This window comes from Stenella coeruleoalba (genome assembly GCF_951394435.1).
Source record: "Stenella coeruleoalba genome assembly, chromosome: 1".
Lineage (NCBI taxonomy): Eukaryota > Metazoa > Chordata > Mammalia > Artiodactyla > Delphinidae > Stenella > Stenella coeruleoalba.
In genome coordinates, this window is record NC_137169.1 from 73,706,383 (window position 1) to 73,757,221 (window position 50,839).

Sequence of the window (50,839 nt, forward strand, 5' to 3'; positions counted from 1 at the left end):
GGGGACACGGGTTCGTGCCCCGGTCCGGGAGGATCTCATGTGCTGTGGAGCGGCTGGGCCCATGAGCCATGGCCGCTGAGCCTGCGCATCCGGTGCCTGTGCTCCGCAACGGGAGAGGCCACAACGGTGAGAGGCCCACGTACTGCAAAAAAAAAAAAAAAAAAAAAATGGAGACAAAAAGTTTAAATAAATAGAGATTTTTAAATGGAGGAAGGTTATCTAGAATGTTCATGTGCGCAAGTTTTTGTCATGGATTGCTAAAATTATAGTTTATGAAGCTTTATGGTATATATACAACAGTAGTGTTAGATAACTGATACAAAGATAACCACCACTCAGATCTGCATACATCTTTAAACCATCAGTTAAATTTATTACCCTGATTATAAAATTAATAAATGTGAAAATCACATGACAAAAAAAATAAAAATCACTCATAATCCCCCCATCCAGAAATCATCATTGCTGATATTTTCATAAATATAGTCTCTAGTCTTTCTATATGTATATTCAACCACCTGGGTATTGACTTACCACTTATTAAATGTGGCTCTTTGTGCCAAAGTGATGCATTCTTCAAAGACAAACCATTTACACTTTTTTCAGTGCCTCAGTGTATACTAAATATTCTTTAAGGGTTGTAAAAGTCATAAAACCAATACATTAAGATTACAAAAGTACTTTTAGAGTGGAAATGTACTCCCAATGATACATATGCTAGAGCATTCTTAAGGACTTAAGTATTCGTCTAATTGAAGTCACAATGGTGATATTTTTCAAAATATGATATTATCATTACATTTTCTGCATTACCAAGGAGCAAGTTTTAGCATCAGTAGGATGAAAACAATGCTGACTTCTTAAATTTGTGCACAAAATTAACTGGTATCACACCTCCATTGATTCATGATTATCTTCTTAATGAATGGATTTTAAAACTTCTCTAAGATAGGAAGGAACAAGACCACTGAAATATTGATTTATGATTATTCTAATACTGCTCAGCATTTGTGAAGTAAACTGTGTCCACAAAGCATGTTATAATTACTCATTCTGAAACACCTTGCTGAGCTAGTATAGAAGAATTCTTTCATGTAGGCATGAAATGAACGCTATAAATCAACATACTAGTTGAAATTTTGCAGGGCTACACACTATGATTTCCAGCATCACAAGTGGCTTAAGGAATGCCTCAGCTGAGAATGGACTCCCACTGGTGGCCACAGTGTTACAGCTTTGAAGTCAGCTTCCTCTTGACTGTACCAGTAATTCTGCCATATGGATTGTCTAATGGTAGCAAGACCTGTAGAAAAACCACATGGTAAATTCAGAGGCATTAAAACAGACCTACCCTTTTTTCTACAAATCAATATGAAATCAACAACAAAAAACAACTTGCTAAGCAGGAAACTGTATAGGCCCTACAGTAGTTACTTCAAGCAAGGTAATACCTTACTTTTCTGGCAATAGTTGAGACATGAGGCGATTTTCCAGAAAATTAAAGAGTTGTTTGAAAAATTTTAATCATCAGGATATAAATGTTTCTCAAATTCATTACATTTCCCTGCTTTTTAAACAGAGGGTGGTGAACATAATATGGCCTTTGCTTAATGACTCGCTCTGAACGCCAATCATTGTCAATGCTAAATACTGCCGTGCCCTCAGGAACATTTGAGGTCCTCAGGGCTCTTAGCCCAATGCTAAATGGCTCCAGACAGCGGTGCATTTACAGTTCTTCTGTCTTCCCACCCTGTCATTTGTCACTTCTCTGCTGTTCTCAGCATGTCCTGACTCACTGAGGGCTTCTCATATGTTGCCCTCACTATGTACACACCTGCTGAGTGAGGGCCCGAGAGTGGCTCTGGCCGTCCCCAGAGAGCAGACACAGACGTGGGGACAGCTTGTTCAGCCACTCGGGTGCCTTTATGCGGAGCCCTGGCCCAAAGGGACTCGGGCCTTCCTGTCTCCAGGTCTCCAGAGGAAGCTTCGTGTCTTACTTCTTGAGCAAAAGACACTGTGGCCTCAGTCTGCTGGCACACCTTCGAGCTAGGATCACTGCAGGCCCGAGGCATCAGGGGGCTCTGGGAGACCCTTCTCTCTCCATCGGGGCTCCTGAGCTAAGCACTGCTCTAGTCATGATGCCTGACCCTTTCTCTGTTTGGGGCCCATTGGTTTCACCTTTGTTGAACATGACCAGGTCCCTTTCCTGCCCTTTAGAAAGTAATCAGTCGGGACTTCCCTGGGAATCCACCTGCCAAAGCAGGGGACACGGGTTCGAGCCCTGGTCTGGGAAGATCCCACATGCTACGGAGCGACAAAATCCATGCGCCACAACTACTGAGCCTGCTCTCTAGAGCCCGCGAGTCAAAACTACTGGGCCCACGCACCACAACTACTGAAGCCCATGTGCTCTGGGGCCCCGTGCTGCAACTACTGAAGCCAGCGTGCCTAGAGCCCGTGCTCAGCAACAAGAGAAGCCACTGCGATGAGAAGCCCGCTCACCGCAACTAGAGAAAGCACATGTGCAGCAATGAAGACCCAACACAAGAAAAAAAAAAAAAGTTCTGGAAATGTATAGTGGTAAAAAAAAAAAAGTAATCAGTCAAAAAAGTCTTTACATTCTATTTAACGGCATTCTGGGAATCTACATCCTCTCCTTCCTCTGAAGTAAATAGTGCTGCCTCTCCTTCAGCTGAGTGGACAGCAAGTGGGACCAAGATTGCATTCCTCTTTAACTCAGGGCCCTATACCAGCTACACCTGGCACCCGAGCATGACCTTAGGTACCCAGCACTGCTCCCCCAGCCTCCAGCTCCAGCTGTAATGGTACAGAGCCCGATGGAGCCATCAACATAATTTGCAGAACAGAAACAAGGTACCTGGCCAGAGGGGCTGTGACTAATAAGGCTCCTGGATCAGCAGGCCCAGAATGTAGGACCTTTTGGACTCCCTTCATTGACCTTTATCCACCAAAGGATATGAGCAGCAGGGCCATGGTAATAGACAGTCCCTTCCTATCTCACTCCCCCTACACACTAAAAGCAGCCAATAGAATGGTATTTTTTTAGCATTCTAGAAGCCCATGGGAAGATGGATCCGATAGGGGAAACCTGCCATTGTGAGAGTGGTCCAGCTGGGGAAGGGACAGTTCTGATCTCCCAGGACTGACCACAGCAGGCTACCTGTTGGGACTTCAGGCTGGCTAGTCAGACACACTGACTTGGCCTAGCCTTTTGCATGGCTGAAAACAAGTCAGGGTAAGTGCTTTTTTCAAGGCAAGGTTTCCTTTCAAAAAATGAACTTCCTCATCTTGCCTGCTGTAATGGCAACTAGAAACACAAATATCTTCATTTTTTGTGTGTATAATGTATTCCACTTAAATTGACTACTTAAAAGTTAAAGATGATAGAAGAAAATGAAAATAGAATCTTTCTTTCCTCCTCATTGCTTCATGATAGAAGAATAATGGAGCTGTGACCTTCTGTGGCAATTTTCAGAGAATTAGATCTCAAAGCTATTTCCTTGGGCACACTGTTCTTTCTTTGTCTTTTACTCTCTGCAACTTCCAACCTTCCTTTATAAGTATTCATCCACTTCTAGCATGCTCCAGCCTCAGATAGTGAAAGGCCAGAGTCTAAGAGGGCTCTAAACAGTGGCAACTATAAACATTCCAAAAGCAAGAGCTGTTGGGGATAGTATCATCCCAAGTTTATAAAGAGGGGTAAAGAGGGGTAAAGACTGGGTGGGGGGAAACGTGCTTTAAATATGTTTGAAGTTCTCTTACCTCTTCCCTGTTGATCAGTCCCATTTGGGACATGTCTATGGTAAAGTAGTGAATATTTGGCAGGCTGATTTCCATAGCTTCTATCTGAAATCCACAACAATATGCATTACATGGGGAAACTGTGAATCTGTCTCCGTTACTCCTTCCCCACAACTACCCACTAGCTCATTACTCAGATTCTACCTGTCTCTGAGATGTTCCTCTGATGTTCCTCTACTGCTTGACACTATTCTCTCCTGCTAGTACTATTATTAAATGATGGACCCACTCTTCTCTCTGTGTATGAAATCCGTTTCTCAGAAAAGTAAAATCTCCTTGGGTCAGAAACCTGGGACACGTGCAGCATCCAACTGGCCTCCTGGTGCTGGCTCGTCAGCCTCTTAAATTCCCTCTCCATCCATTCCCTCCTCTCCAGGCTTGTCCCTAACATTTGCAGGTCCTGGAGTAAGAGTATAATTGGATGTCCCCATACCAGATGTTTAAAGACTTAAAAGTTATGAATCAAGCTAAAACACTTTCAAGTGAAATATATTCTGTCCCTCTAACTTGACAAATATTCCTTCATCACAGTCTGGAAGGTCAGGATCGAATTTAAAATTCTCTGATTCCTTGTAGCATCATGCCAGGACCTGGCATCATGGGAAGAGCCAGCCCTCAGCCCTGGCCATCCCATCTTCTCTCTTGGACTCATGTGGGTGGTTACACCAGCTTGCATGTCAAGGCCCATTCATACCTCTAGCAAACATCTGCCCCTTTTCTCACTCTCGGGCTTAAGGGTACACTGATGGCATGACCTGCACTCTAGGGGATAAATCTGGGGAACAGGCTTACACAGGTTCTGGGAGTAGTCTCAGGGTTATTTGGGCAGGACATTCTGGGATGTAAACATCCAGAGAATGGTCTAGAAGGGGAAGCACAGGCTCCTGAAGTGTTTGTTGCCTTGGTCCCACCAACTCCTCATCCAGCGGAGAGAGGCGTAGCTAAAGGAGGGCTTGGAGGGGGTGTGTGGGCCGTGACAGGAGTCCCTTGTGCCCAGGTCTAAGGATGGCACTGTTCCTCTCCATCCCATCATGGCCTTAGTTCACATCCTCATTGCCAGTTTTCTGCAACAGCCTCCCAACAGGTCTCCTTGTCTATGGCCCATCATCCCTTTAATCTATCACATGTCTTTCAGAGTGGTCTTTGTAGAGTGAAAATCTGGTAGTGCCACACCTTGCTTAGATCCCTCAGTGGCTCCTAAGAGTTTTCAGGGTAAAATACAGACTCTACAGAGAAGCCCACAAAGGGCTTCCCAATCTGCTTCCCAACTCATCTCTAGGCACATGGAAAGACTTTCGCTCCTGGAGCTTCACTTGTGGCAGAGCCTCAGCAGTAAATGACTGTTCCATGTTGCCTCCTGTCTCCATCCCTACCCCCTCCCTCACCCTTGAGTATGAACTCAGATAACCCCTACCTGTCCCTTAAGACTCAGCTCAAATACCTCTTCCTCCAGAAAGCCTGGCTTGCACTATCCCTTACACTGGAGTTAGGTGACTTCCTCTGAATTTCCATAATATTCTATTCTCTATTGAACTGTAAGTTTAATTATTTTCTTCCTTTACTTAATGATGAACTCTTTGAGGGTAGGGAGGATGTCTAATTTATCTCTGATTTCCTCATGTGCTGACAGAGACATAATAACCATTCAATAATATCGAATGGATGGATGGATGAAATCTCTCTGCATTTATCCTTCATTCTCTGGCTCTCCTGAAACATAGACCCTTGGGATAATTACCCCTCCTTCGGGGCATTTGAGTGTCCTAAATTGTAGCAGGTTGAAGAGACTCAGAATTTTCAACAAAACTAAAGAACTACAGCAGTGGCCTGTGTTTTCAGGTCAGACAGATTTTTACTTTTTTTTATTCTCTTCTCACTTTCTATAACAAGCTTTTGAGCAACAACAGATGTCATTTTTCATGTGTCTTCCACTTTCTTATTTTAACTCTCTTTCTCAGAGCTGACAGGAGACACAAGTTCTCTCAGTCCTCGGAATGGCAAGTGACAAAACCTACCTCAGGAACCTGGTTCAGGGAGAGCACCTGGATGTCATAGAGGGTCTTCTGGATAGAGGGCGAGTACTCGCCTTTGTCATAGGGTCCAGCAAATTTCTTCAGGACAACGTCCCTAACAGTGTCCCTAAGACACAGAAAAGAGAACTGAGGGCCCTCACAGGGTGGTCTTTGGGGAACATATTATGAAGCTAAGAAGCGGTACCCTCTCTGTCTCCCCGAAAACAATTTTATTGCTGGTTTTAGAGAAGATTAATATCCTGTAATGCCAAAAAGAAAAAATAAAAAAAACCCTAACTTCCCATTTCCCTACACACACACACACAAGTCAATAAACCTATTGAGCATAACTAGGTTATCTTCATAATCTGGCACCAGGGCCCAGTGGGCCTTCCAGGGTGTTTCCCTCCATGCTGGAAGAATTTTTGAAGAGGACTTCCTAGTATTTTAATCTGCTTGGCTTGGCCCGTTGCTTGAATTGCTGCATTTTCAGGGGTATTACCGTGTCAGGCTGTGTGCTAAGTATTTTATGTAATTACTTCATTAAATTCTCTCAATATACCTGAGGCAGGTACTATTATTATCTCCAGTTTAGAGATGAGGAATCTGAGCTAAAAGTTAAATGATCTACTCAGTCCCCCTCCTTAGTGGGAGGCCCAGCTTGTACCCCGACTGGCTCAATTTCGTGCTCTTTTCAACATAAATACATCAGACTGCTGCCCATGGGGAACACTTGAAAAAAGGAGAAAAAAAGATTGAGGTGAGGTTCTCTTCAAGCATTTCCAACCTATCACATAATAAAAGGAGCAGAGTAACACTCTGCCCGTGGGAGGAAGCTACCAGGGGGCAGATTCCAGCTTATCACAGGGTAGAAGTTTCTAACAATTAGAGCTTCAGCAAAGGAATGAGATACCTGCTCAAAAAGCAAACTGGGATTCAGAGGCCTAATCACTGCTTGTTGAGGATGTTAAAATAAGAGTCACACCTTACAATGTTAAAGCATTTATCACTTATAAAATGCTTCTGTAACTTCATCTCATTTTGAGTTTAGCCTAGGGTGGCCACTTGTCCCAGTTTGCCTGGGACCAAGGGGGTTCCTAGGACATAGGACTTTCAGTGTTAAAATCAGGGAAGTCCTTGACAAACTGGGACAAGTTGGTCAGCCTGGTTTAGCCCTCTCTGCATCTGCCATGAAGTAACAAGGCCATTATCCTCATTTGATCCCGTGTTTCTTAAAGTGTGGCCTTTGGTCCAGTAGCATGAGCATCACCTGGGAGTTTGTTAGAAATGCATGTTCTCAGGCCCCATTCCAGGCCATAGAATTAGAACCTTTGGGGTTGGGCTCAGTGATCTGCAGTTTAATAAGCCCTCCAGGTGATTCTGATACACAATCATGTTTGAGTACTACTGATTTAGTCAATTAAAAAACAGAGGATCAGGGAAATCAGGTGGTCTGCTCAAGGTCATTATAGCTAATAGCATCTTAGCTAATAGTGCAGATTTACTAACTCAAAGTAAGACCAGTATTCTTCCTGTTATCCATCAGAAGGGGTGTCTTACAATGGGGAGGTGGAATTGAATGGCTTCCAAGTTTCCCTTTCAGATGGAAGACTCCATGAACTCTGGGCCCCTGGAAAAGAGGGTGGACACTACCTCCACCAGCGCCAGGCCCTAGCACTCGTTCATACCAGGTGGCCTCAAAGTCCACGTCTCTGTCCTGGTGGTAGCGCCACTTGCAGTACACTTGGGTGGCAAAGCACCGGTCCTTCACCTCAGGGAGGGTGGTGAACTTGTCCCTGATGAATCCTTCAAATCCGGACTGGGTTGTTTTCAAGACTTTGAGGTCTTTGATTCCAGAATTAATGACTGGAGGTCCTGTTTTATGTCAAAAGATAAGAGGGGATGAGGTCATAAAGAAAACAGTGCCTTCTTACTGCCTAGCCCTGAGGATCCTGGTCATTAAAACATGGCACACTCCATTTGTACAAAGAGCTACATCACTGCCTGTGTTTTCTCTCTCCCTGTCTCCTCTGAAGTCCACATGATGAAGACGGTGTGCCTTTCCTTCTCTCTGAATTCCACAACTCCCTGCCTTCTCATGCCCTAGGAGAACTTATGGTCAGAGACTAAACGTCCATGCTGTGTTGAAACCCACAGGAACAAATACCTTTTTCTCAGCTATGTGCAGAGGTATCTTCTAGGCCAATTACCTTCCACATTTTGAGCTCCATCTCATTGAGCAGGCAATCATGCTGGAATGAGTTAATAAACTCAAAAGCAGCTCCTCTGTCTGCTCTTGTGACGCCCTTTACTGGGGGTGGTCCTCATGTGGACTGTCCGCACTGCTGATGGCTCCAATCACCACCAGACCCCTCAGTTCCCTTGCGTTTATGAACTCAGCAACACCAGAAAATTTCATGAATAGGTAGCATCATGGGCATGGATGAGCCTAAATAGAGACTGATAATATGAGGTCAGTGACCCATGAGGTATAGATTGCCTATGTGGATTCTCACAAAGGCCTTTGTTTTTTGGCTGAACTGAGAAGGTGCAAAGTTGGCTTGTGGGGACCTGGGCAGGGTGGGCAGAGTTGAAAACAATGGAGGAGATGACATGGCTCTCCAGCTGTCCCTACATTACCTCATGAGGTGCATCAGGGAGGTGGAGGGGAGAGAGGCATAATCAATCTGAAAAAGCTGTTTACTTATGCCTGGCAGTTCTAGGTCAGGGCCCAGATGACTGGTAGGGTACCGAGTTAGTGAGGGGAAGATTCTCTCTTTCTTTTTCTATGTGGAACACACTGTAGTTCCAGCAGTTCGGTGAAGCCTGAAGAACACATGGCACCAGGTGACACACTGGGAAGCCCCAGGGTACAATGTCTGTGGAAAGCAGCCTTCTTCCCAAGGAGGAGTGGCAACTGGCACAGCAAATGCTGGGCAGAGCCAGTGAGGCAGCAGTTGTACTCAGTGGACGCAAACTTCTCCCTGAGCACGTGTGAGACAGCCCTCCAGGCTGGGAGAAGGTAGGAAAGTTTGGCTGGAGAGGTACAGCAGTTTTGTAATAAGAGAGCAACAAGGTCAGGGAAATTCGGGAATTAACTTCACCATGGCCTTATTTGTATGTGCAGGCTGGTGAGGCCAGGACACTCAGGGGGCACTTGGGTACAAACTCCCAAAAGCATAGTCAAGGCAGAATGACTTAGATCACCTCTTTTCAGTCTTGAAATTAGTCCAGACTAATATCTATGCTTTTTGACCTGTTGAATCTTAAGCCAAGAGCTGGAGGTATCAGGCATCACTATGTTATACATGGTCTTAGTTGAAGAATAAGAATGTAACCCACAATCCTCAATTAAAATCCAGGGCAGCTCTTAATAATCCAATGGTTTACAACATCCTGTGTGATTTCTATTGCTGTGGTTAACTCAGGAGTTGTGGACTTTCAGAAGTAGGTAAATAATGACTATATTTTGATATTTTCCCAACCACATGTGTGTACCTGCCAGAGAGAGCAGTGGCCATAGTTAGTGGTAGATTTGCTGATTAAATATGTGCTGATTAAATAAGGTGTTCTGGTCACAGTGTTCTAGGATAATGTAGTAAGAGAGAAAATGGTATTTTCTCAATTGGAAAATACTGAAGTTCTCATTGGAAGCTATATCTGAATCAGGATCAAGAGAAAGATACCAGCAATGATTTCATGCCTTAGGTTGGCTGGGTTTATCAGATTCTAAGTGTTATCAAGACACGATTCTGCAAAATCGGCATTTCTAACAGTGTAAAGCTGACCCAAGTGAGTCTTAAGTCTCAGACCCAAGAGAATTGCAGAAGCAATCAATAAGTATCCGTTAAATGAATGAATGAGTGCAGTAAAATTGACTCACCTTAACAGCTTAGCCTTACAACTTAGTGTCGTTTTCTTTTAGACAGTTCTCCTCCATCAATCTTTACCATTTCCCTTCCTGATCTGCCCCCTCCCCTCAACCCTCACACACAGACAGTGTGACAGGGGGAGAAGGGGAGGGCATCAACACTGAATGAGAAGGTCCTGACTGCCAGCATGCGTTCTAGTCGTATGGCTAGACACTGGCAGAGGTGGAGTTTGAACTCAGCACCCCATTACGAGATTTCATGCTTTTCTTCCCCCTTTTTTGGATCACTCCCCATCCTCAAAATGTTTCCTCCTTCCTTTAACTCTCTCTTCCCATTTCTGTAATAAAAGAGGACTTTCCAAGAGACAAGAAAGTTGCCACCACCATTCCGCGATGTGCATTCAGGGCTCAGACAGAGGCCCCAGTTGAAAAATATCATCCCCATTGGTTTGAAATGAAGATTGAAGCATCACTTTTAGAAATGACCCCATGTGTCTTGAAAACATTTTATCATTTTAAAATTTCCTATTGAAATACCAAGACCCCTTAGAGGAGTGACTCCTTAAGCCTTTATAAACTAATATCATAATTTACTTCCAACAGTAATCCCTTCTAGAAAAAAAAATCCTATAGAAATGAAACTTGAATTTGTAATCAGAAGTGGGGTTAGAACAAGTAGTGGGAATCCTCGAAGGAGGATAAAGAGAAGTCAAGGGAAACCAAAGGCAAACTTTATCTATTTCTGCTTTTCCTATACAGCTGGCCTTGATCACCAGAATCTATGTGAGCCAACCAGACTTTGAATCCTCAGTTGTCTCAATCATAAAAGGATTTCCAGATGCAGGGTTACATATGTTTGAGTCCACAGTCTTGGGACTCAGGTTCCTTGAATTCAGCCTCAGTTCTCTCCATGCCTCTCCTCCCCTATTTATGGGCAGTATTTCCTTGATAGAATGACTTAACCTCTCTCTACCTTAATTTTCTCATCTGCAGGAGATGATAATCATAACTATTTCCTAGAGATGATAGATGTCTAAGATGATACACATAAAGGACTTAGTAACTTAGTAAAATGGCTGTCCAGGAGGAAATGCTCTATAAAATTATTATGATGATTTTGCCCTAATTGACCTTTTCTTATTGACATCAACTCCCTGTAAATACTTCCCATGTTTCACAAAAGTTCATTGGGTTCTGAAAACTCCTTCTGACATGCCATCCCTATCCACCTCCAGCCCTGTGATGAGATTTATTGATCTTTGGGGAGTGTCAGTCTGCTAGGCAACTTTGAAATGATCTACTTTCTTGCTAGAATCTGAAAATGGAGAAAGCAGTTGCATTTTCTAATGTGTTTTGACCTCAGTTTCACGTGTAATAAAACATCTCACGTTCTCAAAGACAGTTCACTACTGCCACAGTTTAGGCAGAACGCAAAACATCTACTCTGGTGTGCTCATCATTCTATGAACAACGACAAAAACCTATTCTCTTTGAATTTGAAAAATACATTTTCTTGGCACGCATCAGACACCCTGGATGAAATCTGGGAGCTTATTTTATCTTCTCTGTTGGCGGTGCCCCAGCTTTCTGAACACTGGTAGGAACCTGAGCCTTTCAAATTCATGGGCCCATCAACTAAAAATACGATGCTTCACACACTCTTAAAAAAAGATTCCAGTTTAGACTAACAAGAAGTAATTCAACCCAAAAGACTGTCCTTTTCTAGGTTACTTCCTATGAAACCACTTAATCAGCTCTTTTTTGCCTTTCTGCCATGGTTATGGAGTAACGCAAAAGGAAGATTTTCACATTTTACTTTGCTAGAACATAATCTTTTCTAACTTTCAGTGTCCTCCTACACACTTAACAGATTGTGGTTTATCTCTCAGAGAAGCATACATCCTACCCCTTCAGGTCTCTAAGAAACTGCAAATTAATAGAAACTAAGCCTGATTCCTTACCTACGCATCAGGTGTCACAAAGCACAAAGCTTTACCGAGCCAAGAAAAAAAAATCCTGTCATGAAGGGGATAATTGCTTCCACACTTAACACCTCCAAAAAGGACGCAAATAGCTAAAAGGAGGATATTTTAAAACTATATTAAATCATTCTAGTAGAAAACCTCAAATTTGTAAAGTGCTAGAAAAAGTGAAGATCAATTAAATATCATTTGCCTTTGAGAGTCCATTTAGCTCATGGAGGTAGGTTGAAAGCTCCCTGTGTGCAATTCTGGATGGGGAGAGATGATGTCACCCAGATGGAAGGAAGTTAACTGGGTTTTTGTACAATGAGGTGATGATCAAGATGATTTTTAAAAGATCTTGTGCTTGCCAAGAACTTTTATTTTGGAATAGCTGAAGAGTGTCTTAGTCTTGATATCAAAATGACACAAGCAGCCTTCTTGGCAGTGGCCATCTCTGTCCTGAGTCTCCCACTTTCCCCATCTCATTTCTTCCATCTGCCCTGCTTGACACCTCTTAAATCTCTTCTCCTCCAGGACTTTAGTTTTATCAATCCCCTTCCTAAAATCTTCCTCCTACCCCTACTAGTCTCCATGTCAATAGATTTTTTTTTTCACCACTACAAGACAGTATCTCTTATTTGAAACCTCTTCTCTATCTTCCATTCCTCTATTTGGTTATGCTTTAGTTGAATTTTTATAATTAGTGTCAGATTGGGAGAAATTTGATGCTTAAAGAATTATGAATTATAATTCTAATTGTGTGTGTGTGTGTTTGGGGGGCGGGTGTTGGGGACATTCTCTGCTTAGTTCAACTAGTTTAAATTAGTGACTCAACCATCCCAGTGACTTCAAGGCTTGGCTAAGCTTGTAGTTCACAAAGACTCACAGAGAAACAGTTTGGAAGATCGAGGTTCCATATAACACCTACATCAACAGCCTGTACCGCACACGCAGAGCCTAGCTCTCCTCTCGGAGCTGGGGAAGTCACAAAAATAACACCAGCCCTCATCCCTTTGGTGAAAAAATTTCTCTCTCTCTTCCAGATTCTCCCATGGAACTAGCAGACTTTGAAACAGCTAAAAGAACACTTAATGATGTAGCTTAAAAAGATACCCTAGGAGAAAATAGTGTAATGGGAGTTTTATAGCAATTCTCAGGGCCTAAAGTGGGTGCTTCAGATTCAGTAGGCTTTCTATAAATGTTTGTTCAATTAATAAGAATGAATCCAGTCCACCAGGAGAAACCCAGTTACATATCCTGCTGGGAAAATTTGCAGGCTGAATGGGTGATTAAGTACATGTGTTTGAGGGGGCAGAATTCTCACTATCCTAGCCAGCCCCCCACAAAAAGCCCTACTTAGAGGTTTGTAACAACAGCCTTCAGCATGTGAATTGGGGGGTGTGTGTTTGTGTAAGATGATTATTTTCTTTAGTTAAGCCTATGCAAGGGCATTTCTTATGACAGTGATTGTACACTGAATCACCTCATGATATCTGCAGTTTTAGCTCCTGGAAAATAAGCAAATTAAGAATTAAACTTTGTTACCAAAAAAAAACGGCATAGACCCCTACTCTCCAAAGAGGGACAGAGTACAAATATCATCTTCAAATAGACAACACAGGAAGATACACACACTCAGGAACGTGCACACACATACCGCACACACCCAAGGCAGCAGATGCCTGCTTCCCTGCTGACCCCTGCCAGCCCCCGCATGCTACGGGAGGGGGAAGGTGCTGGACTCTAGACAAGTCAAGCTGGAGCTCTGGGAACACTGCCACAGTGATCGCAACACCCTGAAGTTTTCTGCAGAAAGTAAAAGCTTTGGCCTGATTCTGTTGATTAGTTTCCTCCCGGTAGCAGCCAGGTGACTAGAATTCAGGCTGATGATAGCTCCTGGTAATTCCTGGAAAGAACAAGAGTGTGAAGAGCAGCCTGTTTTCTTCCTATGATCAGCTGAGCCCTATATTTGGCCACTGCACTTCCACCTCCAGGGGTCTGCTAAATATTCTTGCAGAGGGAGGTCACTAATGATGCCTACTTGCCAAACTGCACACTCTCTTCAGTCTTCTTTTAAACCAAACTTCTTAACCTTCCTGTGGCAGAGACCACTAGCAGGTCCTCTTCCTCCTGGGTCCCCGGCTAGACTACATTTCCCGGCCTTCCTTGCAGTTAGGTGTGGCTGTGTGATTGGGTTCTCTTCATTTGATGTGCTCTGTGCTACTTCAGGCCTTGAGCAGTTTCGCCTCCTCCTTTTTTTCTTGAAGGTCTTTTCTTCTCCTCGTTGTCTGGTATGCGGAATCTACTCTGAAGGTGATCCCAGAAAGTGAGGATCAAAACTGTCTGGTTGCATCAACCTGGATTCCTGAATAACTTCCTGGAGAGGAGCATCCTCCCAACACACCACACACACACACACACACACACACACACACACACACACACACATACACACACACACACACACACACACACACACACACACACTGAACTTGACTTTTACAAAAAGCTGTAAACTTCATGTGTGAAGCCACTACATATAAGCCTACTTATTATGCATTCTATTATCTCAATAACTATCCCTCATTTCTTGAAATGTATTTTCCCTTTGCTTCCATGGCACCACTGTCTCCAATCCTCCGCCTGTCCCTCTGACCATTCTTCTCTCTCACTCTTTAAACTGTCCAACGCTTAAACTGGGGAATTTCCCCCCAGGCCCTCTCATCTTTCCTCTTCTCACTTTATATGTTTTTCTGGATTGTTCCTTCTTCCCCATGGCTTCACCAACCAATTTGGAAATAGATAGTCTCCAAATCCATCCCTTATTCCCAAACTTACCAGCTTTCTCTGGAAACTTCCTCATTATATGTATTATTCTTAGTCAACACCCACAAGTCCCTGACTTTAGGATAACTTTAACCCCTCCTTCTCTCTAACCTTCCATCCTTACGCAAATACTCAGACTTATAAGCACACTTCAGAAATGCCTCACATAATGTCTCTCCCCAAGCTCTGTAGTCTTTTCATCTCTACCTCTTCTGCCTTAGTTCAGACTCCATCATTTCTTCATCTCTGCAACAAGTCTCCAAATGTCTCACTACTGCCTGTTTCTCCAGCCAGTTTACCATAACCTTGGTCAGAATTACTAAACAGTACACATATACACATAAAGACCTTTCCTGGATCTCTATTATCATTCAAAATAATAATAATAACAGCTTTCTTTCAAGGAGTGCTTCTTTTGTGCCAGGTACTGTGCTAAATGTTAAATTAACATTTATCTCCTTTCATTCTCTGGGTAATTGCTGAGGTAGGCACTGTTATTCTCATGTTAGAAATAAAAAAAAACACTGAAGTAGTATATTTAATGTGCTCACAGTCACAAAGTTATTAAGTAGAGAAGCTCAAATTCAAAAACAGTTCAGTATTCATACAATAAAGTTAGGAAATCATCCACATGCAATGCTAGTAGGGAGGTTAAAAGACAAAAGTAGTCAATTCATTTGTATCCATGATAAGCAGTTAAGGGATACACAGAACAATTAGATGTAAAATATAATATCAAAAACAGTAATCATGAAGGGAGCAGAGTACAAATGCAAGGTATCTATATATAGAGAGATTGCTATACAAAAACCTCATGGTAAACACAAAACAAAAATACCCACAAAAAAGAAAAAGAAATCCAAACATAATACTAAAGATAGTCATCAAATCACAAGAGAAGGGAAGAAAAGAAGAAAGGGGAAAAAAGAAGAACTACCAAAACAAATCCAAAACATTAACAAAATGACAATAGGAACATACATATTGATAATTATCCTAAACATAAATGGACTAAATAGTTCAACCAAAAGACATAGACTGGTTAATGGATAAAAAAGCAGCATCCATATATGTGCTGCCTACAAGAGACTCACTTCAGACCTAGAGACACACAAGACTGAAAGTGAGGGGATAGAAAAAGGTATTCCATGCAAATGGAAATCAAAAGAAAGCTGAAGTAGCAATACTTATATCAGACAAAATAGACTTTAAAATAAAGACTGTCACAAGAGACAAAGGACACTCCATAATAATCAAAGGATCAATCCAAAAAGAAGATATAACAATTGTAAATATATATACACCCAACATGGGAGCACCTTAATATATAAGGCAAATGTTAACAGACATAAAAGGAGAAATTGACAGTAACATAATAATAGTTGGGGACATTAGCTCTCCATTACATCAATGGACAGATCATCCAGATAGAAAATCAATAAGGAAACACAGACCTTAAATGATACATTAGATCAGCTGGCCTTACTTGATATTTATAGAACATTCCAGCTGAAAGCAGCAGAATACACATTCTTTTCAAGTGCACATGGAACATTCTCCAGGATAGATCACACACTGAACAACAAAGCAAGCCTTGGTAAATTTAAGAAAATTGAAATCATATCAAGATCTTTTCCAACCGCAGCACTATGAGGCTAGAAATCAACTACAAGAAAAAAATTGCAAAAAAACACAAACACATGGAGGCTAAGCAATATGTTGCTAAACAGCCAATGGATCACTGGAGAAGTCAAAGAGGAAATCAAAAAATACCTAGAGACAAGTGAAAATAAAAACACAATGATCCAAAACCTATGGGACACAGAAAAAGCAGTTCTAAGAGGGACATTTATAGCAATACAAGCTTACCTCAGGAAACAAGAAAAATCTCAAATAAACAACCTAATCCTATGCATAAAGCAACTAGAGAAAGAAGAATAAACAAAACCCAAAGTTAGTAGAAGGAAAGAAATCATAAATATCAGAGCAGAAATAAATGAAATAGAGACTAAAAAAAATAGAAAAGATCAATGAAACTAAAACTGGTTCCTTGAAAAGATAAACAAAATTGATAAACCTTTAGCCAGACTCATGAAGAAAGAAAGATAGAGGGCCCAAATCAAAATCAGAAATGAAGAAGGAGAAGTTACAACTGACACCACAGAAATACAATATGCCAATAAATTGGACGAAATGGACAAATTCTTAGAAAGGTACAATCTCCCAAGACCGAACCAGGGAGAAATAGAAAATATGCACAGGACAATTAACAGTAGTGAAATGGAATCAGTAATTTAAAAACTCCCAATGAATAAAATTGCTGGACCAGATGGCATCACAGGTGAATTCTATGAAACATTTAGAGAAGAGTTAACACCTACCCTTCTGAAACTATTCCAAAAAATTGCAGAGGAAGGAACACTTCCAAATTCGTTCTATAAGGCCACCATCACCCTGATACCAAAACCAGACAAAGATACCACAAAGAAAGAAAATTGTAGGTCAATAACACTGATGAACATAAATGCAAAAATCTTCAACAAAATACTAGCAAACTGAATCCAACAGTACATTAAAAGGCTCATACAACATAATCAAGTGGGATTTATCCCAGGGATGCAAGGACTTTTCGAAATCCACAAATCCATCAGTGTGATACACCACATTAACAAATTGAAGAATAAAAACCATATGGTCATCTCAATTGATGCAGAAAAAGCTTTTGATAAAATTCAACATCAATTTATGATAAAAACTCTCCAGAAAGTGAGCATAGAGAGAACATACCTCAACATAATAAAGGCCATATATGACAAACCCACAGCTAACATCATGCTCAATGGTGAGAAGCTGAAAGCATTTCCTCCAAGATCAGGAACAAGACAAGGATGCTCACTCTAGCCACTTTTATTCAACATAGTTCTGGAAGTCCTAGCCACAGAAATCAGAGAAGCAAAATAAATAAAAGGAATCCAAATTGGAAAAGAAGTAAAACTGTCACTGTTTGCCGATGACATGATGCTATACATAGAACATACTAAAGATGCTGCCAGAAAACTACTAAGCTCATCAATGAGTTTGGTAAAGATGCTGGATACAAAATTAATACACAGAAATCTGTTGCATTTCTATACACTAACAATGAAAGATCGGAAAGAGAAATTAAGGAACAATCCCATTTACCATCGCATCAAAAGGAATAAAATACCTAGAAATAAACCTACCTAAGGAGGCAGAAGACCTGTACTCCAAAAACTGTAAGACACTGATGAAAGAACTTCAAGATGACACAAACAGATGGAAACATATACCATGTTCTTGGATTGGAAGAATCAATATTGTTAAGATGACCATACTACCCAAGGCAATCTACAGATTCAATACAATCCCTATCAAATTACCAATGGCATTTTCCACAGAAATAGAGCAAAAAAATTTTTAATTTGTATGCAAACACAAAAGACCCTGGATAGCAAAAGCAATCTTGAGAAAGAAGAACAGAGCTGGAGACATCATGCTCCCTGACTTCAGACTATACTACAAAGCTACAGTAATCAAAACAGCATGGTACTACCACAAAAACAGACATATAGATCAATGTTACAGGATAGAAAGCCCAGAAATAAACCCATGCACTTGTGGTCAATTAATCTATGACAAAGAGGCAAGAATTTACAATGGAGAAAAGACAGTCTCTTCAATAAGTGGTGCTGGGAAAAGAGGACAGCTACATGTAAAAGAATGAACATAGAACATTCTCTAATACCATATACAAAAATAAACTCAAAATGGATTAAAGACATAAATGTAAGACTGGATAGTATAAAACTCCTAGAGGAAAACATTGGCAGAACACTGTTTGACATAAATCACAGAAATACTTTTATGGATTCATCTCCTAGAGTAATAGAAATAAAACCAGAAATAAACAAATGGGACCTAACTAAACTTAAAAGTTTTGCATAGCAAAAGAAACCATAAACAAAATGAATACATAACCTATGGACTGGGAGAAAATATTTGCAAACAATGCTACTGACGAGGGATTAATTTCCAAAATGTACAAACAGCTCATACAGCTTAATATCAAAAAAACAAAGAACCCAATAAAAAAAATGGGCAGAAGACCTAAATAGACATTTCTCCAGAGAAGACATACAAATGGCCAACAGGCACTTGAACAGATGCTCAATATTGCTAATTATTAGAGAAATGCAAATCAAAACTACAGTGAGGTATCACTCTCACAGGTCAGAATGGCCATTATTAAAATGTCTATTAATACTAAAAGCTGGAGAGGGTGTGGAGAAAAAGGAACCTTCCTGCACTGTTGGTGGGAATGTAATTTAGTGCAGCCACTATGGAGAACAGTATGGAGGTTCCTTAAAAAACTAAAAATACTAAAAATAGAGTTAATCATATGATCCTGCAATCCCACTCCTGGGCATGTATCCAGAGAAAATTCTGATTTGAAAAGATACATGCATCCCAATGTTCACAGCCACACTGTTTACAGTAGCCAAGACATGGAATCAACCTAAATGTCCATCAACAGATGAATGGATAAAGAATATTACTCAGCCATAAAAAAGTGTGAAATAATGACATCTGCAGCAATATGGATGGACCTAGAGATTATCATATTAAGTGAAGTAAATCAGATAGAGAAAGACAAATATCATATGATATCACTTACATGTGGAATCTAAAAAAAATGATACAAATGGACTTATTTACAAAATAGAAATAGACCCACAGAAATAGGAAACAAACTTATGGTTACCAAAGGGGATAGAAGGAGTTGCAGGGGAGATAAATTGGGAATTTGGGATTAACATATACACACTACTATATATAAAATAAATAAACAACAAGGACCTACTGTATAGTACATGGAACTATATTCAGTATCTTGTAATAATCTCTAGTGGAAAAGAATCTGAAAAAGAATATATATATATATATATATATATATACATATACATGTATGTATGTGTGTGTGTGTATAACTGAATCACTTTACTGTACACCTGAAATTAACACAATATTGTAAATTAACTATACTTCAATTTAAAAAAAGGTTTAAAAAATCTGTTAATAAAAATAGCAAAGCAGGAAAAAAAACAAAAACAAAATGAAAACAGTCTAGTCTGACAAGACCTATGGACTTAACTACCATGCAAAAACTGCCTCCTAGTTACACCAATTTTTTTTTTTTTAGCCATGCTGCATGGCTTGCAAGATCTTAGTCCCCTGACCAGAGATCAAACCTGGGCCCTCAACAGTGAAAGTGCAGAGTCCTAACCACTGGACCGCCAGGAATTCCCTAGTTAGGCCAATCTTGCTAGTATGGTACTTTAGGCTCAAACCAAGCTCTTCATCCTCATCTCTGCTCCTTACATTCTAAAAACTGAACCCTTCAACCCTACTACCGTTGCTCAAATTCTTTGCCCTTTCAACACTAAAATCATTTGCCTAGTATGGTGATCTACATAAGGCAGATGCTCGAAATATTTGTTTCCCTCTTCCACTCTTTATGACTCCTACCCATGTACATTCTGTTTCTTCTGTCTGTAATTTCCTTTCCCCTTTCTATGTCCAGCACATTCTGAATCATTTTTCAAGTCAGTTGGAATATTTCCTCCTCCCCCATCAAGCCTTCCAGACTGCCCTAGAAAGAGTTAGTTTTCTGCACCTCTTTACTCCCATAGCATACCTTTAATTCCTTCATAGTGGTCTTTAGCCCCTCATATTGCAATAAATCTATTTATAAGTCTATCTCCTACTATTCATCTACTGTGAACTCACGAGGGTCAGAGAATGTCTTATTCACGTCTGAATCTACCACCACTAGTATACCTAACAAGTCCTCAAAATCATTATTGAATGAATAGTATTTCAATCAATGACATAAATATATTTTATACAGGCTCTTATCTTTTTAGTTAGTTCTCCTGAAATCTAATTCTAGCCCCTTCTATTATTTTACATAATTAAAAGTGGAATGAGAAACATGTTAAGTATTGCAAAAATCACTCAAAATGGTTTAAAGCTAACCAATATGGCAGCCACTAGCCACATGTGGCTATGAAGCCCTTGGAATATGGTAAATGGGAAATGAGACGTCCTGTAAATATAAAATAAACACAGAAATTCAAATATTAAATATTTCATTAATAATTTTTATATTTATTACATATGTAAGTGGCATTTGGGATATATTAGGTTAAATAAAAAGTATTGTTAACATTAATTTGTTTCTACTTTTCTAATGTGACTACTAGGAAATTTTAAAATTAGATATGTGGCTTGCATTATATTTCTGCTGGGAAATGCCAGTTTAAAGTTTATAATTTTACAGGGGTATTCACTGTGATTTGGGTAGGAAAACACTGGCCTGGGGAATCAGGAACCTCTCTCCTCCAAAGTCACATACATAAAGTAAGAAAGAAGGAAGGAAAGAAAGGAAGTTACATTTTAACTAACAGCTCAGTAAACAAGTTAATATATCACATGACTACATATTTGGAGGATTAAAAAAATCATTATCTTTTCAACTTAACAACTAGTTATTCAGTCTTCTCTATATAATAATAATTTCATAACTGTTAATCAAACACTGAAAAGGCCCTGGCTGTGTCTAGAATTTAATACAGATAGGGAAAAATATTAAATGATAGCTAAAACACTAGGACTTCCTAAGGGAAGGCATTATCCAATAGAACTTAGAATGAGAAGAACTTATATTTTATTAACCTTTTAAAATTTCTGACATTTATGAGATGTCACCTCAAATTCTTACTAAAGAGAGCTAGAGAAGAAAGAAAAAGAGATACAGAAAGGAAAAGAAATAAAATGAAAGAAACAAGCAGGAAAGGGAAGGAAAGGAGAAGAAAAAAGAGAAAAGGAAAATAGAAAAGAAAAAATTTCAGAGTCCACACTCTCAATTTATAATGATCATTAAAGTTTATTTTTTATTAGGATAGAGACATTTCTACCATGGTGGTTCTATGGTTCTTAGAGGTCTTCTAGTCTAAGTCTTAGTCAATTATTGAACTCTGCTCTGACAACCTCAACAAATCAGTGGAAGACACACTTTGCTAAGTTCAATAATCAGTACTAACAAGGTCTATATTGTAATTATGTTCCACAGTTAATTTTTAGATTTCTTGGTAAATAGAAAGAATTATATAATTGTCACTGCTATTTTTAAATGAGGTTTATTTTATGGTAACTATAATAATATCAGTGGTTTTATTATTATGACAAAATTTCAAGGAAATGTGATTGTTATTTTCTAGGTATTTCCTATAAAGGTTATTATAATCAAAGCATGGTATGGTACAAAAATTACTGGTCAGAAAATTCAGAGATTTGAGCTTTTGTCAGCCTGTGCCCTTTTTTCCCTCACTTCAAAATCATGCAATAAAAATGATCTACCCCACTCAACCCACAGATTTGTTGCAAAGGGTATTATTTCATTTTTATATTTTTAAGATAAAAAGCAGATAGTTCTTTAATGTAATCCAAGGTCACACTGTTCATTCCCATCTCAGATTTAAAAGACTTCAAAATTCTCTACAGTTTTCCTGGGTGTTAATAAACAGAGTTGTTTAGAAGAAAAAAAAAACCCTGAAATTGCTATTGAAGAATCAAAACATGAAAAACATTTTCTCACCACTCCTCAACTGTTCAACCTCACAGAAGTGTGTTCCAGTGGGAGTATGAATAAATGCATGGACATGCTTAACTCCATTCTGAAAATTAGAAAAAAAAATATTTCCAGTAAAATTTCAACATATGTCATAAAGCCAATTTCTTTAATTAAACTGAGAGCACGAATAAGTGAGGTAACCTTTTCAAAACGCTTCCAAGGGACTTCTTCCACATAGACTTGAACTCGAATAACATGGTTAAAAGAAGAAAGGAAATGCTCACAGATATTCACAGCAAAAGTTTCTATGCTTTTGATCTGTAAAAAGAAATAAATGTGAATGATCAGAAATACTTGTCCTACTTAAAAATCATTTTTAAATATCCATGGGACTCTTTTTCCTGATAAAGTGTTTTTTAGAATCAGAGAAACAAAGAATTAGAAAGAATTAGAGATGAATTTGTCCTAATCCCAATTTTTCACAAGGGCTCCTAAGTGTAGTTAATGGATCACCATCACCAGGTGAGACTATCCTGTTTTTAAAAGAAAACTGTGTGCAGGAGAGGATGTGTCTATCCATCAGTGGACGAGCAAAAAGGAACTTAACGTTCAGATTCTCCTCACGGTGAGCTCAATCATCACCCATGCCAGCTAAAGTACTGCAGGATACTTCAAAACACTCTGCTCTCTTCATGAGGCTGGGAAACAGACCTCCCAGTTTCCCAAAGAAAAATGTTAATGAAGGGTCACTTCAACTTCCTTGCCTTGCAAACAGGCCTTCTATTGACCATCCCCAGCTCTCCACCCCCATAAAGCAGCTCCCTACTTCCATCCAAATTCTTCAGGTTAATCTCTAGGCAATGTTTTATGGTCCTAGTACAGTCTACAGATTATTTATGGCTTTGCCTATAATTAAGGTAGACTGTATAGGTTTCCCAAGGATAGTTTTGTTTTATACCTGTTGTCTCAGAATAATTATTAATAAGCATCCTATTTCACTCTGAAAAGTATCCTGGTTTGGATAAGAAATTATGCAGTCACTCTATCTACAATGAATAAATTTAAATTGTTTTTAACATCCAGGTCCATTCTTTCACTTTTCTGAACTTCTCACATAGTACAGGAAATATAAGAATTTGTGTTATATAGAGACCCTCTTCTCTAACACAGTACAGAGCTTATTTTCGATTCATTTTTAAAGAAAGCAATGCCTTTTTCCATAGCCTTGCCTATACTTGCTGGGCCATTCTGATTAGCAAGAGAAAGGTTCAAGGTGTAGACAGACCTTTCAGAAATAATATTTCAATTAGTTTGTTCGGACTTCCCTGGTGGCACAGTTGTTAAGAATCCTCCTGCCAATTTAGGGGAAATGGGTTCGAGCCCTGGCCTGGGAAGATCCCACATGCTGTGGAGCAACTAAGCCTGTGTGCCACAACTACTGAGCCTGTGCTCTAGAGCCCGTGAGCCACAACTACTGAAGCCCGCGTGCCTAGAGCTCATGCTCCGCAACAAGAGAAGCCACCACAATGAGAAGCCCACGCACTGCAACGAAGAGTAGACCCCACTCGCCGCAACTAGAGAAAGCCGCATGCAGCAACGAAGACGCAATGCAGCCATAAATAAATAAATTTCTAAAAAAAAAAATTAGCTTGCTCATTTTGTGTAATATGGGTGTGAATTTCATGCAAAAGCATGAGAAAAGAAGCTTTCCAGTCTACATTTCTTGCCTTTCTAGACTTCTTAGCAAATAAAAAAATTATCTTGAATTGCCCAGAAATCTGCTGGTCGTCCAGCACAGTTTCACTCACACTTAGAGAAACCTGAGGTAAGTGCTAAGAGATTAGAGTCTATCCATTCCAAGACCCTTCTGAAAAGTACAACTACCACCAAATGTGGATGCTAAGTGGTCACGGAGTTGGGAAAATCAGGAAGGTATTAAAAGTTGGACAGATCTCGAAATGTATCTTATACTTGATTTTCTTCTAGAGTAATACCAAGAAAAGAAATGGTACTTTCTTCTATAAATGCACACCCTTCTAAAAGAAAAAAATAATAGGACTCAAATAATTGCATGACAAAAATGTGTAAAATTCTATTTGGAAATCTTCTCAGGGCCTTGATTTGCCAATGATCCTAATTAAGAGATAACATGTAAATTTGTCAAGTAGGATTCTCTGCCTAAAAGATGTTGTAGTGAGTTGAGAAACAAGAAAAGAGAACAAATGGGGAAAAAAGAAGAAAAGAAAAGAGAATAAAGAGGTGAGTTTAAAAAAAAAAGCAAGATTTTCTGTAAAGCTGAGACTTTTAGAATTAGAAAAGGAATTTTTTTCAATGGTTTAAATGTAAAAATAGGGTTAAAAAGTACAGGGAACTGAAATAAGCAAGTAGTATCCTCATAATATAGTACAGTGATTTGTGCATCCAGATGGGCAGCAGCTAAGAAGTAGAACGACACATACGCCTTTGAACTTTGCCAGGACATGAACTATGTTCTTGATGGTGTCTGTAGGGATGAGGTCTGAATTGTCTCCATGCAGGTAATCTTTTTTGGAGCTCAGAGTAAGTTGCACTGAAGTTGACACTTCTTTAATGCTGTGATATTTTCCATCTCGCTGAATACGGAGAACTTTTACCATATCCTTCCCATAGCCAGTTCGGACAAGATCCATCTCATCATTCTGCAATGAAAACAGTCATCTTAATGAAGAAGGCTAAATGAAAACAAAAAGTCAACTGCAATCTCTTTAAACCTTAATTTTATCATGTAATCATGAAAGGTAGGAGTCAGAGTATTCCTGAAAGAAAGATCATGCCCTACCTTTGAAGGAGAATGAGAATTTGTATGGAGAAAAGAGAATCACAAGGAAAAGATGAAAATATATCAGATTGGCCTGAAGAGAGACAGGTAGACGGCTTTCTTGATAATAATAAGCAACAACAATAATAACCATACCTCCTGAGCCAAACTATTTACTCTTATTTGATCTCTACTAACTTAATCCTTATATCAGCCCTATGAACTAATATTATTCCCATTTTGCAGAGGGAGAAACTGAGGTTCAAAGAATTTAAGTGACTTACCCCAGTTAGTAAAGGATAGAGCCAAGAATTCACCCTCAGGTCTGTTGACTTCAAATTGTGTACTTCTGACTACTACATAAACTGCCTTCCTCTATAAAATCTTTTGACTATATTAACTGGAAATAATTATATGCCCTTTTTTATAGAGAGTAGTATTCTGGAGAAACTGCCCTGTGAGCAATAAAAACAATTTGAAAATTGCTTTTTCTACTTGCTGCCAGGAAGGAGAGTAATTAGTGACAGGGTCTAGACTACCTTCAGCAGTACAGAGCCAGAGCCAAATCGCTGCAAGGAAATCTATGCTTTTAGTGAAGAAACACTTAATAAAAGCCTGTGACTGATTCATTAGTACCCCTGTCTGAAGCTGGAGCCCTCGCTAGTGAATACGTCCATCTCCACTGCTAGACTCTGTAAGACTTGTCCCTGGGCTTTACTGGTGTTTGAGAGAAGAGGCAGGAGGGAGCAGAGGGACAGGAAAACCTATTTTATTTAGCATGAAGATTAGCATTAAAATGGTAATGAGAAAAGGTGACAAAAATAAAAGTAAACCAAAAACAACATGCAGTGAGAATCTGGGGAGGGTCACAAAGAAGAAACCTCGTCTGCGAATCCCATGTAGGCGATACGCTCAGATAGGCCAAGGGCTGCCTAAATATCTACCCGCATAAAAAAATCACCAAATCCCTTGGGAGGAATTTAAAAATGCTAGCCAACATCAGAAATTATTGTCATATTCTTAATCAAAGTGGGGTAGTGAAGGTTGTCTTAAATCTTGGGGATAAAGCCTGGTAGGGCATGCTGCTCTTGGTTATTGAACATACCCTGAAGGTCTGTGGTGTCTGAATTCAGTGCTTCCTCTGTACGAGGGACACATGTAAGGGACAACTCTTGGAGAGGCCCCTTGGATGCATCTGACCCAATTTTGGGGGGACTCATCTTCCAGAAAAGTATCAATAAGAAAACCTAAAGAGCAGACTTAAAGGATCCTAATAAGAACTATAATGCTGACAGGGAAAGAGGCACAGTTGTGTGATTGTAGTGGCTTTGAAATCAGACCAGGTCCAAATTCTGCCTTACCACTTATAGTTTTGTGGCTTGTGACAAATAATTTGATGTCCCTGAGCCTCAGTTTCCCGCTTTGTACAAATGGAGATAACTGCCCCTACAAGTTAGAGTTGCTGGTGAATGTGAAAGGGCTGGCTCAGTCCCTGGTACCTGGTGGTACAGTGAGGTCAACCCCAGTAAGAGTGGCCATGTCAGGCCTGGCTGTGGATGTAGCAGCAGAAGAGATAACATAGGGGAACTTGATTAAGGGCACTAGTTTTTAGAGTGGGGAGCACTGCTGGAAACAGCAGAAGGAAGACTCTGGCATGTCTCGAACCGCAAGGGATTCTACCCGGGCCAGGGAGGCACTTGGCTGGCTTGGGGTCCCTGGATGGTATGGGCTGAGGTCCCAGACCAAAGGTCTCTGAGACCTTCCATCATCCTCGGCACACAGCAGGACTTAACAAATGTTACTCCTCAGTCCCATCCCCTGCTACTAAATACCCAAGTAGGTTAGTCTGTTGAAAGCAAGTGGTACCCATGAGATACAGAGTAAGATTAAATGATAGCTACCCTTCATTTCCCAACCCCTGCTCATCAGTTCAGCTTCATATCTTGCCACACCCTATTTCAAACTCCACTTCAGCTATCCTGAGCTAATTGTCGTCACCCAGGCCCTGAATGTGTTCTTCTTTGCCTATAGGCCTTTGACTTTGCTATTACCTCTTTCTTGAACATTCTTTCTCTTCCTTGCTACCCAACTATACCAGTCTCTTTACCTGCCTAACTTCTTCTGACTCAACTTTTTTAAGTCTCAGATGTCACTTCCACTAGGTAATTTGCCCCAGCCCTTCAAGTCTGGAGTAGGTGCCCCTTCTATGTGCTCTCAGAATGTTCTGTTATTGCCTTATCAGAGTCTTTATCAAATCACATTACAATAGCCTCTTCATGGGTCTGATTTGTTCAAAAATAGTAAACTATGAAAGCAGATACAATTTCTATCTTGGTCGCCATGGCAACACCAGTGCTCAGCAGAATGCTTGGAACACAATTGGTGCTTAATAAATGTATCATGAATGACCGAATGCTGCCCCAACACCTGCACCTCTTGTGTAGTGACATGGAATAGTTCATGAAAATCCCCCAAAGATTGCAATACAGGAAAAGCTGCTTCGGCTCAGACCCCAATCAGGAAGTTCCTCTTCCTGGGAAAGTGAGGAAAGCAACTTCTGCCCGCTGGCACCACAGCCTGGAGATCACAGGCACAGCTGGCTGGAGAATAAAGGGCCAGGAAGGGCAGAATTGCAGGTAGACAAAGTTAGTGACACAGCACAAAGTGTTCACATTGCTAATAAGACAGAGCATTCTAGCACCGTGCAGCTATCCTGGGGTTCATGCATGACACACGTGGGAGAGGTCAGCACTCTTTAGCAAGCTCCCGCCTGGACTGTGACGCTCTGGCAAAGGCTGAGTAATCATGTGTACTGAGAAAAGAGTCAGAATAAAGAGGACAGGGCTTCCCTGGTGGCGCAGTGGTTGAGAGTCCGCCTGCCGATGCAGGGGACACGGGTTCGTGCCCCGGTCCGGGAAGATTCCACATGCCGCGGAGCTGCTGGGCCCGTGAGCCATGGCTGCTGAGCCTGCGCGTCCGGAGCCTGTGCTATGCAATGGGAGAGGCCACAGCAGTCAGAGGCCCGCGTACCGCAAAAAAAAAAAAAAAAAAAAGAATAAAGAGGACATGACCATCTGAGACTGGAGCAGGATGGAACAAGAACGGTGTGGGACACCCAAGAGTCCCTCAGCAGGACCTGATAGAACAGATAATGGCCCAGGCCAGACTGAGGCTGTTCTCATCAATAAGACCTCCCCAGTTCTGCAGTCTGAGAAACCGGAAGTAGGTGCCAGAATCCTATTGTGTATAACACACAGTGTAGGGCAGGGATCCATGTCCAAGATAACCGTACAGTAAAATCCCAAGGTTGCTCTCATCTGGAGGGTGGGCGGGTAGCTGAGAGGATGGAGTCAGACAAGCCAAGTGTGAGTCTCTCTTCCACCACCTATTAGCTCTGTGAATGGCGGCAAATTTCTTCATTTATAAAATTAATAATAGTGCCCATCTAGCAGGATTGCTGTGAGGATTATAGGACATAAAAACATAAAGCACTTAGAAAAGTGCCTGGCAAATAGGAAATGTTCAATAAATGTAGTTATGATTATCATTGATAAATAATAATTATATGTCATATTTTCCATCAAAGGGTCCTGACAGTTACTGTTAGAGAGCAATAGTCAGACTGTACACCAATCCAGAGCTAGGGTGGCTAAAATCAAAGACTGCTGCTATGATATGGCCTACTTCTGCCTTCATACTTTGGTTGTCTTTCCTCAGGCTTGTGTGGCTTGAGGGAACAAAGTCATAAAAGGAAACAATTTCCTAGAGTAATACTCTGGACTTGTAAATGTCAGTAGGAGTAAATCTATACTTGGCTCTACACAAGAAAAATTCCCTTTTCTTAGACATGTCTTGAAATATAAAGGGATAGAGAATCATCGATTGCCTGCAAGTAATGTAGGAGAGAACTCTCAGAGATTTTAAATGAATCTTACGCATTTTCGCTTAGATACTGAGTGTTCTCTTATTTCCACATCATATTGAAAGTGATGTAGGTTGTCACTACAGGTCTAGGAGTTCTTAGCCTGGAGTCTCTTAAGCTCTATAAGGCCCAGTGGATGGATTTGAGGTGGAAAAAATATTAGGAAAGATAAGGGAACATTTTTTAAATTTTAATTTTAAAATGACTAGAATTTTCTCTCAAGTATTAGAAGAGCTTTTGTAAGCATATCTCTACCCTCCATAACAGAGGGAAATACAGAAGTGCTAGCTATTTTGGACCCATCACACATATTTAAACATCAATTCAGTTGCAGTGTGCAGTGATAGATGGAAGAACTATGCGTGGAGACATGCCTCCCTCTCTATCTTTGGAATGTGCTAGAGAAGTCCTTTCAATTTTCCACCTAGATTTTTCCTTTGCCCGGCTATTTTCTTGGACATTTGTGAACAAGAAGACTTCTGAGAAAAACGCTGAACTAATATGAGAAAAAGGGGCACTCATATGAACCATCTTAATATCACTTTGTTGGATCTTAATAATACATAAAGATAAGAACAATAATGATGAATAATAATCTTAGAGGCATCTGGTATTTTTTGGCTGCTTAGGATCAACTAAATCTCAGATGGAAAAATATTGATATCTGCTAGCAAATGTCATGTTGCTTTAGGCTGTAGAGTGGCTTATTTTTACTATCAAGGGGGGATATGCCTTGAGTTTTGTTCAAAGTGTGGCTCCAAAGGGACTTGTCAAGCAGATGTTTCAAGCACAATATAACGACTCATATGCATAATTATTGCAGAAAGGGCGATCTGTCACCTAATGAAGACTCCATCTACAGGTGCTCCGTTATTTTCATACTTCTGCCTATTACAAAGGATGAGAGACTCATCACTAAATGCCAAGGGAAATGCTAATTTTCTTCTTGCCAGCCTCTCCATAGTACCAAGAGCCTTAGGGCAGGGAACTGGAACAAGGCCTCAGGAGCCTCTAGGAATAGGAGCAGAAAACCTCACAACGAAGAATTGATGGAGACCTCCAAACATGCAGTTGGAAGGAAATTCTACTGAAATGCATACACTGAAAGATTTCTCTTTCCTAATGTATAAGACTTGAAAATAAAAATAATAGTAGCAACAATTTAGTGAGGGTTTGATGGGATATTTCTATATATGAGTTCCTCTAACCCTTTACAAGAACCCTGTGAAGCAGATATCCTTAACCAAGTTTTACAAAGGAAGACACTAGGGTTAGGTAACTTGCCAAGGTCACACAGTTCCTGGGTGACAGAGGGAGGAGGAGTACCTCGACCATTTGCCCCAAAGTGACGCTCTTTCTCACTACATCAGAGTCCCTACACTCATTAGGGAGAGAAAGGAAGCATTCTGATCCCCCCCAGAAGGAGGGAAGTGGGCAGGCTATTGCAGAAACTTGCATTTCTATACCATTTAAAAATTTTCTATCCAGTAAAGACCTATATTATCTTATCTATTCCTCACAAAACCTGTGATTCGGTGGGAAGGACACTTATTTTAATATAAACTAGATCAGTGATGTTAAGTGAGCTTCCCAAAGTCACACAGCTGACAGGCAGACTGGTATAGTGTAAAGGGCCCTACTGAGACTGAACAGTGTTATTCTACCTACACTATACTAGGCAGAACTAACCCCAAAATGGGAGATGCACCCTGCTCAAACCATTGGTTTTTCTAGCACTTCAGTCATTTTTCTAAATTACAGATAAATTCTAAGCTCAGATGAATTCTGTGTTTATTGCAGGTTTGTTTAAACTGTGAAATAGGGGAAGGAAAGAAGGGTGCTTCCCCTCTGGGGCAGGATTAAAATTCAGCTTCGTGCCTTCAACAACGTGGCACCACTATTGAGTTGAACATTGACTTTTTTCTGGATCAGCACCATTGAAAACACAAGTAATGGAGGCTTCTTTGTAGTCAGTAGAACCATATCACTAAAGGACTGTTTTCAGTCCATCTGCAAGGACAAAGAAGTAACTGCATCATGATAGAAAAGAAACAAGGTAAGAAGGAACCAACATTTAATGAGCACCAGTTACGTGCTGGAGGCTATGTACACAGCATCTCACCGAATCCTGATAGCATTTTGTAAAGGTGCAGCTCATGAGTCCCACCTTCAGAAAAGGAAGCTGACACTCATGAGGTTAAATAGTTTGGTCAAAACCGCATGGCTAATGAGAGGTAGGACCAGGCATGGAACCCAGTTTTGCCTGATTATTTTTATGATACTCAGCTATCTCCCTGATATAACATTATAGTGAAGTTCTTTATAATGGGATTTTACCTACATACCCACATTTATTTGTTTCTCTGATTAGGTTTAATTCATTCTAAAACCTGCATAAACCCAAAACTGAAGTCTCTGAAACCTTTTTCATTCAATCCATACATTCATCTCTATTTATTTAATTCCTTCTAGTGACAAGCACCGTGGTAAGTGCTGGAGATAAACAGCAAACAAGGCAGTCACTATTCTGCCCTGATAGAGATTAGAACAAACTTCAGAGTAGAATAAACTTTTCTGGTAAAGAATCAAAGAGTATTTTAGGTTTTACAGGCTGTATGATCTCTTTTGCAACTACTTAGCTCTGCCATTATGGCATAAAGTAGCTATACATAGTACATAAATGAATGAGTGTGACTGTATTCCAATAAAGCTTTATTTACAGGAACAGACAGTGGGCCAGATTTGACCCACAGGAGTTTGCTGACCTCTGCTTTCTAGAGGAACTTCAGAAAAGAAACCAAGTATTTAGAACACATTGTGATAATTACTCTAATTGAAAAAATACAGTGGGTTTTGGGACTATATTGCAAGGGACACCTAAGCTGGATTGAGAGAGATGGGGGATGGCTTCCAGGAGGAACTGGTATCCATAAAGCCTCCTAAGTGATGAGTAGGAATTAACCAAATAAAACTGTCTGGTCCTCTTCCACTTATTCTACTTATATTTCCCTTTAACCACATTTTTCATGAACAATTCTTTAGTTTACAAATGCCTGAGTCATTTTGTTTGTCTCATCCCATTTCATCAAAATAATGATGCAACAAGCATTCAACTTTCTGTCACATTCTAGATTTTACTCTGTATATTAACAGTCTTTTAACAGTTTGAACAAAACTAAAGTTGAACTTAAATATGAAAATTTTATGGTATGTAAACCATACCTCAAAAGGTTATTGAGGATAAATAAATAAAACCAACAGTCTAACTCCCAGGAGTCCTCACAGGATGACTGCACTTTGATGAAGCCAGCACAGACCAGGGTCTGGAGAAACCCAACTTTATTTCAACCTCAAATTCTCGCATATAAAGCTTTAAGGAACATGAACTCATAATCAAAAATCAAAGGTACACATGGTAGCAAAGTATCATGAGAGAGAGTCATAGAAATAACAGGTAGCAAAGTCTGACCAGCAAAGATTGGAATTATCAGACACAAAATAAAAGTCATATATTTAATATTTTTGCAGAAATGAAAGAGAAGGTTGCATAGCTTCTCTGGAGCAAGAAATAAGGCACTATAAAAAAGACAAAGAAAATTTGGAAAATAACCCAACAGAACTTCTAGAAATGCACTAATAAGTGGATTAAGAAACAGATTGAACACAACTGAAGAAAGAACTAGTTATTTGTAAGAGGTAAAGTAACAGATTAATCTTGCCAAAGAGAGAATTAGAGAACTGGAGATTGATCCAAATAAAGAATCAGGGATTAATGCAGACACACATGAGATAGAATATATGAAAGAGACATAAAATGTACTAGAAATGAACTTATTTACCAAACAGAAACAGACTCAAAGACATAGAAAACAAACTTATGGTTACCAAAGCAGAAAGGTTGGGGAGAGGGATAAATTAGGAATTTGGGAGTAACATATATACACTACTGTATATAAAATAGGACCTGTATATACTGTATATACAACAAGGACCTGTTGTATAGCACAGGAACTCTACTCAATATTTTGTAATATAACCTACATGGGAAAATAATCTGAAAAAGAATATATATATTCCGCTACTTTTGAGTTGAACATTGACTTTTATCTGGATCAGAATATATATATTCTTTTTCAGATTCTTTTCCAATGTAGGTTAGTACAAAATATTGAGTAGAGTTCCCTGTGCTATACAGTAGGTCCATGTTGTACGCTGAGAAAACCATAATTCAAAAAGAGACATGTACCACAATGTTCACTGCAGCACTACTTACAGTAGCCAGGACATGGAAGCAACCTAAGTGTCCATCGACAGATGAATGGATAAAGAAGATGTGGCACATATATACAATGGCATATTACTCAGCCATAAAACGAAACAAAATTGAGTTATTTGTAGTGAGGTGGACGGATCTAGAGTCTGTCATACAGAATGAAGTAAGTCAGAAAGAGAAAAACAAATACCATATGCTAACACATATATATGGAATCTAAGGGGAAAAAAAATCATGAAGAACCTAGGGGCAAGACGGGAATAAAGAAGCAGATGTAGAGAATGGACTTGAGGACACGGGGAGGGGGAAGGGTAAACTGGGACGAAGTGAGAGAATGGCATGGACATATATACACTACCAATTGTAAAATAGATAGCTAGTGGAAAGCAGCCGCATAGCACAGGGAGTTCAGCTTGGTGCTTTGTGGTCACATAGAGGGGTGGGATAGGGAGGGTGGGAGGGAAACGCAAGAGGGAGGGAATATGGGGTTATATGTATACATAGAGCTGAAACTAACACAACATTGTAAAGCAATTATACTCCAATAAAGATGTTAAAAAAAGGATATATATATATATTCTTTACTGTGCACCTGAAACTAACACAACATTGTAAATCAACTACAATTAAAAAAAATTTTAAAGAATAGTATTTAAAATGTACTAGAAACATACGATAGAGAGAATGTGGAAGAGGCAAAATTTGAAGAAATCAGGACTGAGATTTTCACAACTAGAGATTATCATACTAAGCGAAGTAAGTCAGAAAGAGAAAGGCAAATGCCATATGATATCACTTATATGTGTGGAATCTAAAATATGATACAAATGAACCTATCTATGAAATGGAAACAGAAGCATGGACATAGAGAACAGACTGGTGGTTGCCAAGGGGGAGAGGGTTGAGGGAGGGATAGAGTGGGAGGTTTGGGTTAGCAGATGTAAGCTTTTATATAGAGAATGGATAAACAACAAGGTCCCACTGTATAGCACAGAGAACTATATTCACTATCCTATGATAAACCATAATGGAAAAGCCTATAAAAGAAAAGAATATGAATGTATAACTGAATTACTTTGCTGTACAGCAGTAATTAACACAACATTGTAAACTCTAATTAAATTTAAAAAAAAGACTGAGATTTTCTAGGATTATTGGATGAATGAATGCAAACTTTCAACCATTGAAAAAGAAGCTCATTACCAAGTAAAGTACTCGTCTTTGTTCACTATACTTGGCCAAATTACGATGAAGGGATTTTCTACTAGTTCTACTATATAGAGGTAATCATATTGTGAAGGAGACGTGATATTTTCATAATATTGTACTAATTGGGCTTCAAAAATGGGTAATGTGAAAAACATTCTGCTCAGTTTGTGTTTTCTCCATCCACCAAATTCACTGTGCTTCCTTCCACGACATTGCTTTGCTGATTTTAGTAAAAACCCAGGACTGGAATCTAGGCTTTAGGGTAATGTTGAAATCCCTGCAACCCCTCAACCACCGGTACAGTGTTTGACACCTAGTGATTGCATAGGAAGGTTGTTGACTGACCATCAGCATGACCAGTTCAGCAACAACGAGAGATAAGAAAGCTTATTGAAAGTGACACCTGAAAGGAAAGAACCTAATTGCATTTTTCCAGATCTTGAAATAAAATTGGCTTTAGCAAAACCATCCTAATACACATATCCTGCAGCTCAATCACAGGAAGGGCTCAGGTTGTAGTAAAAATAATCTTAGCTAACACTTATGGATAATTTACTATTTGCCAGGCACTGTGCTAAGCGTGTAATGAGGAGAAAACAAGAATTATTTTATATCCTATTCAACAAATGTTCTTTAGCCTACATAAATGAAAACAAGTTGCTTGCATTCTGTATATGAATTAATGAATCCTAAGCCTAGTGTACTCACCTGTTATCATTATAATACCAAAAGTTATCACAAGATAAAATTAAATTTATTTCACTTTAACTTAGAAAAGTAAACTTCATGCTATGAAATTTTTTTAAAAACTGATGAAATTTTGGGGCTGCTGAAATCCTTTTTTTCTGAGTGCAGTAAACACATACATTAAATAAAATGATACCCATGGAGGAATGGTCAGAAAAATGCTTCTCAGTTTACCAGTTTGGTAGGTTGTGAAACCAGATACAGCACAACGTTGGCCTCAGGGCATTAAGTCTCAAAGTTTAGGGTGCCGCAGCATCACCAAAAAACTTGTAAATAATGTAGATTCTTGAGCCCAACTGGAAGAATTCTTATTTAGCAAGTTTGGGTTGAGGTCCCTTTTTGCCAGCACCACAGGAAAATGTGGGCAGGTGGCCCATAACATTCCTCACAAAATTCTGTTTTAGGAGAAAGAGCTCTAAGCCCTTCGTTTTTTATGAACCCCAAGGATCCTGAACAACACCAGCTCAACCATAGAAGTGATCCAGTTTGCAAGGGTCCAATTTAGTCTGAATCCCTAAGTGACTCTGATCTGGATCCATAAGCAAAGGGACAGATCAGAGCCATACTGACTTTCAGGCATAAAGTAAACTGCTATTTATTATTATAGCATCTTTAATAATTGATTCAAAGGCATCATGCACTTAAAGAAATGTTTTCATATGCCTATCTACTTCTTCCCTCCTCCAAAAAGAGAATGGTCTCACCTTTGTATAGTCATGGAAATGAGCCATTTTCCCTTTGCTTTCAACTTCAGATTCAGTTTCAAGAATGGGAAAGAATAATTTGGGCAAAACAGATGCTTGTAACATTTTTATTTGATCTGAAGCATGAGCGGTCAATATGTTTACCTGATTGCATTGCAACCAATTGGACACCAAGGCCTCTTTGGAGTAAAGCACCATGCTGAGTGGCTAAAACCAGGAGGTGGAGAGGCTATGTAAACATCTTCAGTAAAATACAACTGGATTTGCTCTTTCTTTGAAGCAAACCTTTGAAGTACCCTTTAGGAAATGTTTCCTTAAGATAGAGAATATTACAAGTGATAGATCCTAATTATTACTAAGATATAAAGTTTTGTCATTTTTGTGTAATGTCTGAACCACAAACATTTGCTCTCACTCACAGAGAGACAATCATAAGGGAAAAAACATGAAACAGATTTTATTCAACATCTATTTATCAGTACAGAGTTCTCCTGTCCACTGAATTTCATACTACATGATGTTTACTCCCAAGAGTTAACGATACATCCCTTTTTTCTTGCCAGGACTTTTTGATGACGTTGCAAACTATTCAGCAGTCAACAATTCAGCACAAAGGCATTCAGAGTCACGCCGGCATGTTGTGACAGAATCACACAATTACATGGGATTCCTCCCATTCTGAAAATGCCTAAACAGCAAATGGCAGAAGCAAATGGAATCAAATGTCAGAGCCAGCACAGTCTGAGAGACTTGAAAGTCAGACTCCACGATCCATGGGGAAAGTTTCCTGCTGTGCCATGGAATAAAGGTGCCAGATAGAAAATGACAGCAAGACTTCTAAGAACACCCCTGGCTTTGCTCTTCCTTGGCCTCTTTGGGATCCTGAAGGCGACAACAATATCGTGCAGAAACGAGGAAGGTGAAGCTGTGGATTGGTAGGTAAATGAAATGTAAGGCTTGGTGCGTGCAGATAGAAAGCCAGAGTACTGGTGGCTAACTGGTGCACTGTGAAGCTCAGGAGACTTCCACTCCACCTCTCCCCTTAAAAAGAAAGCAAGTTGAAGTGTATAAATGAGCCACGTATCCAGATAGGGGTAGGCTTCTGAATGAGAGAGCTTCCCTTTGAGAAAGAGCTTAGCAGCCCCTCGTGGGCCTGATTCATGCTCTCAGCAGGGCAAGGCTGGTGGCCACAGAGGTGCATTAGAGCTGACAGCTTCTCTCAGTTGGCAATTTCCTTTAATTGCATTGTGGCTTTCCTAACAGAACCCTTCCAACATCCTTTTAGAGTTGATGAAGGAGAGAGGTTAATTTTTCCCTGACACTGGAGCGTCTCCTTATGTGAAGGAGAAAGAGGGCTTGATGGTACAGAGCACTGTTTGGTTAACCTTATTTATTGGACAGCACAGACAGCTGTTGGAGTGGGTGGTAGGTCACCAGTCTCCTGCAGTGTCAAAGAGACGAAACACAGCTTTGAGTTACAGTCATGGATTCTCCGAAAGCTTTGATCACTTTTTCACTCTTTAATTAGGGTGTTTAGGTTAGCCTTTATGGTTGGCATCAAGCTTTGTGTAAACTTCAGGCTAGAGAACATAGATCCACTCAATCAGTCTCTCAGCAAACAGTTACTGAGCTCACACCAGCCCTGTGCTGAGTTTTGAAAATACAAATATGAACAAAACATAGTTCTTACCCTCGAGGAGCTCATCGTTATGTGGTAAAGGCATATATGGGGCATTAGATGGGGCATTGGGGAGGATAGAGCCCAGAAGACTTCTCTGGGGAAGTATTGGGCTGGCCAAAAAGTTTGTTCGGGTTTTTCCATACCATCGCATGGAAAAACCCGAACAAATTTTTTGGCCAACCCAATAGTTTTGAGCTAAGTTTTGAGAAGAATTATGAGTTAGTTATAAAAACAAGGGAGATGCAAGGGCACCTCAGGTCAATGAAGAAGCAATGAGGAGGTCCAGAGGCAATAAGCAATGGGGAGAGTTTGGAAGCAGTTAAGTAAAGTTGGCGCTTCAGGAGAACGTGGGGAAATGGCAGGAGGGGAGAGGGGAGCTTAGAGAGATAGGTGAGAGCCAGGTCATGAGGGGCTTCATGTGCTGAACTGCTGAGTCTGAACTTGACCATGAAAGGGAGCTACTGACAGACTTCAGATGGGGACTTGATAAAGTCATATTTGCATTTTAGAAAGCCCACTGGCAGTACTCTGAAGGCCAGCTGGCTGGGGACTAGTCTAGAGTCATGGAAACCAATAGGACTTCACCAGTGTTACAGGTGAGAAGAAGTATGGACCCAAGTTAAAGAAGAGGAAATAGAGAGGAGGAACACGCTGAGAGGACTTGGTAATGGATAGGCACAGGGGAGTAGGAGAGAGGAAGAAGTTAAGAAAGACTTGCAGGTTGCTGGCTTCTGTGACTGTGTGGATGTGTTCCCTAAGAGCAGGGGATGAGTAGAGTTGTCGCAAAATATTGTGAACTTGGTTTCGAAGATATGGAGTTGGAGGTCTCTGAGACATCTTTGTATTTGGGCTTATCTAGACCTCAGCATAGAGATCTGGGCTAGAAATAGATTCAGAAATCTTCAGATTATAATTGGAGATAGTCACCCAAGGAAAATGTTTAAAAGCACTAGTCCTTAATTGGTATGCCATGATAGCTGACAAACATTTCACTGGTGGGCCACCAAATTGTGATCAATCTATAAAATTTATTTTTGCCACAACCGAATGGACATATTACTTAGCAATATCTGTCAGAGAGAATGCTGTGCTAAGCAGACAGGGAGGCACAATCTCGAGCTGCTACAACTACCTGCAAGAGTTAAAGGGCAGAGGAACGTGAGGTCAGCATCAAAGAATAATTTCATGTTTCCTGCCATGTGTGAGGACCTGGCCCTGAGAGTAAGAAAGCCTGGACAGGGCAGGAAAGAACATAAATGGAAACATGAGACTGATGAGAACCAAGTGACCGTTGAAGCTTTTCTCAGCAGTGTGAGACACTGTTGTGGGGTAATAGTGAATGCATTACAATGTTTGGTCCAGTGTGAGTATTTGAGGGTTAATTGTGGGGTTTGTGCTATTAAAGAGTGTTTGGCTAGAACTGGTCAATTTTGCCTTCCAGGTACTTTTGACAATGTCTGGAGACATTTTTGATTGGCACGACTTGGGGAGTACTGTTGACATCTAATAGGAAGAGGCCAGGGATACTACAATGCACAGAACAGGCTCCCAGAGAATAATGGGGCCCAAAATGTGAATACAGCACACTGAGAAACCCTGGGTTAGATGATCCAAGAATGGCTGAATGCCATGCGGGTCTAACAACCTCACCTCCCTGTGAGATAACCAAAGGAGATATACAGATAGGAGACAACAGTAAAGAAAGCAAGGCATTTACTCAATTGGCTGGTCTTGGACCTGAATCCTCAATGCAGAGCATTCTGATAAACTGAGCTGAAGAATGTGGCTTAGGCCAGAGGCTCAAGAAAGCCTCCACTGACTCTGATGACTAAACCCAAACCTCAGACCCAGCCAGCCCACTACAAAGAGATGAGCATGCCAAGCACCTAAGGCAGCAGAGAAAAACAGAGAAGAGAAAGGAAAGGAAAGAACAGAGTTCTGTTCTTTCTGTGGAAAGAACAGAGAAGCCATTCTCAAAGTGTGCGAACTTCTACTATGGGGATCCCACCACCCAGGCCAGTAAATGTTTTTAGAACACGTACAGTCAGATTTGCATTTCCTTCATTGGGAAGGAGCAACAGTAAGGGTGGAAAGAGAGGCAGAGAGCTTGCGCAAATCCCCTTCCTTAGACTTAGAGGCCTTCTGTGAAACATAAGTGAAATGATACGTTTAAGTGCTTGACACAGTGGCTGCCATCAGGGAAAGAGTTAGGAAATGTTAGTAATTCATAATTATTTCTTTTGTTAGGTTTACATTTTATAAGTTGCCTAAAAGGCAAGACAAGGAAAGTAGAGAGACTGGGGTAGAGTACCTATACCTAGACTCTGCAACCAGAAGCTGGAGAAGGAGTAAGCAACTAATGAATACCACCAAGAGTGTTTTGGGAAGGACATTACAACAGCTATATGAAGCATATGCTTCCGAGGTATGTTATAGTTATCATTTATTTGAATCATATAAAATGCATAATACAGACTCCAAGGCTTCCAAAAGATTTTAACTCCTTGTCTACCCAGTGCCCAATCCTAGCAACTGGAAGTAAGCTAGCTCAGAATCTGAATCAATCTAACTAAGACCTTAGGGAATACATCAACATACTCCATAGCAATGCCAAATTGTTGATATGTTCGGCACTATGTCCAATGGCATCACTGGGCAAAGTGTGAACTAATTACATATTGAAATCTTTTGGCTGCCAAACTCTGCCAATGTGCTCAGTACTTGCTATCTTACTCCTTTAATGGAAATAGAGAGAAGAGCCCTCTCCTATTACAATGCAATATAGATCTGTGATCAATATGCCATGAGTTATGGGTTGTTTAAGCCATGGTGGGATGAGTTTGGTGGGAAAAGTAAAGGGTTCCACTTGGTCTTCCTTTTAATTAATCATTTTCAAAATAGTAGGTTGAGAGCTAGGGCTCTAGTTCAAGGCCCTGGAACTAACTTGCCTGAATATGGAGCTTAAACCTGCTATCTGGACTCCATCAGGCAATGAGTTAGCTACCTCAGTGTGGGCAGTCTCCCAACATTCCAGGCACCATCTGCTGTTCAGTGACAAGATACTGCTTTTCAACCAGGGGTGACAAGTAAAATCGAACAATAATTAACATCCAATTATACTCATCTATGCATTTCCTAACAATAATTTATAGAGAAGTAAATATGTAAAATAACTCAGCACTTACAACGTGCTGGGTCTTTACATATGTCAACTAATTTAATCCCCACAACAATACTGAGTTAGACTCTAGCACCACTATTTGAACATTTACTGAAAATATGCAGAGAGCTGTCACCTTGTGCACAAATATCCACTTTATTCACCTGTCATTAAGACCAGCCATCGGAGCCAAGTTACAAAGTCAAAACTTATTTGTAAGCTGTTTGAGTACATGTGATGTTCCAAACACTGTCCTAGAGGCTTTTAGAAATTGTTCATTCTCAGCAACATCCCTGCTTTGAATTAGTCGATTATTGTATAAAAGCAAAACTACCTATAGCTGCTTCTGCTTTCCAAGGTTGGGGATGGAAAGCCTGGAGTATAACCCATCAGTGAGAAAATAAACACATTCTTCCCCTCCCAATTGCAGACTGTCCAAGAAGAGAAAGGCAAGAGCAACACTGCAGCCTCTGTCATTTATCTTATTTGGGGAAGATGGGTCTTCGTTTGGCAAACTATAATAATGATCTTTGGAAGTGCAAAAGTAGCCCCAGAGCCTAGGAGGGCGTGAGAGCTAAACTGCTCTGCAAAATAAAGAAGGGGTAGATGGGAGCTAGGAATTAAAAAGTATACAGAACATGGAGGGAGATTGGAGGCAGGTCAGCTTGGTGATGTAAAGCCATTCAATGTTTCATACCTTCTGTAAAACCTGCTCACACGCAATGTCTTGAGTGGTGGATTCTGGGAAGAAAATGGCAGTAAAGGGGCTGATTTCCATGTCTGATTGGCATGGAGCCCAAAGAAGAACAACCAAAAAGACTGAGTGTTCTCTGGAAGTTGGAACTATGTGCCAGAAGTGACCATGAGAACACAACTTCCCCACCTTCTGATCTGGAATTGAACTTCTGACAGAGAGTAGAATGCAAGATCAGACCAACTGGTTTTAAATCTCAAATGTCAAGTTATGCCAATATTGGGGTTATGTTGGAAAATATCCCTTCTTTGCCTTTGTAAATGAGAACCTTCCATATACCTTGATAATAACACTTATCAAACTATATCACAGTTGCCTATATTTACCTGACTATTCCCTGCTAGACTGGGGTCAGAGACCGTACCCTTCTTATTCAACATCCAGTAGTCAAAATAATACCCAACATAAGTGTTAAAGGAATAAAGATGTCCTGGGAATTTGCTGGTGGTCCAGTGGTTAGGATTCCATGCTTCCACTGCTGGGGGCCTGGGTTGGACCCCAACCCCTGGTGGGGAACTAAGATCCTGCAAGCCACGAGGCCAAAAAAAAAAAAAAAAAAAAAGGTCTAGAGGCACAAGCCTAGGTCTGCCTATTCTTCTTTTTTAATTTTAATTTTATATTGGACCATAGTTGACTAACAATATTGTGTTAGTTTCAGGTGTACCGCAAAGTGATTCAGTTATACATATACATGCATCCTTTTTCAAATTCTTCTCCCATTTAGGTTATTACAGAATATTGAGCAGAGTTCCCTGTGCTACACAGTAGGTCCTTGTTGGTTATCTATCTTAAATATAGCAGTGTGTACATGTCAATCCCAAACTCCCAATCTATCCCTCCCCACTATCCTTCCCCCTGGTAACCATAAGTTTGTTCTCTAAGTCTGTGAGTCTGTTTCTGTTTTGTAAATAAGTTCATTAGTATCAATTTTTTTAGATTCTGCATATAAGCAGTATCGTATGATATTGTCTTTCTCTGTCTGACTTACTTCACTTAGTATGATAATCTCCAGGTCCTATTCTTAGGTCATGATTTTTTCGCTTTATGAGAGAGCTTCTTTTCACTAGAGCTACATCCCATTTACCTTAGCTGGCTGTTATACCTCTGGTTAGAATGTTAAACTTCATCTATTAGAAGAATTAAGTTCCTTACTGAATTTTCCCGGAGGGCTTCCACATTGTACCCCAAAGGCACACAATGGCCTTGTTACCGCATTCCATACAGGCTCACAGGATAACTAACTGTCAGAGTTCTCCAGTGGAGAATCTGAACGCCAACGGTAGCGATGGTCAATTACAGAAAATGCAGGTAAGAAAACAGCTTAATTTCCTAAATATTCCTAAACATAGTAGCCAAGAATGCTGTAGAGACTATGTTGTGCCTTTTTTTAAAAAATGGTTTTAGATTATATCAACTAATGAAGCAACTGTAAGAAACTCAGTTATTGATTTTTTTTTTTTTCCTAAGAGACAAGAAAGGGTCTTTTTTTAAGGGGATGGGTTGTCCTTTCCTGCTTTTAATTATGTCACTGAGACTTTTTAATATTGACATCATTGGCTTCATTAAAAGTCACTGCATCATGACACAACTGAAATGGAACGACACAGAAAAAATATAAGCAAGTTTCCAAAACATGACAAAGAGATACTATCAAAATAATAGCTTCACTTTGACTCAGAGATTTGACCAACTGTTTGGGGAATGTACTCGCATGTTGCCTTACCAGAGGAAATCCATTATCACATTCAACTATACCACTTTTTTTAAGCAGGAAAATATCAAGTTGAAAAGGTGAAGTGACAGGAGAAATGGATTGAAGAAAAATCCTCCCCTATCAGGGAGCTAGTAGAATCAGAGAATGAGGAAACCTGATTAAACAGGAAGCTATGACCAAGCAGTGAAACACAAAGTAGGCAGAGGAAATCAGACCCTGACAGCCAATTCCGCATTGTGCCTATAATATCAATGGAGAAAACTTAGCTGTAATCCTTGGCTGGTTGTTCTTACTGCATTTCCTGAATGAATGTTTAAGTACCCCTTTATCATACACTAGTTGCCAGATCAGAAACATGGGTCCAAAATAACTGAAATAGGAATATTGCCCTCACACACACATCACAATGCACAGGGCTCCTGTCACACAAGACAAGACCATGTGTGGTTGAGAATGGACTTCTTGTCCCTTGTCTTGCATGTCACAGAATTCATATCGATGGGAAAGCTGCCTATTAGAACGGATGACTTCTCATGTGTATTAATGAAAGTTCTGTATTGCAGGCCGGGTAGCTGGTAGAAATGTTGTGAGCATTTATGAGTGAAAGATTTATGCCATTATAACCCTAAAATGTCCCTGCAGGATAACAGCACAGCCTATCTAATATACAACGATGGAGTCCCTAAATCCATGAATTACAGCAGAAAGTATGGACACACCAAAGGTATGACAAAGGCTCTTATTTTCTCTTTCCTACTGGAAATCAGTATTTTTGTAAACATTCCATCTTCAGTAGTCTTATACTCCATACTAAAAAGATAGCTTTTCTTTTTAATGGTCTGAGTTATCAAAATGAGTGATTTCTGTATCACAGGTTATAATGATATACTTTGACTTTGCAATATCCTTCTCACAAATTCCATTTTATTTCTTAATGTATCTTTTAATATATACTTTAAAGAAGAAATCCAATATTGACTACTGGGAATACCAGCCAGACTATTTATATATGTGTGTGTGTGTATACTGTACACACATTTTAGTCAGGTTTATAGAGGTATAATTTGCATAGAGTAAAATTCACCCTTCTTAGTGTCAAGTTCCATTTGAAATACAGTAAACATTTTTGAAAAAGTATTTAAAAATATTTTTTATATTATAGTAATTTTTGTTGTTATATATTTTGTTCTATAATTATAATAATTTTTATTATAGTGATTTTTGGTATTTTTCAATTTATAAGCTATGTATATATATGTTAATGAAAAATTCAAAATGATAGTAAACAAAAAATCTGTAAACCTAATACTCATTAGATAATTACACTTAATACTTTCTACTTTTTCTATGATACATATTTTGAAACATTTTTATAAAACTACTGTAATGACTACGTCAAACTTTTTTCAACTTAATATACCATGAATAACTTTCCATGGCAACAAGTATTCTTCAGAAGGTTCCAAACTCAAATGTCTTCAGAGGCAGGCAAGTGATGTCAGCAAGCCAAGGGGGCTGAACTGGCAGGTAACTAGAGAACTGGAGAGTATATACTTGCTCTAAGGAAGCAGTTACTATTCAGCTTGCCTTGTGGGAATGCAATTTTTCCAGAGAAAATTAGAGGTTGTGGGAAATCTCCCCAGTTTTTAAATGTTGGTAATAAATTCAAAGTTTTAAAAAATACTCTGCAAGCATAATAATATGTATCTGCAGGCTAGATTTGGCCTGTGGGCTGCCTGTTTGCAACCTCTGATTAAGAATATCATTTGTAATGGCTGTCAAATGTCATGAGCATTGAAAGCCTTTGATTTAGCTAAGTTGCCTTCTTGATGGTCCTATTTGCATGGAACCCAACAATTTTTATAACATGCCGCATTCTGCAACCTCTCCTTTACCAACTGCCCACCACCATTTTCGCTCCACCCTGTTAGTTGATACAAGGGTTTAGAAAAAAGGCTGGAAAAGGAGTGGGACCTGATGTCACATTGGGGAGTTCCCTGCCAACAGGTGTCCCGACATCCTGTGGCATTTGTACCAGGAAGTTAGGATTTCAGACAAACAGCAATACTCATCTGGGCCGAAGAGAGTCCATGAAGATCATCCAGCTCTGTGAGGCAACTGAACTTTGAACATTTTCCATCTCGACACAGGTATTGATTCCATAGCCACTGACAAAGTCACTGACAAATACCCTGCTTCCTTAAAGTGTGTTCTTTGAAAAAGAAATAACTGGCAGGCATTTGGTTTCTGTTCTAACACTAAGGCAAACATGACTTTTATGTCTCCATGGTCGTATGCAAACTGGAAAGTCTAGTTAGCATACCAAAACTGTCTTGATATATTTATAAACACAGAAATAGTCATAGATGCCTGTTGGACAGGGTTCTTTGTGCCATGTCACAAGATGATGAAAATCTTTCTGTTTTCTTCTCTTCTGGCTTTCATGTTAGTCTGCTCTAGAGATTTTTACTAAATACAATTAACTGGGGTGCTTTAGAACATGGCTTCCCTGTTTTTTTTCTCTCTGCCTCTTTTTTCAATCTTGTGGAACTGGGTGAATTCTGCACATAAATGAGCATCAGTTTCTGACAATAAATTACTGCAAGTACATGTTTTCATTTGATATTTTCTCTTTCAACTCTGCTTTTTAGCTGGCTTTTGAAAATAGCTTAGCTGCTTAGCAGTAAAGACATTATCTGAAGCTTGCCAGGTGACTACATAGTCTAACAAGGTCAAATACCAATTTAGCAAATTTGCATTCTGCCAAAACAAATTTTCCTTGTAGTTTCAACATGAAATGCCTCTCAACTCTTCACAGGGTGGCTGCCCTAGCTCCCTTTTGTGGTGGGTTATTAACAGTAATGGGGCAATATGATGTGTACCTGAATTGGTTCTGAAATTATTGAAAAAAAACGTGATCCTTGTAATTATTAGCCTAATAAAAAATTAGCCTGAAGTATAAAGGGCTTAAATGTTGTAGCTTTGAACTCTGTTTTTTTAAAAGGAGCTTTGTTTTTCTAATTTATCTGTATTTACTGTATCTTTGGTAGGTTTACTTCTGTGGAACAGAATCCAGGGGTTCTGGTTGATTCATTCCATTCCCCATTTTCCTCCAATTCCTGAAGAAGGCTATGAGTATCCACCCACAGGGAGACGAAATGGACAAACTGGCATCTGCATAACTTTCAAGTACAACCAGTATGAAGCAATAGGTAACACTAGAGTGTGTAAAAAAAGAGAGAGAGAGAGAGAAAGAGAGATAACAATATTGAAGAAGGGCTTTGGAAATATATTAATAAATTTATCACTTCATTTGCTTCTCCATTCATAAACCCTCTGATACCTAGATTCTAATATTGGCTTTGGTGAGATCTCGGGCAGGCTCACTTACTGGACCTTGCTTTCCTGGTCCACCAATGAAGTCTTTGAACTTGATCAGAGACAGTAGTTTCAAATGTCTACAGGGGCCAGGCAGGTAACAAAAATGGGTGACACAGGTGGACATTGCATGGGCAGTGGGGACAGTGACAAACTGGGTTGTTGACTCTCCCCTAGCTTCCCTCAAAAGCTTCAGCTTCATTATACTGTGGTTCTGTGGGAATACAGACCTACACCTCCATATTTTTTAGAGGAAGCAGAAACCTAGGGGAGGATGTAAGAATACAAGAGAGGGAAGGAAAGAGGGAGATAGATCCTTTGATTTTCAAATATGGTCTCAATCTTATTTATTTTTTAAATTGTGTTGACCTCATGTTGCCTATAGGCCACCAACATGACACTTCGGAGCATAAACCAGATGATCTTCCCTTAAGATCTCAAGCTCAAAGGGCCAAAAATACTTGGATTTGGAAAATCCAAAGTAGGAATAGGGAAGAGAAGTAGGAATGGTATTTTACCAATCACTTTTTACTGAGGAAGCTGCTAAATAGTAAAGAGTGATTATTTGCCTCTGGATATAGGAGGTTTAGAATATTTTTGTTTTTTATCAAATTTCCATCTTATGGAAAGGATTATTGAGCCTCTCACCCAAATTAAGCCCTAGTCTAACTAGCTGAGTTCCTATAATGATTAGAGAGCTTAATAGCATAGAGATTAGGTGTGCATGCTGATGAGTTGGTCATTCTTGGAGCTGGATGATCAGTACATGGGTGTTCTCTACTTTTGTATGTGTACACATGGGAGAAAAAACACATGGCCTCCAAGACCAGACTGCCTGGGCTTTAATACCAACTCCTTCAGTTACAAGCTTATAACCTTAGGCATGTGACATAAATTCTCCATTAATTTATCTATAAAATGAGGATAATGATAAAAGAACTTACCTAATAATAAGGTTGTTCTGATTAAATTAGTAAACCCACATAATAATGCCTGGAAAGTAGGGAGTGTCAACTATTTTAACCAAAAGTTTGAAGGCTATTGGCTTAAAGAAGGGAATACTTTTGCTTTTGTTTTTCATTCTATTTAGTTTTTTAATTCACAACAAGACCTAAAATACCAACAAGCATTTCCATTTGTGTCTTAATTCTCAACTTTTCTTTATTGTTTCTTGATTCAGATTCTCAGCTCTTGGTCTGCAACCCAAACATTTATAGCTGTTCCATCCCAGTAACCTTTCACCAGGAGCTCGTTCACATGCCCCAGCTGTGTGCCAGATCCAGCTCATCAGAGATCCCTGGCCGGCATCTCACCACACTTCAGTCAGCCCAGGGACAAAAATTCCTCCATTTTGCAAAGTCTGATTATTTTCTTGACGGTATGAAAGCCCATCATCAAACAATATGCTATTACACTGCTGCTGGACTCACTTTGGATTGCAAAGAGGAAATATTCTGATTATTCAGGGGAGTAGAAGTAGAAAAGGAGGGAGGACAAAGAAAGGAAAGGGAGAAGGGACACCAAGGGCCAATTGAAATATTAGCCACTTGAATAGAAGGGTTGCTGATCCAACCACAAAAGTATCTCACAACCATCTAGCCAGAGGCCAGTAAAAACTCAGTCTCCAGCCTCAGCTGGGCACAGAACCAAGCTGTCTCCTTTTTCTTTCACTCCCTAAGTAGTTATTTTAAGCCTTCCTTACCCTCAAGTCCTGCCTTTTCACCTTTTCCTTCATAGAGAGAATAGAAATCACCAGAAAGAAACCACTTCAAGAGCACACCCCACCCTCAACAATCTAAGCTATTTTCATTCTTTTTTTACCAGTTTTCTCTCATCCAAACAGAAGTAGTGCACTCCGTGCCCTGGAACCTATCCCAGCCTCAGAATACTTTCATAAACTCAACCTGTTCTCCCTCTTCTACTTCAGCTCTCCTGCTCTACAAGCCCCTTAGAATATAAACATTCCTAAAAACCCTCCCTCAATTCTAGATTCCCTATATCTCTGTTTTTTTTTTCTTCTAAATTTACTTTTAGAAAACTCTTCAGGGTCTTTACTTGCTCACTGCTCCTTGACTACAGTCTTGCTTTTCTGTCTGTAGACCTTACAGTCTCTCTCCAGTCACCAATGGCCATCTTAATTGACCTCACTGTCTTCCTTCCTTCCTTCCTTCCTTCTAACTTCCTTCCTAACTTCCTTCTTTCCTTCCGTCCTTCCTTCCTTCCTAACTTCTTACCTTCCTTCCTTCCTAACTTACTTCATTCGTTCCTTCATTCGTTCCTTCCTTCCTAACTTCCTTCCTTCCTTTAATATTGAATAAAATTTACTGAATGCCTACTACTTGCCTGTGTTAGGCATTAGAGATCCCAAAATTAACAGGACAGAAATAGCTTCCGCAGAATTTGGCACAGTTGGAACCCTTTCTTTTGAAACATTCTCCTCCCTGAATTTTGGAAGTACACAGTCTTTTGGTCTTCCTCCCACTTCTTATAAGTCTCTTCTGCCAGGTCCTCCTCCTCTGCATACTCCTTATGTGACTAGGTTGCCCTGTGGTCCTCTACTTACCCTTATCGCATATACATATTCCTGCTAGGTGATTCCCAAGTCTAGATCTCCACCCTAGACCTCTGTTCTGACAGAAGTATTCATCAGTGAGTGGGACATTTCTGCTCGCAGGGTGGCACAGCCACACAAAATTCAACACGCCAAACTCATCTCATCATTATTCCTAACATATCTCACTCTTTTTCTCATATTCTGCATGGTCCCCTAGAACTCTTGATCCCTCTTTTTTTCTCTTCCCCCTTATCAAATCATCAAATTAAATCAGTTCCCAGTCCTTAATAACTCACATTTACCTTACCCCCTCTAAACTTTCTGCCATGGCCATGGTTCACACCTGTGTTTGTTACCACACTTATTGTGACAAGCTGGTGGTTTTCCTCTCTCCAATCTAATGTAGCCTTCCCAATTCATCCTGCACATTGCTTCTCAATTGATATTTATGGTCATAAATCAGTTTCTATTAATACCCCAATAACACTCCTTAAAAAATTTCCCATTGATTTCAGGAAAATTCAAACACTTTGGCATGGTTTATAAAGATCTCTAGATGCTGGCCTCTGGTTACTGCTCTATCCTTATTCTTTCCAAAGGTCTTTTCAGGACAAAAACCTATATTGCTCTCTTGTATGTGTGGAATAGAAGACATTTTCAGAGACCAATATCATCCTAGTAATAATGATAATAACTTTTATTTGCATATCACTTTAGCGTTTACAAAATGTTCTCCTATCCACTCTCTCAGTCATGTTGTTATTAATGTGCTTGTGACATCCACATATCAGGGGTGCGTGATGATTCTATTCCTGAGGATATTTTCAGGGATTTAAAAATACTAACCTCACTATTTTTCTCTTTATAAACTCTAGACATCTTTGCAGCCTGGATGGCTCAACGGTTGAAGACTCACTTGCTAACAGAAACCTGGCAGCGAAAGAGACAAGAGCTTCCTTCAAACTGCTCCCTTCCTTACCATGTCTACAATGTCAAAGCAATTAAGTTATCTAGACAATCTTATTTCAGCTCTTATCAGGATCATGCCAAATGGTGTATTTCCCAAAAGGGCACCAAAAATCGCTGGACATGTATTGGAGACCTAAATCGGAGCCCACACCAAGCCTTCAGAAGTGGAGGATTCATTTGTACCCAGAATCAGCATATTTACCAAGCATTCCAAGGATTAGTTTTATATTATGAGAACTGTAACTAAACTTGGTGAAAGGACATATGTGCTATCATTTTCAACACTGATATGGTATCTTCTTCTACTAGATCTATTCTTTATATATTAAAAGCCTGTGAATTTACTTATGGTCCACATACCATCAAATAAAATGTTTTTCTCCCATGCTTACCATTTTGTCTTCCAAATAGTAGCAATTTATCTACTTAGCATGTATTTATTTATTTATTTTACATCCTTATTGGAGTATAATTGCTTTACAATGGTGTGTTAGTTTCTGCTTTATAACAAAGTGAATCAGCTATACATATACCTTTATCGCCGTATCTCCTTCCTCTTGCGTCTCCCTCTCACCCTCCCTATCCCACCCCTCTACTTAGCATTTATATGCCATAAACACACTCTGTTATGTATACCTAAAGTGAGAATAGAAGGAGTGAAAGAAAAAATTTTGTTCCAGATTAGTCAGCTCTCAATTGTCCATGGATTGACTGGCCATCTCTTAGAGTAATTTCATCTTCACAAAGAATTCCCTGACTCTCCTCCTCACCCCTTTTTGAAGAAAAAAAATTTCTATCTCTCTGTGCATCAAACTACTTAGTCATATT

The 50,839-nt window shown here is 39.8% G+C and overlaps 2 protein-coding genes across 2 annotated transcripts; one reads left to right on the top strand and one right to left on the bottom strand.

Annotated features, from left to right (window-relative positions):
• Positions 1 to 1,228: 1,228 nt before the first annotated feature.
• LOC307185305 (uricase) lies at positions 1,229 to 35,906 on the bottom strand (the record flags this gene model as incomplete). The annotated part of the gene is made up of 8 exons (XM_079919366.1): positions 1,229 to 1,303; positions 3,784 to 3,867; positions 5,838 to 5,961; positions 7,523 to 7,709; positions 22,174 to 22,252; positions 22,351 to 22,467; positions 24,609 to 24,827; positions 35,802 to 35,906. The coding sequence occupies 8 exons, from the start codon at positions 35,904 to 35,906 to the stop codon at positions 1,229 to 1,231; spliced, it is 990 nt and encodes a 329-aa protein (XP_079775492.1).
• Positions 35,907 to 36,623: 717 nt separating this feature from the next.
• Positions 36,624 to 50,434, top strand: DNASE2B (deoxyribonuclease 2 beta; the record flags this gene model as incomplete). The annotated part of the gene is made up of 6 exons (XM_079930620.1): positions 36,624 to 36,736; positions 39,730 to 39,907; positions 43,753 to 43,834; positions 46,161 to 46,322; positions 47,669 to 47,866; positions 49,918 to 50,434. 6 exons carry the CDS (start codon positions 36,624 to 36,626, stop codon positions 50,256 to 50,258), a joined length of 1,074 nt encoding a protein of 357 aa, XP_079786746.1. The 3' UTR covers positions 50,259 to 50,434.
• Between the last annotated feature and the right edge of the window lie 405 nt (positions 50,435 to 50,839).